General features: G+C 43.6%; 2 protein-coding genes and 3 non-coding genes across 5 annotated transcripts; 4 read left to right on the forward strand and 1 right to left on the reverse strand.

Moving 5' to 3' along the window:
- Nucleotides 1-27,810: 27,810 nt before the first annotated feature.
- On the forward strand, nt 27,811-28,644 carry LOC119340616. Its single transcript, XM_037612537.1, has one exon. It carries the CDS (start codon nt 27,870-27,872, stop codon nt 28,446-28,448), a length of 579 nt encoding a protein of 192 aa, XP_037468434.1. The 5' UTR covers nt 27,811-27,869; the 3' UTR covers nt 28,449-28,644.
- A 158-nt stretch (nt 28,645-28,802) lies between these two features.
- Nucleotides 28,803-37,182, reverse strand: LOC119341947 (endoglucanase 18-like). Its single transcript, XM_037613794.1, has 4 exons — nt 36,984-37,182; nt 36,601-36,884; nt 29,430-30,182; nt 28,803-29,343 (listed from the first exon to the last, which is right to left on the reverse strand). The coding sequence occupies exons 1-4, from the start codon at nt 37,180-37,182 to the stop codon at nt 29,011-29,013; spliced, it is 1,569 nt and encodes a 522-aa protein (XP_037469691.1). The 3' UTR covers nt 28,803-29,010.
- On the forward strand, nt 30,253-30,324 carry TRNAQ-CUG. Its single transcript has one exon. It is a non-coding gene; the product is annotated as a tRNA-Gln (tRNA).
- TRNAQ-CUG lies at nt 31,550-31,621 on the forward strand. Its single transcript has one exon. It is a non-coding gene; the product is annotated as a tRNA-Gln (tRNA).
- On the forward strand, nt 36,406-36,477 carry TRNAQ-CUG. The gene has a single exon. It is a non-coding gene; the product is annotated as a tRNA-Gln (tRNA).
- Nucleotides 37,183-71,942: the final 34,760 nt, after the last annotated feature.

Genomic DNA, 71,942 nt, shown 5'->3' on the forward strand with positions numbered 1-71,942 from the left:
TTCAGGAGGCCGTGGGCAGAAACGAGAGCTTGGGGCAGAGCCTTGCATTGAAGGAATCCGAACTCGCCCAAGCTCTCCAGGCCGCAAATGAGGCTCGGGAGGAAGCCCAGGCTGCACTGAAAGATATCCAGGAGGCGCGGAAGATTGCGGCTGGTAAGGGCCCCTGTCGGACCTTGAGAAGAGGTGTCTAGAAGGGGGGTGATTAGACACTAAGTACCAAAGTTGCAGTTTTTAGGCTTTTCTTAAATTTAAGTGGAGTTTAGGCACAAATTTAACATTCACAACATATAGCAAGCAAGCATGCAAAGAGTATATGAGCAACGGAAAATAAAGCATGCAACTTGCAAGAATGTAAAGGGAAGGGTTTTGGAGGATTCAAACGCAGTTGGAGACACGGATGTTTTTGGCGTGGTTCCGATAGGTGGTGCTATCGTACATCCACGTTGATGGAGACTTCAACCCATGAAGGGTAACGGTTGCGCGAGTCCATGGAGGGCTCCACCGAAGAAGGGTCCACGAAGAAGCAACCTTGTCTATCCCACCATGGCCATCGCCTATGAAGGACTTGCCTCACTAGCGGTAGATCTTCACGAAGTAGGCGATCTCCTTGACCTTACAAACTCCTTGGTTCAACTCCACAATCTTGTCGGAGGCTCCCAAGTGACACCTAGCCAATCTAGGAGACACCACTCTCCAAGAAGTAACAAATGGTGCGTTGATGATGAACTCCTTGCTCTTGTACTTCAAATAATAGTCTCCCCAACACTCAACTCTCTCTCATAGGATTTGGATCTGGTGGAAAGAGGATTTGAGTGGAAAGCAACTTGGGGAAGGCTAGAGATCAAGATTCATATGGTAGGAATGGAATATCTTGGCCTCAACACATGAGTAGGTAGTTCTCTCTAAGAAATAGGATGCTGGAAGTGTAGGTTCAGTCTGATGGCTCTCTCCACGAATGAAGAGGAGGTGGAGGGGTATATATAGCCTCCACACACAACTTGCCAAACTCGGTGGGACTGAATTGAGAAACTCGGTCAGACCGATTCAGCAAATCTAGTGACCGTTAGGATTTTCGGTGGGACCGAAATGCAACTCGGTAGGACCGATATGGTTAGGGTTAGGGCATAACGTAATCTTGGTGAGACCGATTACACAAACTCGGTAGGACCGATTTTGGTAATTAGCTAACCAGAGAGTTGGTCAGGCAAGCTCGGTTGGACCGATTATCAAACTCGGTGGGACCGATTTTGGTAATGAGTCAACCAGGAAGTTTGCATTGTAATCTCGGTAGTACCGATTGCTCAAACTCGGTGAGACCAATTTTGATAATGGACATACACAGAGAGATTACAATCCCATCTCGGTGAGACCGAGATCCCTATCGGTGAGACCGATTTGCCTAGGGTTTGTGGCAGTGGCTAAGACATCCAAACTCGGTGGCGCCGGATAGAAAGAATCAGTGGGGCCGAGTTTGACTTTAGGTTTAGGACATATGTGTGGAAGTGGGAAAGTAGTTGAGGGTATTTGGAGCATATCACTAAGCACTTGAAGCAAGAGGCTCATTAAGAAACACCTCATCCCTCCTTGATAGTATTGGCTTTTCCTATAGACTCAATGTGATCTTGGATCACTAAAATGTAAAATGAAGATTCTTGAGCTTGAAGCTTGAGCCAATCCTTTGTCCTTAGCATCTTGAAGGAGTTCCCACATCCTTTAGTCCATGCCACTCCTTTGTTGAACTTATCTGAAACATACTAGATAAAAGTGTTAGTCCAACAAGAGATATGTTGACATTAATTACCAAAACCACCTAAGGAGCACTTGTGCTTTCAATCTCCCCCTTTTTGGTAATTGATGACAACATACATCAAAGCTTTAGATAAAGATATAAAGAATAGCAAGTAAAGCTTTGGAAAGACATGTAACAAGCATAGGCTCCCCCTACATGTATGCAATCATGTGAATATGAAATATAGAAGCATATGAGAGCATAACCATGATAGAGCAGGCAATGTGTTGCATGTATCTTGGCCATATGCATCAGAGCAAAAATATATATTAAAGGAAATACCTTCATGCCCATGAGTCCTTCTTGCAAACAGTATGTACATCAGCAAGAATTCCGCATACACATGATTGCGATGCATATACTTACCTTGTAGTCTTGAGTTGGCTTAGGATGGAATGAACCTGTGTAAACAAGGTTAGATAACACAGATGCACCTACTAGCCAGAGCAAACAGAAGAAACCACAAGAATAACAAGACTGGGATGACATGTAGAGAGTGAGTACTAAGTACTACATTTGATCAGACATGTCCCCAAGAGTAAAGATATGCAATGAATTTGAATGATTTCTTTCCCTTAGATGTCTTGCTCCCCCTGAATCTAACATGGGATACTGGGAGAAGATAGGGAACAGAAAATCAGAGCTGAAAGATATAAATGAACAGAGCTAATGCAAACTAATGCAAGTAAGCACATATGAACATGTCTTTCCCCTCAAGAAGACATGTGGCATCTCTCCTCTTGAACACCAAGCATTTGGGATCCTTGAGAAATACGTTCTATTAGTATTCTCTCCCCCTGGAGATCTCTCTCTCTCCCTGAAGGATCTCTCTCCCCCTGAGAAGGTGATACTCTCTCTAAAATGATAAGCTTTGATGTGATCTCTCTCTCCCCCTTTGACATCAATTTCCAAGAAGGGCTTGATAAAGATGTAATCTCTTTCTCTCCCTCTGGAATTTGTCGTGAATGGGTTTGATCCTTGAGTCACAACATAAAGCAATGATAAAAATGTGATGCTTGTAGAGGACAAGATTCATTGAGTGGAGCTGGATCAGAAGAAACTCAGAATAAGTGGCAAACTATTTTTCCTGTTGTGAAATCGGTGGCACCGAGTGGTATGCTTCGGTGGTACCGAGAGTTTTTGGTTGGACCGAAAATAACAAATTGGTGTAACCGAGTTCATCACAGAGAAAACACTTGTCACCTCAGCTCACTAGACTAGAAAGATCTCACAAAGATTTGCAAGGAATTAACTAAATGATATGCAATGAATTGGATGCATAAAATGCAGAGCAAACAAAAAGAAAAGAAAGAAATCTAGATGAAGTTTTTTTTGAAGGGGAAACAAATATACATGAGACAAATGCAAAAACACAGAAGAAAACACAAGGGAACTTCATCTAGAGATGGTCGGCGATGAAGTCACCTATGTTAGAGTATATTGACTTAGGAGTCAAGTGAGATCACTTGCTCATAGGTCATACTCATCGTTTAAGCTCAAAATGGGGTTGCCATTTTTCGTTTAAGCATCTTGATGTATTCACATCTTGTCGAGTTGCTTTAGCTCATGTCTTGGAGTAAAGCTTCTCTAAGATGGAATAACATACCTTGGTTGGTGGTGTTGTCCATGTAGTTAAACTTGTGTGAGTTGCTAGAGGTTGATGTAGCTCATCAAGAATTGGGAGCACCACTTGGAATTTGAGTCCATCTACCTACATGGGTTAGTTCTTGCAGGAAGAGCACTTGTGTATCCAAAAATGACAACCATGAAGCTCAACATAGAATTTGTCAAGGGATATGTTCGAATGGTTTCGTGCTTCCTTGTCTTCAACCACCTCTGTATAGAGACTTGGTGATGTAGAGATTGCTCAAGATGTGAGTAGGTTACAATCTCATGGAATTTGATTCAATCAAGTACCTACATGGGTTAGATAACATGCAAGATACAAATATATACAAGACATAAGATTTTCATTATAAGAGAAATATCAAGGATTAGTCATAAGCTCATGTCTTGCATGTATCCAATGGAGTTTCTACTCCAAGTTTGAAGCATCAATGATGTTCAATTCTCCTCTCAACCTGCAAAATACTTTCTCATTAAGAGGTTTAGTGAATATATCCGCTAATTGCTTTTCGGTGCGAACATGCTTAAGATCAATGTCACCCTTAGCAACATGATCTCGAATGAAATGATGACGAACTTCAATATGCTTAGTTCGAGAATGTTGCACAGGATTATGACCAATTTTGATAGCACTTCCATTGTCACAAAGCAATGGAACATGTTTCACATATATCCCATAATCTTTAAGAGTTTGTGTCATCCAAAGTAATTGAGCACAACATGAACCAGCGGCAATGTATTCGGCTTCGGCGGTAGATAAGGATACCGAGTTTTGTTTCTTGGAAGACCAAGACACAAGGGATCTACCAAGAAATTGACAAGTACCCGAAGTGGACTTTCTATCAACCTTGTCTCCGGCATAGTCTGAGTCAGAGTAGCCAACAAGATTAGAAGAGGCCCTCTTAGGATACCAAATGCCAAAGTTTGGTGTATGTATTAAGTACCTCACTATCCTTTTCACAGCCTTAAGATGACATTCTTTAGGAGCAGCTTGATATCGTGCACACATGCACACACTTAGCATAATATCAGGACGTGAAGCACATAGATATAACAATGAAGCAATCATAGAGCGATAAACCTTTTGATCGACCGGTTCACCATATCTGGTCAAATCAAGATGTCTACTAGTAGGCATGGGTGTAGACATACCTTTGCATTCTTGCATATTGAACTTCTTGAATAAGTCCTTAGTGTACTTCATTTGAGAGACAAAAGTACCTTCCTTAGTTTGCTTGATTTGCAACCCAAGAAAGAATTTGAGTTCACTCATCATTGACATCTCAAACTTCTCCGACATTAGCTTCCCAAACTTTTCACTAAAATGAGGGTTAGTTGAACCAAATATAATATCATCAACATAGATTTGGCACACAAATAGTTCACCATTAACCCTTTTAGTAAAGAGTGTGGAATCAATTTTCCCAATTTCAAAGCCTTTTTCAATAAGGAACTTGGTCAAGCATTTATACCATGCTCTAGGAGCTTGTTTAAGACCATAAAGAGCTTTGTGAAGTTTGTAAACATGATTGGGTTTCTTAGGATTGACAAAGCCGGGAGGTTGTTTAACATAAACTTCCTCCTCTATTTCACCATTTAGAAAAGCACTTTTAATGTCCATTTGGTACAAGGTGATATCATGGTGATTAGCATAGGCAAGTAAGATACGAATAGACTCTAGTCTAGCAACGGGATCATAAGTCTCACCATAGTCCATACCTTCGACTTGTGTGTAGCCTTGGTCGACGAGACGTGCTTTGTTGCGAACTACTTGTCCATCTTCATCTTGCTTGTTGCGAAACACCCATTTGGTACTGATGATGTTGTGGTTGTTGTCGGGCTTCCCAACCAATGTCCAAACTTGGTTCCTCTCAAAGTTGTGTAGCTCTTCATGCATGGCATTTATCCAATCCGGATATTCCAATGCTTCTTCGACCTTCATAGGTTCAATGCTAGAGATGAAAGAATAGTTTTCACAAAAGTTAGCTAGACGAGTTTTAGAGCGAGTGAGTCTCCCGGTTTGAATATCATTGTAGATTTGCTCGACGGGATGGTCTTTAGCAATTCTTGCTCGAACTCGTGAAAGATTTTGCTTGGATCTTCGTTGAACATCTTCTTCATCTTCTTCTTCTTGGCCTTCTTCATTGTTGGTGTTGTCATTCTCTTGTCGTGGTGGAGAAGGAGGTTGTTGATGTTAATCTTGATGCACTTCCTCGTTTTCTTCATCTTGGTGTGTCCCACTTGTGGATGCTTCCGTGTCAACTCTTGGTTCACCTTGTCGTGAAGTAGAAGCTTCCACTTGGACAGACGAGGTACTCTCCTTCACCTCCATTGGACGGACCTTGCCAATAGACAAGTCTTGGATTGCTTACGAAGGATCTTTGTCTCCTACATCAATTGGCAATTGCTCTACTTGCGAGCCGTTAGATTCATCAAACTTCACATCTACCGTCTCTTCAACCTTTCGAGTGAAATTGTTGTAGACATGGTATGTGTGATAGTTTGAGCCATATAGGAAACCTTCATGAGACTTAGGAGCAAATTTAGAACGACGATGCTTATCAAGAATGTAGCACTTTGAGCCGAATACTCGAAAGTATCCAACTTGGGGTTTGTTACCGGTGAGGAGCTCGTATGCCGTCTTGCCGAGTAGCTTGTGAAGATACAAGTGATTTGTTGCATGACAAGCTGTCTCAACCCCTTCTACCCAAAAGTGCTTCGGCATTTTGTACTCATCAAGCATCGTTCTCGCCATTTTGATGAGCGTCCGATTCTTCCTCTCAACAACTCCATTTTGTTGAGGTGTGTACGTAGCCGAGAACTCGTGTGAAATCCCTTCTTCGTCAAGAAAGGTGTCCACATTTGCGTTCTTGAACTCCGTTCCGTTGTCGCTGCGAACCTTCTTGATCTTCACTTCAAATTGATTTTGGGCCTTCCTAGCGAAGTTTTTGAAGATCTTCTGAACCTGCGATTTATCATCGAGAAAGAACACCCACGTAAATCTTGAAAAATCATCAATTATAACTAGACCAAAAGAATTTCCACCGAGACTCTTGTAAGAGTTGGGACCAAAAAGATCCATGTGAAGTAGCTCAAGTGGCCTCTTTGTGGTCATGATGTTCTTCACGGGATGCCTTCCTCCAACCTGTTTACCTGCTTGACAAGCACTGCAAAGTCTATCCTTATCAAATATGACATCATTAACTCCAAGGATATGATTTCCTTTAATAAGCTTGACAAGGTTTCTCGTGCCAACGTGACCTAGTCGTCTATGCCATAACCAACCTTTTGAGGATTTAGCAATGAAGCAAGTTTTAGGTTGAGCCTTTTTAGTGAAATCAACAATGTATAGATCACCTCTACGTATGCCGGTAAAAACCATTTTATGAGTGTCTCGACGAAACACTTGACAATGAACTTCAGTAAATAAGACATTGAAACCGAAATCAGCAAGTCTAGATACTGAAAGTAAGTTGTATCCAAGAGATTCAACGAGCATGACATTTTGTATGGAGCTATCATGTGAGATGGCCACCTTACCGAGGCCAACCACCTTACCCTTTGAGTTGTCACCGAAAGTGACATACTTTCGAGGACTATCATTATCAGCAAGCTCACGAAACATGTCTTTATCTCCGGTCATGTGATCGGTACATCCACTATCAAGAACCCATTCCTTTCCTCCTGACATATATCCCCGAAGATTTGCCATAAGACCAAAGTGTCTCATTGCATCATCAAGATCGAAGTCACCATCATCATGCTCATCATAGTATCCATGTTCAACTTCGCCATGTGGTGGATCAAATCCTAGAGAGGGTGATTCGTTAGAGTGATTTTGACAATGATCTTGTCTATGAATTTTTCTAGCTTCGGAAATAATATCACTAATAATACCAACATTTCCTTTGGCACGCATAAGGTTTGTAAGCTCAAATAGACGATCACCAAACATAGGATCACTAGTATTCATTTTACTCAAGGCAATAGACTTATGGAGAATTTCATGAAGATTTTTCAAAGAATAATCAAGAAATCGTTCCTCAAGAAATTTCCATATAGTGTAGGCACACTCAAGAGTAGGCAATTTTATAATCAAGTTTCTAGGCAAGCCTCTAGTGATAAGATTAACAGTTCTAACATTCCTGATCATGTCAATAGACTCATTAAGGGTAGGATGCATAGGATCAACACAAGGTGCACAAGGACTAGCAATGTACTTGTTCAAATGATATTGATTGAAAATTACAAGCATCTCATTTTTCCACTCATGAAAATACTCTCCATCAAGAATAGGCACTCTATGTCTAAGACTCCCCAAAGTAGACTCATCCATCTTCCTCCAATGGCGATTAAACCAAAGCAATGGAGACCAATGCTCTGATACCACTTGTAGGACCTTGAGAAGAGGTGTCTAGAGGGGGGGTGATTAGACACTAAGTACCAAAGTTGCAGTTTTTAGGCTTTTCTTAAATTTAAGTGGAGTTTAGGCACAAATTTAACATTAACAACATATAGCAAGCAAGCATGCAAAGAGTATATGAGCAGCGGAAAATAAAGCATGCAACTTGCAAGAATGTAAAGGGAAGGGTTTTGGAGGATTCAAACGCAGTTGGAGACACGGATGTTTTTGGCGTGGTTCCGATAGGTGGTGCTATCATACATCCACGTTGATGGAGACTTCAACCCACGAAGGGTAACGGTTGCGCGAGTGCACGGAGGGCTCCACCCAAGAAGGGTCCACAAAGAAGCAACCTTGTCTATCCCACCATGGCCGTCGCCCACGAAGGACTTGCCTCACTAGCAGTAGATCTTCATGAAGTAGGCGATCTCCTTACCCTTACAAACTCCTTGGTTCAACTCCATAATCTTGTCGGAGGCTCCCAAGTGACACCTAGCCAATCTAGCAGACACCACTCTCCAAGAAGTAACAAATGGTGCGTTGATGATGAACTCCTTGCTCTTGTACTTCAATTGATAGTCTCCCCAACACTCAACTCTCTCTCATAGGATTTGGATCTGGTAGAAAGAGGATTTGAGTGGAAAGCAACTTGGGGAAGGCTAGAGATCAAGATTCATATGGTAGTAATGGAATATCTTGGCCTCAACACATGAGTAGGTCGTTCTCTCTCAGAAATAGGATGCTGGAAGTGTAGGTTCAGTCTGATGGCTCTCTTCACGAGTGAAGAGGAGGTGGAGGGTATATATAGCCTCCACACAAAATCTAACCATTACACACAACTTGCCAAACTCGGTGGGACCGAATTGAGAAACTCGGTCAGACCGATTCAGCAAATCTAGTGACCGTTAGGATTTTCGGTGGGACCAAAATGCAACTCGGTAGGACCGATATGGTCAGGGTTAGGGCATAACGTAATCTCGGTGAGACTGATTACACAAACTCGGTAGGACCGATTTTGGTAATTAGCTAACCAGAGAGTTGGTCAGGCAAGCTCGGTTGGACCGATTATCAAACTCGGTGGGACCGATTTTGGTAATGAGTCAACCAGGAAGTTTGCATTGTAATCTCGGTAGTACCGATTGCTCAAACTCGGTGAGACCGATTTTGATAATGGACATACACAGAGAGATTACAATCCCATCTCGGTGAGACCGAGATCCCTATCGGTGAGACCGATGTTCCTAGGGTTTGTGGCAGTGGCTAAGACATCCAAACTCGGTGGCGCCGGATAGAAAGAATCAGTGGGGCCGAGTTTGACTTTAGGTTTAGGACATATGTGTGGAAGTGGGAAAGTAGTTGAGGGTATTTGGAGCATATCACTAAGCACTTGAAGCAAGAGGCTCATTAAGAAACACCTCATCCCTCCTTGATAGTATTGGCTTTTACTATAGACTCAATGTGATCTTGGATCACTAAAATGTAAAATGAAGATTCTTGAGCTTGAAGCTTGAGCCAATCCTTTGTCCTTAGCATCTTGAAGGAGTTCCCACATCCTTTAGTCCATGCCACTCCATTGTTGAACTTATCTGAAACATACTAGATAAAAGTGTTAGTCCAACAAGAGATATGTTGACATTAATTACCAAAACAACCTAGGGAGCACTTGTGCTTTCAATCTCCCCCTTTTTGGTAATTGATGACAACATACATCAAAGCTTTAGATAAAGATATAAAGAATAGCAAGTAAAGCTTTGGAAAGACATGTAACAAGCATAGGCTCCCCCTACATGTATGCAATCATGTGAATATGAAATATAGAAGCATATGAGAGCATAACCATGATAGAGCAGGCAATGTGTTGCATGTATCTTGGCCATATGCATCAGAGCAAAAAAAATATTAAAGGAAATACCTTCATGCCCATGAGTCCTTCTTGCAAATAGTATGTACATCAGCAAGAATTCCTCATACACATGATTGTGATGCATATACTTACCTTGTAGTCTTGAGTTGGCTTAGGATGGAATGAACCTGTGTAAACAAGGTTAGATAACACAGATGCACCTACTAGCCAGAGCAAACAGAAGAAACCACAAGAATAACAAGACTGGGATGACATGTAGAGAGTGAGTACTAAGTACTACATTTGATTAGACATGTCCCCAAGAGTAAAGATATGCAATGAATTTGAATGATTTCTTTCCCTTAGATGTCTTGCTCCCCCTGAATCTAACATGGGATACTGGGAGAAGATACGGAACAGAAAATCAGAGCTGAAAGATATAAATGAACAGAGCTAATGCAAACTAATGCAAGTAAGCACATATGAACATGTCTTTCCCCTCAAGAAGACATGTGGCATCTCTCCTCTTGAACACCAAGCATCTGGGATCCTTGAGAAATACGTTCTATTAGTATTCTCTCCCCCTGGAGATCTCTCTCTCTCCCTGAAGGATCTCTCTCCCCCTGAGAAGGTAATACTCTCTCTAAAATGATAAGCTTTGATGTGATCTCTCTCTCCCCCTTTGACATCAATTTCCAAGAAGGGCTTGATAAAGATGTAATCTCTCTCTCCCTCTGGAATTTGTCATGAATGGGTTTGATCCTTAAGTCACAACATAAAGCAATGATAAAAATGTGATGCTTGTAGAGGACAAGATTCATTGAGTGGAGCTGGATCAGAAGAAACTCAAAATAAGTGGCAAACTGTTTTTCCTGTTGTGAAATTGGTGGCACCGAGTGGTATGCTTCGGTGGTACCGAGAGTTTTCGGTTGGACCTAAAATAACAAATCGGTGTAACCGAGTTCATCGCAAAGAAAACACTTGTCACCTCAGCTCACTAGACTAGAAAGACCTCACAAAGATTTGCAAGGAATTAACTAAATGATATGCAATGAATTGGATGCATAAAATGCAGAGCAAACAAAAAGAAAAGAAAAAATCTAGATGAAGTTTTTTTTGAAGGGGAAACAAATATGCATGAGACAAATGCAAAAACACAGAAGAAAACACAAGCGAAATTCATCTAGAGATGGTCGGCGATGAAGTCACCTATGTTAGAGTATATTGACTTAGGAGTCAAGTGAGATCATTTGATCATAGGTCATACTCATCGTTTAAGATCAAAATGGGGTTGCCATTTTTCGTTTAAGCATCTTGATGTATTCACATCTTGTCGAGTTGCTTTAGCTCATGTCTTGGAGTAAAGCTTCTCTAAGATGGAATAACATACCTTGGTTGGTGGTGTTGTCCATGTAGTTGAACTTGTGTGAGTTGCTCGAGGTTGATGTAGCTCATCAAGAATTGGGAGCACCACTTGGAATTTGAGTCCATCTACCTACATGGGTTAGTTCTTGCAAGGAAGAGCACTTGTGTATCCAAAAATGACAATCATGAAGCTCAACATAGAATTTGTCAAGGGATATGTTCGAATGGTTTCGTGCTTCCTTGTCTTCAACCACCTCTGTATAGAGACTTGGTGATGTAGAGATTGCTCAAGATGTGAGTAGGTTACAATCTCATGGAATTTGATTCAATCAAGTACCTACATGGGTTAGATAACATGCAAGATACAAATATATCCAAGACATAAGATTTTCATCATAAGAGAAATATCAAGGATTAGTCATAGGGTCATGTCTTGCATGTATCCAATGGAGTTTCTACTCCAAGTTTGAAGCATCAATGATGTTCAATTCTCCTCTCAACCTGCAAAATACTTTCTCATCAAGAGGTTTAGTGAATATATCCGCTAATTGCTTTTCGGTGCGAACATGCTTAAGATCAATGTCACCCTTAGCAACATGATCTCGAATGAAATGATGACGAACTTCAATATGCTTAGTTCGAGAATGTTGCACAGGATTATGACCAATTTTGATAGCACTTTCATTGTCACAAAGCAATCGAACATGTTTCACATATATCCCATAATCTTTAAGAGTTTGTGTCATCCAAAGTAATTGAGCACAACATGAACCAGCGGCAATGTATTCCGCTTCGGCGGTAGATAAGGATACCGAGTTTTGTTTCTTGGAAGACCAAGACACAAGGGATCTACCAAGAAATTGACAAGTACCCGAAGTGGACTTTCTATCAACCTTGTCTCCGGCATAGTCTGAGTCAGAGTAGCCAACAAGATCGAAAGAGGCCCTCTTAGGATACCAAATGCCAAAATTTAGTGTATGTATTAAGTATCTCACTATCCTTTTCACAGCCTTAAGATGACATTCTTTAGGAGCAGCTTGATATCGTGCACACATGCACACACTTAGCATAATATCAGGACGTGAAGCACATAGATATAGCAATGAAACAATCCTAGAGCGATAAACCTTTTGATCGACCAGTTCACCATCTTTGGTCAAATCAAGATGTCCACTAGTAGGCATGGGTGTAGACATACCTTTGCATTCTTGCATATTGAACTTCTTGAATAAGTCCTTAGTGTACTTTGTTTGAGAGACAAAAGTACCTTCCTTAGTTTGCTTGATTTGCAACCCAAGAAAGAATTTGAGTTCACTCATCATTGACATCTCAAACTTCTCCGACATTAGCTTCCCAAACTTTTCACTAAAATGAGGGTTAGTTGAACCAAATATAATATCATCAACATAGATTTGGCACACAAATAGTTCACCATTAACCCTTTTACTAAAGAGTGTGGAATCGATTTTCCCAATTTCAAAGCCTTTTTCAATAAGGAACTTGGTAAAGCATTTATACCATGCTCTAGGAGCTTGTTTAAGACCATAAAGAGCTTTGTGAAGTTTGTAAACATGATTGGGTTTCTTAGGATTGACAAAGCCGGGAGGTTGTTTAACATAAACTTCCTCCTCTATTTCCCCATTTAGAAAAGCACTTTTAATGTCCATTTGGTACAAGGTGATATCATGGTGATTAGCATAGGCAAGTAAGATGCGAATAGACTCTAGTCTAGCAAGGGGAGCATAAGTCTCACCATAGTCCATACCTTCGACTTGTGTGTAGCCTTGGGCGACGAGACGTGCTTTGTTGCGAACTACTTGTCCATCTTCATCTTGCTTGTTGCGAAACACCCATTTGGTACCGATGATGTTGTGGTTGTTGTCGGGCTTCTCAACCAATGTCCAAACTTGGTTCCTCTCAAAGTTGTGTAGCTCTTCATGCATAGCATTTATCCAATCCAGATCTTCCAATGCTTCTTCGACCTTCATAGGTTCAATGCTAGAGATGAAAGAATAGTTTTCACAAAAGTTAGCTAGACGAGTTTTACAGCGAGTGATTCTCCCGGTTTGAATATCATTGTAGATTTGCTCGACGGGATGGTCTTTAGCAATTCTTGCTCGAACTCGTGAAAGCTTTTGCTTGGATCTTCGTTGAACATCTTCTTCATCTTCTTCTTCTTGGCCTTCTTCATTGTTGGCGTTGTCATTCTCTTGTCGTGGTGGAGAAGGAGGTTGTTGACGTTCATCTTGATGCACTTCCTCGTTTTCTTCATCTTGGTGTCCCACTTGTGGATGCTTCCATGTCAACTCTTGGTTCACCTTGTCGTGAAGTAGAAGATTCCACTTGGACAGACGAGGTACTCTCCTTCACCTCCGTTGGACGGACCTTGCCAATAGACAAGTCTTGGATTGCTTCCGAAGGATCTTTGTCTCCTGCATCAATTGGCAATTGCTCTACTTGCGAGCCGTTAGATTCATCAAACTCCACATCTACCGTCTCTTCAACATTTCAGGTGAAATTGTTGTTGACACGGTATGTGTGATAGTTTGAGCCGTAACCTAGTAGGAAACCTTCATGAGACTTAGGAGCAAATTTAGAACGACGATGCTTATCAAGAATGTAGCACTTTGAGCCGAATACTCGAAAGTATCCAACTTGGGGTTTGTTACCGGTGAGGAGCTCGTATGCCGTCTTGCCGAGTAGCTTGTGAATATATAAGCGATTTGTTGCATGACAAGCTGTCTCAACCCCTTCTGCCCAAAAGTGCTTCGGCGTTTTGTACTCATCAAGCATCGTTCTCGCCATTTCAATGAGCGTCCATTTCTTCCTCTCAACAACTCCATTTTGTTGAGGTGTGTACGTAGCCGAGAACTCGTGTGAAATCCCTTCTTCGTCAAGAAATGTGTCCACATTTGCGTTCTTGAACTCCGTTCCGTTATCGCTGCGAGACTTCTTGATCTTCACTTCGAATTGATTTTGGGCCTTCCTAGCGAAGTTTTTGAAGATCTTCTGAACCTGCGATTTATCATCGAGAAAGAACACCCACGTAAATCTTGAAAAATCATCAACTATAACTAGACCAAAAGAATTTCCACCGAGACTCTTGTAAGAGTTGGGACCAAAAAGATCCATGTGAAGTAGCTCAAGTGGCCTCTTTGTGGTCATGATGTTCTTCACGGGATGCCTTCCTTCAACCTGTTTACCTGCTTGACAAGCACTGCAAAGTCTATCCTTATCAAATATGACATCATTAACTCCAAGGATATGATTTCCTTTAATAAGCTTGTCAAGGTTTCTCATGCCAACGTGACCTAGTCGTCTATGCCATAACCAACCTTTTGAGGATTTAGCAATGAAGCAAGTCTCAGGTTGAGCCTTTTTAGTGAAATCAACAATGTATAGATCACCTCTACGTATGCCGGTAAAGACCTTTTTATGATTGTCTCGACGAAACACTTGATAATCAACTTCAGTAAACAAGACATTGAAACCGAAATCAGCAAGTCTAGATACTGAAAGTAAGTTGTATCCAAGAGATTCAACGACCATGACATTTTGTATGGAGCTATCATGTGAGATGGCCACCTTACTGAGGCCAACCACCTTACCCTTTGAGTTGTCACCGAAAGTGACATACTTTCGAGGACTATCATTATCAGCAAGCTCATGAAACATGTCTTTATCTCCGGTCATGTGATCGGTACATCCACTATCAAGAACCCATTCCTTTCCTCCTGACATATATCCCCGAAGATTTGCCATAAGACCAAAGTGTCTCATTGCAACATCAAGATCGAAGTCACTATCATCATCCTCATCATAGTATCCATGTTCAACTTCGCCATGTGGTGGATCAAATACTAGAGAGGGTGATTCGTTAGAGTGATTTTGACAATGATCTTGTCTATGAATTTTTATAGCTTCGGAAATAATATCACTAATAATACCAACATTTCCTTTGGCACGCATAGGGTTTGTAAGCTCAAATAGACGATCACCAAACATAGGATCACTAGTATTCATTTTACTCAAGGCAATAGACTTATGGAGAATTTCATGAAGATTTTTCAAAGAATAATCAGGAAATCGTTCCTCAAGAAATTTCCATATAGTGTAGGCACACTCAAGAGTAGGCAGTTTTATAATCAAGTTTCTAGGCAAGCCTCTAGTGATAAGATTAACAGTTCTAACATTCCTGATCATGTCAATAGACTCATTAAGGGTAGGATGCATAGGATCAACACAAGGTGCACAAGGACTAGCAATGTACTTGTTCAAATGATATTGATTCAAAATTACAAGCATCTCATTTTGCCACTCATGAAAATACTCTCCATCAAGAATAGGCACTCTATCTCTAAGACTCCCCAAAGTAGACTCATCCATCTTCCTCCAATGGTGATTAAACCAAAGCAATGGAGACCAATGCTCTGATACCACTTGTAGGACCTTGAGAAGAGGTGTCTAGAGGGGGGGTGATTAGACACTAAGTACCAAAGTTGCAGTTTTTAGGCTTCTCTTAAATTTAAGTGGAGTTTAGGCACAAATTTAACATTCACAACATATAGCAAGCAAGCATGCAAAGAGTATATGAGCAGCGGAAAATAAAGCATGCAACTTGCAAGAATGTAAAGGGAAGGGTTTTGGAGGATTCAAACGCAGTTGGAGACACGGATGTTTTTGGCGTGGTTCCGATAGGTGGTGCTATCGTACATCCACGTTGATGGAGACTTCAACCCACGAAGGGTAACGGTTGCGCGAGTGCACGGAGGGCTCCACCCAAGAAGGGTCCACGAAGAAGCAACCTTGTCTATCCCACCATGGCCGTCGCCCATGAAGGACTTGCCTCACTAGCGGTAGATCTTCACGAAGTAGGCGATCTCCCAGCCCTTACAAACTCCTTGGTTCAACTCCACAATCTTGTCGGAGGCTCCCAAGTGACACCTAGCCAATCTAGGAGACAAATGGTGCGTTGATGATGAACTCCTTGCTCTTGTGCTTCAAATGATAGTCTCCCCAACACTCAACTCTCTCTCATAGGATTTGGATCTGGTGGAAAGAGGATTTGAGTGGAAAGAAACTTGAGGAAGGCTAGAGATCAAGATTCATATGGTAGGAATGGAGTATCTTGGCCTCAACACATGAGTAGGTAGTTCTCTCTCAGAAACAGGATGCTGGAAGTGTAGGTTCAGTCTGATGGCTCTCTCCACGAATGAAGAGGAGGTGGAGGGGTATATATAGCCTCCACACAAAATCTAACCGTTACACACAACTTGCCAAACTCGGTGGGACCGAATTGAGAAACTCGGTCAGACCGATTCAGCAAATCTAGTGACCGTTAGGATTTTTGGTGGGACCGAAATGCAACTCGGTAGGACCGATATGGTTAGGCTTAGGGCATAACGTAATCTGTGAGACCGATTACACAAACTCGGTAGGACCGATTTTGGTAATTAGCTAACCAGAGAGTTGCTCAGGCAAGTTCGGTTGGACCGATTATCAAACTCGGTGGGACCGATTTTGGTAATGAGTCAACCAGGAAGTTTGCATTGTAATCTCAGTAGTACCGATTGCTCAAACTCGGTGAGACCAATTTTGATAATGGACATACACAGAGAGATTACAATCCTATCTCGGTGAGACCGAGATCCCTATCGGTGAGACCAATTTGCCTAGGGTTTGTGGCAGTGGCTAAGACATCCAAACTCGGTGGCGCCGGATAGAAAGAATCAGTGGGGCCGAGTTTGACTTTAGGTTTAGGACATATGTGTGGAAGTGGGAAAGTAGTTGAGGGTATTTGGAGCATATCACTAAGCACTTGAAGCAAGAGACTCATTAAGCAACACCTCATCCCTCCTTGATAGTATTGGCTTTTCGTGTAGACTCAATGTGATCTTGGATCACTAAAATGTAAAATGAAGATTCTTGAGCTTGAAGCTTGAGCCAATCCTTTGCCCTTAGCATCTTGAAAGAGTTCCCACATCCTTTAGTCCATGCCACTTCATTGTTGAACTTATCTGAAACATACTAGATAAAAGTGTTAGTCCAACAAGAGATATGTTGACATTAATTACCAAAACCACCTAGGGAGCACTTGTGCTTTCAGCCCCCCTTCTCTTTTTTTATTTTTGAAGTACCTTATGCTTTTGCAGGGAAGATTCATGGTGACCCATTGAATCCGAACTTTTTCAGGGGCATTTGCGGATTTTCCATGCAGCATCTCTGATGCTGCCCAATTCTGTCGAGATGAGAAAAAGGATACTGCGGAGAAGCTCTTCTGGTTGCAGTATTTGGCGCCAAATTATCCGGTGCCATTTGTCGACCAGCTCAAACAGCTGATCGAACTACATCAGGCGGCCGAAGTAGCCATGAAGGATTTGGTTATCCGGCTATGTCCCGCAGAGCCCATACCGAGCAGTTTCTTTGGGCTCGTGAAGCAAATTGTGAAGGCTTGCCCTCGGTTGGACGTTATTAAGCGGTCAGTTTGCATAGAAGGGGCGCGAATGGCATTTGCCCATGCGAAGGTGCACTGAGGGAAGCTTGACGCTGAGAAGCTGATGACCGAGGGGCCGCCGGAGGGGAAGGAGCACCGCAAGCCCGAACTATATTATGATGGCGTCCTGAAAGGCGCCCGCCTCGTGGCCGAGGAATGTATGAAAGACATTATTTTCCCCTGAAAGCCATTTTGCTATCCTTTGTAAGGCAAGACGGAATCACTTATATGTAAGTGCCTGTTATGTGTAAAGTTTATTCCTGCACGGCCGTTTAATATGTTAGTGTTGAGAGTTGGCCAGTCGTCGGCTTCTGCCCCCACGTAGGAACTACGGGGGTGTTCGGGATAAACCTGAACACTCTTTATCCCATTCTTCGGTCCATGAAGGAGGTGTTCAGCACAGCGAACCAGGCAATCGTACTATAAGGCTTTATTACTCTCACTTAGCCATAGGATTTGGTGTTCGGAAGACCGCACGGGGGGCTCTAATAGCGCCTGATCAGTGGACTGGTCCCTCGCACGCTACATTTTATTATGGCATTATGCGGAATAAATCCTTAAAGATTTGACAACCTCTCGAACAGCTGACTAGCTCTCGCCTTATCATGACAGTCAGTTTTCGGCTTTCTCTACTGAGGTGTTCGTGCGGCAGAACCGGGACACAATCGCAGTAGTTCTCCCAGTGCTACCTTAGACGATATTGCGGAACGTAAGGTACCAAAACATGGGAGCCGGGCAAACCCAACCAATGACCCAAGACATGATTTGGAGTTGATGCATATAATGCAATAAGTTCGGGGTGCCGAACGACCGAGAAGGTGTTCGTACTTTAGACGCCGTAGTACGGGTGCGAGGAAGCCCCTGACGTCCGAAGGCATAACAAGATGTTCGGATGCCGTTATGACAAAATGTCATTGAAAAATAGCAGAGAAGCGTCAAATGACTCCACATGATGTATTTAAGTAATACGTCTATGCGTACGGGTACAGTGCATGTTGTAAAAAAGAGGCATGACGGCAGAACCTGTTGGGGCCGGGAGGTGGTTGGTTGTGCGCGGGTCTGGAGGAATACCCGGATTGTGTTCAGGTGGGGTGAACATCCCACCTGTATGTGTCCGAGCTGATTCCAAGTCGCCGGTCCGGTTGTGCGCGAGGGTGAACCTGCAAATAGTGCTTTAAGAGGCACGTGTGAGCATCGACTGAGCCATGGATGTGATCCGTCCAGCTTATGCTGGAGGGTCTGTATGAGCTATGATTAGTTTGGGGTATCCCGAAGTAGTTCGGACTCCCTTGTTGGTGTCCGGGAGTTCGGCTGTCGAATTTAGGTTCGATTGAAGAAACAGTGACTCGTTGCTTCAGTGAATAAAGTAGCCGAATATTCTTCGGCGCCGAGGCGAAGCTCGGTCCTGACCGCATTTGTGACATCATCACGTGGGTCTTGGGTGATAATGCGTTGAGTCGCAGTGTGCCCTGGCAGTGCTGAATAGCAACTGCCTGGAAGTAAAAAACCGAAAGTTGGTATGACATTGTTGTCTATCCGGATACCATCTCCGGGGAGGCGGGGCCTGGGTGGCCCTTGCGCCTATGTGTGACACTCTAAAATGAGTTGCTTGGTGGGGCCTGATCTTCGAGCGGTCGGTCCCTGGACCTGAAAATCTGGGCTGCTTGCCCTGGCACCTCTTCATGCTCCTTTTGGCGCCGGCCTGCCGATTTGTTTAAAGACCCAGCATTCTCTATTTGTATCATTGGCTGCTGCTGCTGGGGTACCATGGATTTGACATGGTCGGTCAAGTATGCGGTTCAAGCTTGAGGGGCCCGGATTAAGATGTTGAAGTCTCTTCTTCCTCTCAACAGTTTGAGGATTACAGGCTCCTGTGTTGATCGCCGTTCCCCGGGCGCCATTCTTTGTCTTGGGAAGCTTATATTTGTTGCACCGAGGTTTGTAGAATCTATTTCTGTCCGCTGATGCGTCCAGGGTACTCTCTATGTTGCTGTTTGGTATGTGACGCTGGTCTTGTGCGCAGCCCCTTGCCACAGTGTGTTGTCAGCTGGGTGTAGGCTTGCGTTTGATTTTTAATGCCGCCTCCTCGAATTGAGGTATTAACCTGCACTTTGGGTAGTATTTTGTTCAGTGCGTGAGTCCGTATTCTTCGGTTGCCCGGGCCTTAGTCCGTTTGTCTGCGAGCAGATTTTTGTCAGCTTGGAGCTACTGCTGCTTCTTCTACAGGCTTCTTGCAGTGGCTACAAGCCCGCGCTTGAAGCGCTCCTGCTCTATGGGATCCTCTGGTACGCCGAATTCGTCGTCACGGAGGCTCACCTCGTCTTCGGAGGGAGGCATGTAGTTATCGTCCTCCAAGTATCCGTCCATCGCCTGTTCGTCTGGCTAGCCAGCCCGTGTTCCTGTTCAGCTTGGTCGAAGGTGGGTTGATCAGGATCGTACTCCTCTTTGGCATCATCTGGCTTTTCTCCAGTGCTGATATTGTTGTGGCGAGGCTTGGAGCGGCACCGATGACGCCCATGTTTTCCTTTCTTCGTTTTCTTCCGTTGCCTCATCGCCATTGGTTTCTTTGGGAGTATCCACCATGCATGTGTCATATGAAGAGGTGGCAGTCCAGCGCCCTGTGGGCGGTGGTTCCTGTTCTTCTCCTGCATCGTCGTCTATGCCGTCAATGTCTTCGGAGTCGAATTTAAGCACGTCGGTCAAGTCATCGGCCGTGGCTATTAAGTGGGTGGTGGGTGGGAAACGAATTTATTCGTCGCCAGCTTCCCACTCGAGCCGGACATAGTTCGGCCAAGAGTCTCCTGACAGAGAGAGAGAGAGACCTTAAAGAATCTAGCACGTCTCCGAGGCGTGAGTGCTGAAAGATATCCGCGGCGGTGAACTCCATGACTGGAGCCCAATTAGATTCAATGGGCACGGGCGCGCACGGCCTGGAACACACGGCCGGAGGTGAGTCCGGGGGTCCAGAGACACACATCCCTTTAGGAGGGGAGTCTGTGTTTGGCTCCGATGCCGAGGAGTATGCAGCCTTCGAGGCGGGGTCCATCCACCTGCCCTTGGAAGGCGCGATCCGCTCTGGAGTGAAGTCCGGAGTGGTAGCAGGTGCGATGTTCCGAATATTGTCCGACTGCGATCTAGGTCATGCACGTCACGATTGTTCGGTGCTCCTGACACAGGCTTGAATTCGTCAAAGATCAAGTCTCCGCGGATGTCGGCGGTGTAGTTCAGGTTTCCAAACCTGACCTGACGGCCGGGGGCGTAGCTATTGATCTGCTCCAGATGGCCAAGCGAGTTGGCCCGTAGTGCGAAGCCGCCGAACACGAAGATCTGTCCGGGGAGAAAAGTCTCACCTAGGACAGCATGGTTGAAGGATGGAGGGGCCATCTAGCCTTGTAGCGACGACACAGAGGAACTCTCAATGAAAGCACCAATGTCGGTGTCAAAACCGGCGGATCTCGGGTAGGGGGTCCCGAACTGTGCATCTAAGGCTAATGGTAACAGGAGACTGGGGACACGATGTTTACCCAGGTTCGGGCCCTCTCGATGGAGGTAATACCCTACTTCCTGCTTGATTGATCTTGATGATATGGGTATTACAAGAGTTGATCTACCACGAGATCAGAAAGGCTAAACCCTAGAAGCTAGCCTATGGTATGATTGTTGATGATGATCGTCCGTCCTACGGACTAAACCCTCCGGCTTATATAGACACCGGAGGGGGCTAGGGTTACACAGAGTCGGTTTACAGAGGAGGAGATCTACATCTGAATCGCCAAGCTTGCCTTCACGCCAAGGAGAGTCCCATTCGGATACGGGACGAAGTCTTCTATCTTGTATCTTCATAGTCCAACAGTCCGGCCACAACATATAGTCCGGCTGTCCAGATACCCCCTTATCCAGGACTCCCTCACCCCCCGATGCCCATCTTTTGGTATAAGGTGTCTTTTGCCCTAGAAAAATCATAAGGGAGCTTTCAGGACGAAGCGCCGCCGTCTCGAGGCAGAACCAATCTAGGGCTCCGGTGGAGCTGTTCTGCCGGGGAAACATCCCTCCGGGAGGGGGAAATCATCACCATCGATCCTCTCATTGGGAGGGGGTCAATCTCCATCAACAACTTCACCAACACCATCTCCTCTCAAACCCTAGTTCATCTCTTGTATCCGATCTTTGTCTCAAAACCTCAGATTGGTACATATGGTTTGCTAGTAGTGTTGATTACTCATTGTAGTTGATGCTAGTTGGTTTATTCAGTGGAAGATCATATGTTCAGATCCTTTATGCACATTAATACCCCTGTGATTTTCAACATGAATATGATTTGTGAGTAGTTACGTTTGTTCCTGAGGACATGGGAGAAGTCTTGTGATAAGTAGTCATGTGAATTTGGTATTCATTCAATATTTTGATGAGATGTATGTTGTCTCTCCTCTAGTGGTGTTATGTGAACATCGACTACATGACACTTCACCATTGTTTGGGCCTAGAGGAAGGCATTGGGAAGTAATAAGTAGATGATGGGTTGCTAGAGTGACAGAAGCTTAAACCCTAGTTTATGCGTTGCTTCGTAAGGGGCTGATTTGGATCCATATGTTTCATGCTATGGTTAGCTTTACCTTAACTATTCTTTTGTAGTTGCGTATGCTTGCGAGAGGTGTTAATCATAAGTGGGATGCTTGTCCAAGGAAGGGCAATACCCAAGCACCAGTCCACCCACATATCAAATTATCAAAGTACTGAACGCGAATCATATGAGCATGATGAAAACTAGCTTGACGATAATTCCCATGTGTCATCGGGAGCGCTTTCCTTTATATAAGAGTTTGTCCAGGCTTTCCCTTTGCTATAAAAAGGATTGGGCCACCTTGCTGCACCTTGTTTACTTTTGTTGCTTGTTACCCGTTACGACTTACCTTATCACAAAACTATCTGTTATCGATAATTTCAGTGCATGCAGAGAATACCTTACTGAAAACCGCTTGTCATTTCCTTCTGCTCCTTGTTGGGTTCGACACTCTTACTTATCGAAAGGACTACGATATATCCCCTATACTTGTGGGTCATCAACCCCCAAGTTTCATTCCAGGTCTATAAACCAGAATCAGAGCTATGCTCCATGAGGAAGCCCCCAAGTATATTTCAACCATGGCATATAAGCCGGATCAAGAGGGTAATCTTTAGCTATGCTCAATGAGCAGGAAGCCCCCAAGTGATCATATGAATTGACAATAAAGACTCATATTCTTTTAGAAATGAAACGGCAGAGGCCCTGAATTATCAAGGATGTCGGCTTTATTATATTCATGATAATATATACATTGATAAAGTATGTACATCACAAGAGACGGTGGCTCAGGTGTAATAAGGTCGAAGATGAGCAATATTCCACGGCCGATGGGTCTCCTCCTCCGAAGTGCGTGGGTCCTTATGGTCTCGAACATTGATAAGGTAGTATGATCCATTGTTCAGATTCTTGCTGACCACAAAGGGTCCTTCCCAAGGTGTGGATAACTTGTGAATGTAAGTTTGATCTTGGATGAGCCGGAGCACTAAGTTGCCTTCTTGAAAGGTTCTGGTTTTAACCCGGCAGTTGTGATAACGCCGCAAATCTTGCTGGTAAATCGTCGAACGAGCCGCTGCAAGGTCACGCTCCTCATCTAACAGGTCAATAGCATCCTGACGTGCTTTCTCATTGTCAGCTTCAACCTAAGCCGCCACACGAGGCGAATCGTGACGTATGTCACTGGGGAGAACCGCCTTAGCTCCATAAACCATGAAGAAAGGCATGTATCCTATAGATCTGTTGGGGGTGGTATTGATACTCCAAAGCACGGATGGCAACTCTTCCACCCAACAACCTGGTGTTCTCTGCAAAGGAACCATAAGCCGGGGCTTGATACCTCTCAAGATTTCTTGATTTGCTCGTTTAGCTTGGCCATTAGACCGGGGGTGAGCCACTGATGATACATCAAGCCGGATATGCTCTTGTTGATAGAATCCTTTCATTGCTCCCTTAGACAGATTAGTACCATTATCAATGATGATACTATGAGGATACCCAAAATGAAAGATCACCTTTTTGATGAATTGAACCGCCGTGGCTGCATCACATTAGCTGACTGGCTCAGCCTCAACCCACTTTGTAAACTTGTCCACCGCCACCAAGAGGTGGGTCTTCTTATCTTTGGACCTTTTGAAAGGTCCAACCATATCCAGCCCCCAGACTGCAAATGGCCAAGTAACTGGAATCATCCTCAACTCTTGAGCCGACACATGAGCACGTCTTGAGAATTTCTGACAACCATCACATTTACTGACCAGATCTTTTGCATCAGCATGAGCCGTCAGCCAATAAAACCCATGACGAAAAGCTTTAGCAACGAGAGACTTAGAGCCGGCATGATGACCGCAATTTCCTTCATGAATCTCCCTTAAAATTTCATGGCCCTCCTCAGGAGAAATGCATCATTGAAACACCCCTATAACACTGCATCTGTGAAGATCACCTTTGACAATAGTCATTGACTTAGACCACCGGGTTATCTGCCTGGCCAAAGTTTCATCCTCGGGTAACTCGCCTCGGGTCATGTAAGCCAAATACGGAACAGTCCAATCTGGGATAACATGAAGAGCCGCCACCAACTGTGCCTCCGGGTCAGGTACTGCCAAGTCCTCCTCCGTAGGCAATTTCACTGATGGATTATGCAAAATATCAAGAAAAATATTAGGGGGGACCGACTTACGCTAGGACCCCAGCCAGCTTAATGCATCAACTGCTTCATTTTTCCTTCGATCAACATGCTCCACTTGATATCCTTTGAAGTGACCAGCAATAGCATCCACCTCTCGACGATAAACCGCCATGAGTGGGTCCTTTGAATCCCAGGTCCCTGATACTTGCTGAGCCACCAAATCTGAGTCGCCAAAACATCTTACCCGCTTAGAATCATCTCTTTAGCCATCCGAAGACCATGGAGTAAGGCTTCATATTCAGCTGCATTATTAGTACAAGGGAACATCAACCTTAAAACATAACAAAACTTATCACCTCGTGGGGAAGTCAATATAACTCCAGCCCCCGAGCCTTCCAAATGTCTGGATCCATCAAAGTGAATAGTCCAATATGTATGATCCGGCTTATCCTCAGGCACCTGCAACTTTGTCCATCAATTGATGAAATCCACAAGGGCTTGAGATTTTATAGCCGTCCGAGGCACGTACTTTAGACCATGGGGTCCAAGCTCAATGGCTCACTAGCTACCCGACCTGTGGCTTCTCTGTTTTGAATAATATCCCCCAAAGGGGCAGAGCTCACCATAGTGATGGGATGACCAAGGAAATATTGCTTCAATTTACGACTAGCCATGAACACACCATAAACCAACTTCTGCCAATGTGGGTATCTCTGCTTAGACTCAATGAGCACCTCACTGACATAATAAACCGGCCTTTGAACCGGATGCTCCTTGCCTGACTCCTTCCTTTCAACCACAATTGCTACAATGACAACCCGGTTGTTTGCAGCCACATATACCTAATGGTGGGTCACCCAGTTAATCCATCCATCTTGGCACCAAAAGTGAAAGTTCCGGGTAGCTCCAGCTTGCCAAATAAAAACTGAATGATTATGATTTATGCACCTAGGTGATATCCCTCTGCAGATCATGATGGTTATATTGTACCGGTTGCCAACTTTGCTAGCCACATCACAAAAATTAACACCTAAAGGGTTGAAGCACAAAATATTCAGTACTTACTACGAGTAAACGAAAATCATAAGAAATTATATCTATGGACTTGCAAAGACAATCAAGAGCAATGGCTGATGCGAAATCTTACACTGGGTGTATATACGACTCATCTTTTTCCACCAAATTGTCAGCGATAGCACAAACATTTGTAATCTGGAACTAACTGGACAGAAAAATAGGATGCAAATTTATGTCCTCTCGCATGAAACATATTGTTAAAGCTGCAAAAATCATGTCATGGAATAGAAGCTACCATTAATCATGTTAGTGCAAGAGGCCACAAACATGCTACCTAGATACACCCTTTGGATCACCCTGGTAGCAACCAAGCCCTTTGCCGTTCCGCCAGAAGGAGATGAGATTCTTCTATCTTTTCTGCTTCTGAAAAAAACATAAAAGGCCTATAGATCATACCATCATATATATGACCACTTCAGTTTAAATAATTTATTGATTCTCTTAAAATTAAATGATGTCTCGTCATCTTGTGTTTGCTTAAATATATAATTAATAGCCAGGGATTAGAGGCCGGATGTATGAAAAAAAAATAAAGCTTGGCTGCTGCACATTCATTACCAGTTGCATGGACAACAGTGGACAAAAAGCTAGATAAGCAGGATGCCGCTTTGCAAGCTTACTCGTGCATCAATGAACCGTTGAAGGAAGTGAAATCTATCCACATACCCAGGTCGCCAGCTTACTCGTGCATCAATGAACCGTTGAAGTGAAATCTATCCACATACCCAGGTCGCTTTGCAAGCTTTTACTCGTGCATCAATAAACCGTTGAAGAAATGAAATATATACACATACCCAGGTCTAAGACAGGAGCCTAGAGAGGCCATCTAGTATTGTCACCAAGGGGAGATCACTTCTTGTCGAGATCGATTGAGCCTCTTCTCGAGCTCCTGGGTCCCAATGTGTCCTGTCTTCCTCAATCTCACCGCACCATTCCTCTCCCCTTGCAGCATCATCTCTGATGCATAAATCATATATTACATTTGCAGCAATATAAATGACATTCTCAGTACTCCACAACTTACAGTAGTAAAATATCTAGCTGATTCTCTACGGTTCATTTACTTGAGAACTGCTGATAGATTTTGTTGTACATGCAAATTGAATACTGGAGAGTAGTCAGTAGCTAAAATCGAAAGAAGAGAAGGAACAAGGATGTACACGCCTGCTGGAAAGTACCTAAAACTGAAAGAAGAAAAGGAGCAAGGATGTACGCACATGTTCCCTAAGCACTTGATGTTAGGCTCCCTCTTCCCCAAGCTCGCACCTGCACCTTCTTCTCCCTACCTCCCCTCCTCCCTGAATCTTCCTCTTTCTCTCTTTTCTAACAGGGCAAACTAAAGCCTTGCCATGGCTTGGAGCTCTCCCTGCCAGCCATGGAGACCCGCCTCTACCTGCAAGGAATTCACGCCGCCGCACCAGATCCCTCCGTCTCACGCGCCCATCCGCCGCCGCTCAGGTCCGGCGAGCTCCTGCCTAGGTCAATGGATCCCTCGCTCCGGCCTTCCTCGTCGTCACCGGCGGCCCCCGCCTGGATACCTCGCTCAGCGAGCCCCGCCTCGCCACTCGCCTTCGGATCAACCAGATCCGTGGAGAAGGCCGGGGTGAGCTCCTCCATGGAACCGGCAGCGTCGGTTGTGGCCACGGCCAGATCCATGGAGAACGGCGACGGGAGGTCGGGGAGGAAGAAGAACGGCGGCGGTGGAGGTCTCCCTTTGTCGATCTAGGAGGAGATCGATGGAGGTTGAGGGTTGGCGGCAGCGATGGAGAGGAGGCCGCATCGGGTGGATCGAGAGACGGATGGTGGCGTATGTTTTTTTTGGTTTTGCACGGGGTGGTGGGAGGTGGGCGAAAAAAAACCGGACGAAAATGGTGGGACGAAAATTGACCCGCGGAGACTACCAACTGCTCCATTAGAAATAGAGATGATGTTATAGAAAAATTTAGGGACTTGACACTGGTAGAATATAATGGCAGGAGTATTCTCATTGAGCACTTGAGACGGATTAATGAGCAGCAGAGAATCTACTGGAAGCATAGGGCTACCATCAGGAACATTAAAATGGGAGAGGCTAATACTAAATATTTCTATACTAAAGCAACCATCAAGCACAAATACAATCACATTGCTATGTTAAAAGATGAGAATGATCAGGAACACTATGAGCACCAAGCCAAAGCTGCTACCTTATTCAGGGCTTTCAAAAGAAGAATGGGCACAACTACTAAATTTGAGAACCCACCGCTGTTACACACTTTGCTTTCTCAACAAGCAGATTTATCTGAATTAGAAATACCTTTCTCCAAAGAGGAAATTGAGTAATACAAGTTTTATTTCGCGTAAAAAAAGACTAGTAGAGTTAAATGGACGGTTCAGTTTTTTTAACTCCGCCGAATTTCTATTGGGTACAAAATATATAGAATTTTTCTTTTTGTTTCCAGTGGCGGTTTAATCCGGGCCATTGAACTCTCCATCGGACCGTCGACGAACGGCGCAGTTGATCAGCCCCGCCCCTACTATCCCCAGCCACCCAAACCCCATCATCAAACCGGCGCCAAGAAAACCAGACACCATCCGGCGACGCCATGAAGCACCTCCTCCTCCCCTCCCCGCTCCCTCTCCTCCTCCACGGCCCCGCCTCCAAGCCCCTCCTCCTCCACGTCCGCCAGCGCCACCGCCACGCCCTGAACGCCGCACCCGATGGCAACTCCGGCGACACCTCCACGGCCGCGTCCGAGCCACCTCCCACGAACACCCAGCCCAGCCCGCCACCCTCCGCGCCTCCGTCCACCAACTCCGGCACCACCAGCGTCAAGACCCGCCTCCGGTCCAGGAACCAGGCCCGCCGCGTCCAGGAGCCGTACCTGCCCCCGGTGGAGGTGAAGATGATGAGGGGCAAGGGCAAGGCGAATGCTTCCGCGGCGCCGAGGAGGGAGAAGGAGAAGCGGAAGAAGACGTGGGACGAGATGAGCCTCGGCGAGAAGGCCTACGAGCTGTACGTCGGGGAGAAGGGTGCCCTCTTCTGGCTCAACAAGTTCGCCTACGCCTCCATCTTCATCATGGCCGGCGCCTGGATCCTGTTCCGCTTCGTCGGGCCCGCCACCGGCCTCTACCAGCTCGACGCGCCGCCGCTGGCGCCCACGGACGTCTTGCGCGGCTCCTAGTGAGAGCGAGTGCCTAGGTTTCTTGATAGATAGCGCGGCGGGTAAGATAATAGATGGGTGGCCGGAAAAGAAGATTGATGAACAATTGTTGGTTACAATGGCTTCGATGAACTGCTCTTATGTTACTATTATTATTACGAAATTATCGTAGATGGATGCATATATTTGCCTGGGTAATTTTTTGAGCTAAAGTTTTCACCATGAATTCCTGAACAATTTCACACCATGGAACTCTGTTTCGTTAATTCGGTTTTTGTTGTCATGTAAAATTCGATGTTAATGGACTCAGATAACTGAACTGATGCAACAATTTTTAGTTCAAGACCATGATGTCAACAACAGATTAGCAAGCAAACAAAATTCCTAAGAAACTCCTCATCATAACACACATGCATGTACACATTATGAACTTCTCCATGACACAACAACACGGTGATCTCCCTACTGAGCACTGACTGATCAGTCCATCGACCAGTTCGGCAATTCAGATGGACCACGAGTTGATCTACACAAACAGTCAGCTAGCAGTTAACAGGTTAGGATTCAGCAATCGATGAACCGATCAGGACGACAAGGACTGCGCGACGGAGGAAGTGGTAAGGAGGCCGGAGAGGAGGCCGACGATGAGGGCGCTGTTGTACGTGGTGGCCTCGTTCTGCATCACATTCTGCCGCTCGTCCACGAACGAGTCGTTCTTGAAGGGCCCCCCGACGAGCGCCCCTGTGGCCACGTTCGGGTTGGGGTCCGGCGACTCGAGCCACTGCTGGCCGCCGCAGCCCGTGTTGACGTCCGCCGGGATGGACGCGCCGCGGTGGTGCACCCGCTGCGGGTAGCCGTCGCCGTACCCGACCAGGTAGCTCAGCTTCATCGGGTTGTCCCCCAGCACGTAGTCCGCCTGCCATTGCCAAACATACATTCTCAGGTTCTGACAATCTGACTAAACAAATGGAAGACAGCCATTTCTCTGAACGATTCACTGACCTGGGACTGGGCGAACTTGCGCAGGTCGGCCGGCGAGAAGCTCTGCCCGCCGCAGGTGAGCTCCGTCTTCCCCGAGGTGAGCATGTAGTCGCCGTAAACGGCGGCGAGGAAGGCGGAGGCGACGGGGTGCTGGAGCGAGTTCCACTCGGCCACATACAGCAACCCACCTTCCGTTCTGAACGCGGCGGTTTCAGAGTCCGGCAGAAGGATGCACATGACGGCGTCGGCGGTCTGCTTGTACGACTCCAGGCCGCCGTTTTCCTCGGCGACGCCGGCTCCCTGCGACGCGAAGAAACTCACCCTCGACAAGAGGACCTGGGTGCCCGGGCGCTTGTCGTCCCAGCTGAAGTACCGGGGGTTGCCGAGGTCGGCGAAGTCCTCGCCGTTCTTGCCGGTGGCGTAGGCGAGGTAGCTGCCGTTGCCGGTGGCGTGGAAGAGCCAGCCGCTCGCCCACAGGAGCTCGTCCTGGTACGTGGTGGAGTTGTAGTACTTGGCGAGCTCCGGGAAGGTACGCGTGTAGGCGGCCCTGTGCCGGTCCGCGAAGGAGAACAGCTGCTCCGCGTGGCCCAGCAGGGACGACGAGTAGGAAGCGTCGATGGGCTTGTACACCAGCGACGCCGCGGCCATCGCCGCCGCCGTCTCGGCCGCCACGTCGCTGCCGGGGGAGTTCGCGGTGATCTTGGTCAGCGGCCGCTTCTCCGACATGGTCTCCGGCCTCTCCCAGCACTTGTGGTCCACTTCAGGGTCGCCTACCTGGTCGATGATCACAACAATTGAGGAGGAACGTATTTGTAGATATTAAGCTGAACATATAGCATCAATTGGTCCTATGGTCTAGTGGTTAGGACATTGGACTCTGAATCCAGTAACCCGAGTTCAAGTCTCGGTAGGACCTTTTTTTTTGCTTGGCTTTGTATCTTACTCTTTTCCACCTTGTTTTTTTTGGCTTTTGTATCTTACTCTTTTCTGTCGAAAAATTAAGAACTTCGAAATGATATGGTTAGAGAAACAACTACTTTTTCCTGTTTAAATATCATGAACTTTAAAATCATATGGTCAGAGAAACAACAACAACAAAAAAGTTCGCTGAATCTGATTATACAAGAAGATGTGCAGTAACCTGAAATCCATCTCTTCTAAATTTTCTTTTCCATCTAAAAATTAAAAACTTCGAAATGATATGGTCAGAGAAACAACTACTTTTTTCTGTTTAAATATCAAGAACTTCAAAATCATATGGTCAGAGAAAACAACAACAAAAAAGAGTTCACTGAATTTGATTATCCAAGAAGATGTGCAGTAACCTGAAATCCATCTCTTCTAAATTTTCTTTTCCGTCTAAAAATTAAGAACTTTAAAATGATATGGTCAGAGAAACAACTAGTTTTTCTGTCTAAATATCAAGAACTTAAAATGATGTGGTCAGAGAAACAACAAAAAAAGAGTTCGATGAATTTGATTATCCAAGAATATGCGCGGTAACCTGAATTCCACCTCTTCTAATAACCAACGAATGGCAAGTGCTTTTCCTTATTTAGATCCTATTTCAATCGGAACTTTCCGCGTCAATTCTTTTTTATAACGTCTTGTTTTTACTCCTATATTGGGAGTTACTCTACGTTTTGCTTGACGTAAAACATTGGACAATTTATTTGTGAAAATGTATGTCTATTTATTTCGCACATAAAAAAATCTGGTCAAATTTTCATTGTAAATACGAATTCCTTTGTTATAAGAGCAGCTAAACCTTATTTGGCCACTATAGGAGCAACTGGCAATGGTCATTATGGAGAAATCCTTTACAAGGGAGATAGGTTAGTTTCTATAGTTGTCTCTAAGCTTTGGAGGCTGCCTCTATACATTGCGTGGAGGTGCCTCTAAGAAAAAAACCTTAGCATCGCCTCCAAGCTTTTGTTTCAACTAAAGTATTCATCTATCCCTATATGTCATCCCTGTTTTTTGTGGGACCGATGTAGAGGATGCACTAAAATGCCATACATTGCAGCGTTTTGGCTAATCTTAGAGGCAGCAATGTGACCCCAGCATTTTTGGCAGATTAATGATAAGCTTTTCAAACGAAACATATTTGTAGGCTTTAAGCTGAATATGTAGCATCAAATGGTCCTATGGTCTAGTGGTTAGGACATTGGACTCTGAATCCAGTAACCCGAGTTCAAGTCTCGGTAGGACCTTGTTTTTTTGTTTGGCTTTGTATCTTACTCTTTTCCGTCTTGTTTTTTTTGTTTGGCTTTTGTATCTTACTCTTTTCCGTCTAAGAATTAAGAACTTCAAAATGATATGGTCCAGAGAAACAACTACTTTTTTATGTTTAAATATCAAGAACTTCAAAATCATATAGTCAGAGAAACAACAAAAAAAGAGTTCACCGAATCTGATTATCCAAGAAGATGTGTGGTAACATGGAATCCATCTCTTCTAAATTTTCTTTTTGGTCTAAAAATTAAGAACTTTAAAATGATATGGTCAGATAAACAATTACTTTTTCTATCTCGAAATCAAGAACTTCAAAATGATGTTGTCAGAGAAACAACAAAAAAAGAGTTCGATGAATCTGATTATCCAAGAAGATGCGCGGTAACTTGAATTCCATCTCTTCTAAATTTTGGTGGAGGGCAGCCGATGGCGAGTAGAAAGTACAATGGATGACCTTGGATTAATTGTGTAGAAGGAAGCGCTGTGGGGAATGGGTTTAAGAGATTTAGGCCCTGTTCGGATCCTCTCCACTCCTCAACTGGAGCGGCTCGAACCCAACTCAAGAACTTTAAAATGATATGGTCAGAGAAACAATTACTTTTTCTATCTCGAAATCAAGAACTTCAAAATGATGTTGTTAGAGAAACAACAAAAAAAGAGTTCGCTGAATCTGATTATCCAAGAAGATGTGCGGTAACTTGAATTCCATCTCTTCTAAATTTTGGTGGAGGGCAGCCGATGGCGAGTAGAAAGTACAATGGATGACCTTGGATTAATTGCGTAGAAGGAAGCGCTGTGGGGAATGGGTTTAAGAGATTTAGGCCCTGTTCGGATCCTCTCCTCAACTGCAGCTCCCGGATCGGAGGGAGCGCCAACATAATTGCAGGGAGCGACTCTAACCCAGCTCCTCGCGCGGAGTGGAGTTACGAGACTGGAGAGCTTCCGAACATGCAGTTAATCCAGCCCTACACTCTAAACAAGTTTGACGTATTCTGATGGTTCCTAGTTCACTTTGTGCAAGAGTTCTTAAGGCTCACTATTCTGAGGACATGGGCACAAGGCCGACGTCCCAAACAAGATGAAGATACATGCGTGGTGAATGATTTGAAATGGTTTTAGTTGTAGGAATTGAACTACACAGGCGCATGATTAAAACGTAGATATTTTGTGTCGTGTGTGCCAGAGAAGATGCCATTATGTATCAATTCTAGCGCTGTACATATTCTGTTGATTTTTGAAAACTGCTAAATGATGAGTTTGTGGCGCCAGAGCATCCATAATGTGCAATTTTGCTGTCTCTATAATTGCCTCTAAGCCTTTGGAGGTTGCCTCCATACATTGTATGGAGGTGCCTCTAACAAAAAAAATCCTTAGCATCACCTCCAAGCTTTCGTTTCAATTAAAGTATTCATCTGTCCCTATATGTCATCCCTTTTGTTGAGCCTCCCAACTGAAAAGTGAATCACATAACAAGTTGATTATTATTTTTGTGGGACCATTGTAGAGGCTCCACTAAAATACCATACATTTCAGTGTTTTGGCTAACCTTAGAGGCAGCAAATGTCGACCCTAGCTTAGGGCCAGTTCTTTTGTAACTTCTAGCAGCTTATTGTCAAAATAAGCTAGAAGCTCAAAAGAACTCGTTTTGGAAAAGCTAGCTTAGCTTATTTCCACCTCCCCCTCCTTCACAATGGAAAAAAGCTGGGGGAGAGGGTAGCTTCCCGCAGCTTCTCACTTAAAAACAAAAGGGTATAGCTTGTTTGCCATTGTTGTTTGCACATTTTACAGGAAAAATGCCACCGCCCCGATCCCATCCTAGGAAAACGATTCGCCCGTCCTCTCGCTCGCTCGTCTCGCACAGGAGAGGCGCTCTCAGCGACAGAGAAGCTAGGGCTCCTCCCTAGGCCAGTAGCAGCCGCCGCTCGCCGTCGATCCCATTCCTCCCTCCGGCGCCGCCAAGATGGACGGCAGGTTGGCCACCCGCCGCCGTTGCACCTCCCTCTCAGGGGCGGAGCCAACGTATTGGCATTGGGTTCAGTTGAACCCAATAAAATTTGCCGGCTACGTGCATGTATGTACGACTTATTTGATATGAACCCAATAGAAAATTAAGCCTGACCCCATCAAGCTGCAAAGCCCACGTGAATGGACCAGTAAAAAGGCCTATAAGCCCCCGTACAAATTGTCTCTCGTGCCCACTAGGAGGCATGTTCGTTACTTATCAATGATTTAGTTTATTGGCGATCTATAGCCTGTACCATGACGGTAGCCGCCGGCCTCTTCGCTTCCCCCCAACTTTCCTCCCTCTGCTCGTCTCGTCCTGTCTTATGTTCGCCGCCGCTTGGTCCCCGCCTCCTCAAACGCCGGCGGCAAGCATACAATTGCAGATCGACAGCGGCAAAGCACATAACTGCAGTTCAAATTCGAGGTAGTAATCACATCGCCACATCTCACCCTTCTTGTGCATGCACCGTCTAATCTAGTATGGAATTTTTTTTGCCCTAGTTTTCTAATTTTGTTTTCTATGGACTTTGACTGATCTAGGCTATGGAACGATAATTTCACGCGGGCTCGTCGAGGTCACCCGTTAGACGCAATATGTATCAACTGTCGCTGCAAAGTAGTCTCCCAAAGTCTTCGATTCAGAGAGAAATTAATTTAGATGAATTGCCTTATGATTCAATTGGTCAAAAGAGAAATTGTGAGTCTAAAGTTTTTGGTGCAAAAAAATGAGCACGTTATTTTTTACTTTGGTGTCTATCAAATCTAAAGCTAGTGTTGATATTGCCAATTGTCACAACATCTGTGGAGAGATGCTTTTCAGCTATGAATGTTGTCAAGAAAAAGTTGGGTAATAAAATGAGTGATCAGTTCATGAGTAATTGTCTAATTTGCTATGTGGAGAAAAACTTGTCTTCTACCATTGGCAAATGATGATGTGTTTGAATAAAAGATCAAAAGGGATGCCAATGGAGTGACTTTACATGATTCTTTCGCATGATGGTACTTCTATTTTAAGCTTTTCAACCTAACTTGTTATTTGTTGCTTTATAAATAAAGCGGGCTGAAATCCTTTTTGAAGAACTAACTTGTTATTTTCTTCAATGTTTTTTAGGAAGATCAGAAGTTATACCTGAAGCTAAGAGGTTATTTTGGAATTACTCAAGTGATTTATAATTTCATCAAATCGGTATGTCTTTCATCTTTCAATTTTAGTGTAACACCTATTTGTGACAAGTAATATAGTATTCCTATTCATTATGATTTCTTTGAGTGTTATAATCTTGTTGTGATATGGCGTAAAATTGGACTTGGTTCAAACCAAATTTGCACAACTAGTCAATGAGTGAACCCAATGACTATATTTTCTGGCTCCGCCCCTGCTCCCTCTCGCACCTCACTAGGCAGCCCTTCTTCCCCATCTGCTTCCAGCCTTTCCGATTGCTCCGGTCGACGCCCCACTCCGTCAGCCTCGGCCGCCAAGACATGGATGGAGAGTAGCAGCTCCAGCGCTCTATTCTGCCACTCAATACGCAACATCCTTCATGCAGGAGCAGCAACTCGTCGGAGCAAAGGCTCCTCTGCCTTTTCTCCCCACAAATTTTTGCTTTTCCCCTTTAGATTAGATGTACTCCCGGAAGTGCTGCTGCACTGGTAGGCGAGTATTATTTGTATTTGACAGTGGGGCTGTTTCAATGAATATGAATAAATTCTCTGTTTCAAAGAATAACAATTAATCAGACAACATTACACTTCAAGGGCATTACAGACTTTTCACTCGCTATACCATAGATAAGCTGCATTGAAAAGAACTCGCTAGCTTATTATCTAGGGCTTATTTCCACATGAGCTTATTTGGGGCTTATTTTCATAGGAGCTTATTTCCACAGCATAGCTGAAAAGAACTCGCCCTTAGAGGCAATGTTGTCTCCAACAACTGTGGGAAGGACATGGAGACAATTTTTTTTGAGAGAGAGACAGGGAGACAGTTTTTTTTAGAGAGACATGGAGACAGTTGAGTGCATGGAATGGCTGGGAAGAGTGAGTGCGGAAGAGAAGAAGATGGTAATACGGGCCTGGTATGAACTCTGGCTAGCTAGGAACAATCTAATGGACAGAAACATATATTGAAGACCAGTTATGCATCAAGGACAGAGTGGTTCGGCTAGTTGGGGAGTGAAGCTCGCTCAAGGATGTGGCGGCCGTGCAGCCGCCGATGTTGTGTGAGCTGGAATGCTGGAGAAGACCAGAGGATGGGTGTCTCAAGATCAACTTCGAAGACGCCCTAGCTAAACATCAAGGTTCTAGTGGGGGAGGTGTTGTCCTTTGGGACAACCATGGCAACTTCATAGCTGGGGCTTGCCAATTTTTTCCACTCACCGCCGATTCAGAAACAATGGAGCTGCTCGCATATCGCAGGTCCATCCACTCCGTGCAAGAACTCAACATCTGAAGGTCATTCTCAAGACAGATTCACAAGAGGCGGTTCGAAAGATTAGAAGCGAGGAAAAGAATCTTTCAGCTATGGGCAACTTGTTGAAGACATCAAGGTTTTACTTACAAAGTTTCAGGGGTTTATTATTGAATGGGTGTGACGTTCGGCGAATAAAGTCACCCAGGCCCTACCTAGGGAAGGTTGCCGTAATGCGTTATGTAAAATCTGACTCCATGTGCCTCTGGAGTGTGAGACTTGAGATCGCCATTGAGTGGGCTATGAACTGTGAGTAAGTAGGTAGATTTTCCACTGGAAAGGGCATCAAATGGTCTTATGGTCTAGTGGTTAGGACATTGGACTCTGAATCCAGTAACCCGAGTAAAAGTCTCGGTAGGACCTTGTTATTTGGTGGCTTTTAATATTATTTTTCTTTCTTTCAATAAATGTGTCTTGGTTTTTTGCGTCTATAAAAATCAAGAACTTCAAAATGTTATGGTCAAAGTATTTTTTTTGCATGATCACCTGGATGTAGAGGACGTCGTCGGCGGGGTGCGCATTGACGAGGTAGTCCATGATCCAGCGCAGCGCGTCGAGGGCGGAGTCCCGCTGCTTGGCGGCCTCCATGGCGCCGCCGTACTCGAGGACGGACCACGACAGCATGGTGGCCGTGAACGCCAACGGGAAGCCGAACTTGATGTGGTCGCCGGCGTCGTACATCCCCCGGGAAAGGTCCAGCCCGGCCTCCTGCCCGTCGTCCACCGCCGAGTCCCCCCTCCACGGGATCTCGTTCTTCACCAGCTTCCCGGCTGAACCACCGATCGAACAACACAGGAACAGAAAAAAAAATAGAATTCAGATGCCACGCGGATTGCGAAGGATAATGCATGCGTGTCGTGCGTGCGTACATTTCTGGACCTGGAAGAACTGCAGCGCGACAGCGAGGGCCTCGGCGTACTTGTGGTCGACGGAGCCGGGGACAGGGTGGTCGCCGCCGCCGCCGCCGCCGCCGTTCCTGTTGCGGACAAACACGACGGCAGCCACGATGCCGAGCGCGACGAGCAGCAGCACCAGGACGCAGCAGCAGCACCGCACGCAGCGCGCCATTGCTGAATGGCCGCGCGGTGGCTCCTAGTTCCTGATCAGCAGCCCGATCGACCCCGCGAAATTGTCGATCGATCTCCCGGCCGGCCGATCGGTTGCATCGACGAAGCAGAAGGGATTAAGACCACACGAGGAACTGCACGCGTCGCCAACTGATTAGGCGCGACGTCGGTCGAGGTAACCGACCGACAGCGCGCGCGGGCGGGCGGGCAGACGTGCCGGCGGCGACGGGAAGAAGGAGAGGCGCGTGGGCGCGTGGGTGGGGAGTTAGAGGTTGGCCATTACCGTCTCCCCATGATCGGTTGCTGACAAGTGACACGTATGATCGATCCCTTCTTGTGGTTGCAGTTAGATGCTGGCAGGGTTCAAAATTTCAACCAAGTTTGACTGCTCTAAACAAGACAAGTTTCTGCTGGGTACTGAAATATCTGTTACCCCTAGGTTTGGTTAAAATCCAGTGAATTTCGATACATCGAGACACGCTTCAAAAAAAAAATCGAGCTTAAACGAATTTCTAAACTATCAAAAATTTGGATATTTTGGTGAGGCCTAGAATTTCCGCGATACCGAAATTTAAAACCAAGAATTGGTCTAAGAAATTGAATGATGCACTTTGGGCCTATAGAACAGCTTATAAAATTCCTATGGATATGTCTCCGTATAAGATGGTTTATGGAAAAGCTTGTCATTTACCTCTTCAGTTAGAACATAAAATATATTGGGCGATGAAGGAACTCAACTATGACTTTAAACTTGCCGTAGAAAAGAGGTCATTTTATATTAGCTCACTAGATAAATGAAGAACCCAAGCTTATGAAAATGTTAAATTATTTAAAAAAAGTTAAAAGATGACATGATAAAAGAATCCTAAAACGGGAATTCAAAGTCGGAGAATATGTTTTTTTGTACAACTCTCGTTTCAGATTCTTTGCAGGAAAATTTCTCTCTAAGTGGGAAGGACCGTATGTTATTGAAGAGGTTTATCGCTCTGGAGCTGTCAAAATAAATAATGCCGAAGGTACTGATACGTCTCCAACGTATCTACAATTTTTCATTGTTCCATGCTGTTATATTATTATTCTTGGATGTTTTACAATTATTTTATATCATTTTTTGGTACTAACCTATTGACATAGTGCCCAATGCTAGTTGTTGTTTTCTTCTTGTTTTTTACATCAGGAAATCAATACCAAACGGAGTCCAAATGCAACGAATTTTTTTTATTTTTTTTGGACCAGAAGACATCCAGTGGACCAAAGAAGTACCAGAGGGCCGTCCCGTGGTGAGCACAAGACACACCATGGCGCGCCTGTAGGCCCAGGGGCTCCCTGGTGTGTTGTGCCCTCCACGGTGGCCTCCTGCACCGCCTCTTTGCTCTCTAAATACCACAATATTTCAGAAACCCTAGGGGAGTCGACAAAAATCAATTCCAGCCGCCGCAAGTTCCAGAAACACCAGATCCAATCTAGACACCATCACAAAGGGGTTCATCATGTCCATTGGTGCCTCTCTGATGATGCGTGAGTAGTTCTTTATAGACCTACGGGTCCATAGTTAGTAGTTAGATGGCTTCCTCTCTCTCTCTCTCTCTCTCTCTCTCTCTCTCTTTCTCTCTCTCTCTCTCTCTCTCTCTCTCTTGATTATCAATACAATGCTCTCTTGGAGATCCATATGATGTAAGTCTTTTTGCGATTTGCTTGTTGGGATCCGATGAACTTTGAGTTTATGATCAGATCTAGGTTTTTATCCATGAAAGTTATTTGAGTCTTCTTTGATCTCTGATATGCATGATTGATTATAACCTCGTATTTATTCTCCGATATTTGGATTTCTTTGGCCAACTTAATCTATTTATCTTGCAATGGGAAGATGTGCTTGTTGGGGAACGTAGCAGAAATTCAAAATTTTCTACGCATCACCAAGATCAATCTATGGAGTAATCTAGCAACGAGGGGAAGGAGAGTGCATCTACATACCCTTGTAGATCGCTAAGCGGAAGCGTTCAAGTGAACGGGGTTGAAGGAGTCGTACTCATCGTGATCCAAATCACCGGAGATCCTAGTGCCGAACGGACGGCACCTCCGCGTTCAACACACGTGCAACCCGGTGACGTCTCCCATGCCTTGATCCAGCAAGGAGAGAGGGAGAGGTTGGGGAAGACTCCGTCCAGCAGCAGCACAACGGCGTGGTGGTGATGGAGGAGCGTGGTATTCTAGCAGGGCTTCGCCAAGCACCGCGAGAGATGAGGAGAAAGAGAGGTAGGGCTGCGCCAGGGAAAGGTGGAAACTCTTTTGTTTGCAGCCCCAAAGACCTCAACTATATATAGGGGAGAGGGCCCCCTCTAGGGTTCCCACCCCAAGGGGTGCGGCAGCCCCAAAACCCATCTAGGGTGGTGGCCAAGGGGGGAGAGGGGGAAACATGCCCCCCAAGTAAGGTGGAGGCGCCCCCTCCCCAAACCCTAGGCGCCTTGGGCCCTGGTGGGAGGCGCACCAGCCCACCTAGGGCTGGTCCCCTCCCACACTTGGCCCATGCTGCCCTCTGGGGCCGGTGGCCCCACTTGGTGGACCCCGGGGACCCTCCCGGTGGTCCCGGTACGTTACCAATAGCACCCGAAACTTTTCCGGTGACCAAAACAGGACTTCCCATATATAAATCTTTACCTCCGGACCATTTCGGAACTCCTCGTGACGTCCGGGATCTCATCCGAGACTCCGAACAACATTTGGTAACCACGTATATCTATTCCCTATAACCCTAGTGTCATCAAACCTTAAGTGTGTAGACCCTACGGGTTTGGGAACCATGCAGACATGACCGAGACAACTCTCCGACCAATAACCAACAGAGGGATCTGGATACCCATGTTGGCTCCCACATGTTCCACGATGATCTCATCGGATGCACCCCGATGTCGAGGATTCAATCAATCCCGTATACAATTCCCTTTGTCTAGCGGTATAGTACTTGCCCGAGATTCGATCGTCGGTATCCCGATACCTTGTTCAATCTCGTTACCGGCAAGTCTCTTTACTCGTTCTGTAACACATCATACCGTGATCAACCCCTTGCTCACATTGTGCACATTATGATGATGTCCTACCGAGTGGGCCCGGAGATACCTCTCCGTCACACGGAGTGACAAATCCCAGTCTCGATTCGTGCCAACCCAACAGACACTTTCGGAGATACCCGTAGTGCACCTTTATAGCCACCCAGTTACATTGTGACATTTGGTACACCAAAAGCATTCCTACGGTATCCGGGAGTTGCACAATCTCATGGTCTAAGGAAATGATACTTGACATTAGAAAAGCTTTAGCATACGAACTACATGATCTTTGTGCTAGGCTTAGGATTGGGTCTTGTCCATCACATCATTCTCCTAATGATGTGATCCCGTTATCAATGACATCCAATGTCCATGGTCAGGAAACCGTAACTATCTATTGATCAACGAGCTAGTCAACTAGAGGCTTACTAGGGACATGGTGTTGTCTATGTACCCACACATGTATCTGAGTTTCCTATCAATACAATTATAGCATGGATAATAAACGATTGTCATGAACAAGGAAATATAATAATAATAACTAATTTATTATTGCCTCTAGGGCATATTTCCAACAGTCTCCCACTTGCACTAGAGTCAATAATCTAGTTCACATCGCCATGTGATTAACACTCACAGGTCACATCGCCATGTGACCAACATCCAAAGAGTTTACTAGTGTCACTAAACTAGTTCACATCATCATGTGATTAAGACTCAATGAGTTCTAGGGTTTGATCATGTTTTGCTTGTGAGAGAGGTTTTAGTCAACGGGTCTGCAACATTCAGATCCGTATGTACTTCGCAAATCTCTAGGTCATATTTTAAATGCTGCTTCCACGCTCCACTTGGGGCTATTCCAAATGGTTGCTCCACTATACGTATCCGGTTTGCTACTCGGAGTCATTCGGATAGGTGTTAAAGCTTGCATCAACGTAACCCTTTTCGCCGAACTCTTTATCACCTCCATAATCGAGAAACATGTCCTTATTTACTCCAAGGACAATTTTGACCGCTGTCCAATGATCCATTCCTCGATCATTCTTGTACCCCCTTGCTAGACACGTGGCAAGGCACATATCAGGTGCGGTACAAAGCATGACATACTGTATAGAGCCTATGGCTAAGGCATAGGGGCGACATTCGTCCTTTCTCTTTCTTCTGCCGTGGTCGAGCTTTAAGTCTTAACTTCATACCTTACAACTCAGGCAAGAACTCCTTCTTTGACTGATCCATCTTGAACACCTTCAGATCATGTCAAGGTATGTGCTCATTTGAAAGTGCCATTTAGCGTTTTTGATCTATCCTCATAGATCTTGATGCTCAATGTTCAAGCAGCTTAATCCAGGTTTTCTATTGAAAAACACTTTTCAAATAACCCTATATGCTTTCCAGAAATTCTACATCATTTCTGATCAACAATATGTCAACAACATATTCTCATCAGAAATTATGTAGTGCTCCCACTCACTTCTTTGGAAATACAAGTTTCTCATAAACTTTGTATAAACCCAAAATCTTTGATCATCTCATCAAAGCGTACATTCCAACTCCGAGATGCTTACTCCAGTCCTTAGAAGGATTGCTGGAGCTATGCATACTTGTTAGCGTCTTTCAGGATTGTCAAAACCTTCTGGTTGTATCACATACAACCTTTCCTCAAGAAAATTGTCGAGGAAACAATGTTTTGACATCCTATCTGCAAGATTTCATAAATAATGCAGTAACTGCTAATCCAATTCCAACAGACTCTTAATGGTGATACTTATCATCATTGTTCGTCTTCCTTTTAAAATCCATCTGTACCCAATAGCCTTACGACCATCAAGTAGTTCTGCCAAAGTCTACACTTTGTTTTCATACATGGATCCTCTCTCGGATTTTATGGCCTCAAGCCATTTGTCAGAATCCGGGCCCACCATCGCTTCTCCATAGCTTGTAGGTTCATTGTTGTCTAGCAACATGACCTTCAAGACATGATTACTGTACCACTCTGAAGTAGTACACATCCTTGTCACCCTACGAGGTTTGGTAGTGACTTGATCCGAAGCTTCATGATCACTATCATAAGCTTCTACTTCAATTGGTGTAGGTGCCACAGAAACAACTTCCTGTGCCCTGCTACACACTAGTTGATGTGATGGTTCAACAACCTCATCAAATCTCCACCATCCTCCCATTCAATTCTAAGAGAAACTTTTCCTTGAGAAAGGACCCGATTCAAGAAACAATCACTTTTGCTTACGGGTCTGAATTAGGAGGTATACCCAACTATTTTGGGTGTCCTATGAAGATGCATTTTATCCGCTTTGGGTTCGAGCTTATCAACCTAAAACTTTTTCACATAAGCGTCGCAGCCCCAAACTTTTAAGAAACGACAACTTAGGTTTCTCCAAACCATAGTTCAAACGGTGTCGTCTCAATGGAATTACGTGGTGCCCTATTAAAGTGAGTGCGGTTGCCTCTAATGCCTAACCCATGAACGATAGTGGTAATTCGATAAGAGACATCATGGTACGCACCATATCCAATAGGGTGCAACTATGATGTTCGGACACACCATCACACTATGGTGTTCCAGGCGGTATTAATTGTGAAACAATTTCCACAATGTCTTAATTGTGTGCCAAAGCTCGTAACTCAGATACTCATCTCTATGATCATATCATAGACATTTTATCCTCTTGTCACGATGATCTTCAACTTCACTCTGGAATTACTTGAACCATTCAATAATTCAGACTTGTGTTTCATCAAGTAAATATACTCGGTATCTACTCAAATCATCCGTGAAGTAAGAACATAACAATATCCACTGCATGCCTCAGCACTCATTGGACTACACACATCAAAATGTGTTACTTCCAACAAGTTGCTATGTTGTTCCATCTTATTGAAAATGAGTCTTTTCAGTCATCTTGCCCATGTGGTATGATTTGCATATCTCAAGTGATTCAAAATCAAGTGAGTCCAAACGATCCATCTGCATGGAGTTTCTTCATGCGTATACACCAATAGACATGGTTCGCATGTCTCAAACCTTTCAAAAACAAGTGAGTCCAAAGATCCATCAACATGGAGCTTCTTCATGCGTTTTACACCAATATGACTTATATGGCAGTGCCACAAGTAAGTGGTACTATCATTACTATATTATATCTTTTGGCATGAAAATGTGTACCACTATGATCGAGATTCAATAAACCATTCATTTTAGGTGCAAGACCATTGAAGGTATTATTCAAATAAACAGAGTAATCATTATTCTCCTTAAATGAATAATCTTATTGCGATAGACATAATCCAATCATGTCTATGCTCAACGCAAACACCAAATAACAATTATTTAGGTTTAACAACAATCTCGATGGTAGAGGGAGCGTGCGATGCTTGATCACATCAACCTTGGAAACACTTCCAACACATATCGTCAGCTCACCTTTAGCTAGTCTCCGTTTATTCCGTAGCTTTTATTTCGAGTTACTAACACTTAGCAACTGAACCGGTATCTAATACCCTGGTGCTACTAGGAGTACTAGTAAAGTACACATTAACATAATGTATATTCAATATACTTCTATCGACCTTGCCAGCCTTCTCATCTACCAAGTATCTAGGGTAATTCTGCTCCAGTGGCTGTTCCCTTTATTACAGAAGCACTGAGTCTCGGGTTTGGGTTCAACCTTGGGTTTCTTCACTAGAGCAGCAGCTGATTTGCCGTTTCATGAAGTATCCCTTCTTGCCCTTGCCCTTCTTGAAACTAGTGGTTTCACTAACCATCGACAATTGATGCTCCTTCTTGATTTCTACTTTCGCGGTGTCAAACATCGCGAATATCTCAAGGATCATCTATCCCTGATATGTTATAGTTCATCACGAAGCTCTAGCAGCTTGGTGTCAATGACTTTAGAGAAACATCACTATCTCATCTGGAAGATCAACTCCCACTCGATTCAAGTGATTGTTGTACTCAGACAATCTGAGCACAAGCTCAATGATTGAGCTTTTTTCCCTTAGTTTGCAGGCTAAGAAAATCGTTGGAGGTCTTATACCTCTTGACGTGGGCACGAGCCTGAAATCCCAATTTCATCCCTCGAAACATCTCATATGTTCCGCGATGTTTCGAAATCGTCTTTGGTGCCTCAACTCTAAACCATTTAACTGAACTATCACGTAGTTATCAAAACATGTATGTCAGATGTTCGCAACATCCACAGACGACGGTCAGGGTTCAGCACACTGAGCAGTGCATTAAGGACATAATCTTTCTACGCAGCAATGAGGACAATCCTCAGTTCACGGACCCAGTCCGCATAATTGCTACTATCAACTTTCAACTAAATTTTCTCTAGGAACATATCTAAAACAGTGGAACTTAAGCGCGAGCTACGACATAATTTGCAAAGACCTTTTGACTATGTTCAGGATAATTAAGCTCATCTTATGAACTCCCACTCAGATAGACATCCCTCTGGTCATCTAAGTGACTACATGATCCGAGTCAACTAGGCCGTGTCCGATCATCACGTGAGACAGACTAGTCATCATCGGTGAACATCTTCATGTTGATCGTATCTACCATATGACTCATGCTCGACCTTTCGGTCTCTTGTGTTCCGAGGCCATGTCTGTACATGCTAGGCTCGTCAAGTCAACCTAAGTGTTTCGCGTGTGTAAATCTGGCTTACACCCGTTGTATGTGAACGTTAGAATCTATCACACCCGATCATCACGTGGTGCTTCGAAACAACGAACTTTCGCAACGGTGCACAGTTAGGGGGGACACTTTCTTGAAATTTTAATGAGGGATCATCTTATTTACTACCATCGTTCTAAGAAAATAAGATGCATAAACATGATAAACATCACATGCAATCAAAAGTGACATGATATGGCCAATATCATTTTGCTCCTTTTGATCTCCATCTTCGGGGCTCCAAGATCATCATCGTCACAGGCATGACACCATGATCTCCATCATCGTGTCTCCATGAAGTTGTCTCGCCAACTATTACTTCTACTACTATGGCTAACGGTTTAGCAATAAAGTAAAGTAATTACATGGCGTTGTTCAATGACACGCAGGTCATACAATAAATTAAGACAACTCCTATGGCTCCTGCCAGTTGTCATACTCATCGACATGCAAGTCGTGATTCCTATTACAAGAACATGATCAATCTCATACATCACATATCATTCATCACATTCTTTTGGCCATATCACATCACATAGCATACCCTGCAAAAACAAGTTAGACGTCCTCTAATTGTTGTTTGCCTGTTTTACGTGGCTGCTATGGGTTTCTAGCAAGAACGTTTCTTACCTACGCAAAACCACAATGTGATATGCCAATTGCTATTTACCCTTCATAAGGACCCTTTTCATCGAATCCGTTCCGACTAAAGTGGGAGAGACTGGCACCCGCTAGCCACCTTATGCAACAAGTGCATGTCAGTCGGTGGAACCTGTCTCACGTAAGTGTACGTGTAAGGTCGGTCTGGGCCGCTTCATCCCACAATACCGTCGAAACAAGATTGGACTAGTAACGATAAGCATATTGAACAAAATCAACGCCCACAACAACTTGTGTTCTACTCGTGCATAGAAACTACGCAATAGACCTAGCTCATGATGCCACTGTTAGGGAACGTAGCAGAAATTCAAAATTTTCTACGCATCACCAAGATCAATCTATGGAGTAATCTAGCAACAAGCGGAAGGAGAGTGCATCTACATACCCTTGTAGATTGCTAAGCAGAAGCGTTCAAGTGAACGGGGTTGAAGGAGTCGTACTCATCGTGATCCAAATCACCGGAGGTCCTAGTGCCGAACGGACAGCAGCTCCGCGTTCAACACACGTGCAGCCCGGTGACGTCTCCCATGCCTTGATCCAGCAAGGAGAGAGGGAGAGGTTGGGGAAGACTCCGTCCAGCAGCAGCACAACGGCGTGGTGGTGATGGAGGAGCGTGGTATTCCAGCAGGGCTTCACCAAGCACCGGGAGAGATGAGGAGAAAGAGAGGTAGGGCTGCGCCAGGGAGAGGTGGAAACTCTTTCGTTTGCAGCCCCAAAGACCTCAACTATATATAGGGGAGAGGGAGGGGGCTGCACCCCCTCTAGGGTTCCCACCCCAAGGGGTGCGGCAGCCCCAAAACCCATCTAGGGTGGCGGCCAAGGGGGGGAGAGGGGGAAACTTGCCCCCCAAGTAAGGTGGAGGCGCCCCCTCCCCAAACCCTAGGCGCCTTGGGCCCTGGTGGGGGGGGGCACAAGCCCACTTGGGGCTAGTCCCCTCCCACACTTGGCCCATGCTGCCCTCTGGGGCCGGTGGCCCCACTTGGTGGACCCCCGGGACCCTCCCGGTGGTCTCGGTACGTTACCGATAGCACCCGAAACTTTTCCGGTGACCAAAACAGGACTTCCCATATATAAATCTTTACCTCCGGACCATTCCGGAACTCCTCGTGACATCCGGGATCTCATCCGGGACTCCGAACAACATTCGGTAACCACGTATATCTATTCCCTATAACCCTAGCGTCATCGAACCTTAAGTGTGTAGACCCTATGGGTTCGGGAACCATGCAGACATGACCGAGACAACTCTCCGGCCAATAACCAACAGCGGGATCTGGATACCCATGTTGGCTCCCACATGTTCCACAATGATCTCATCGTATGAACCACGATGTCGAGGATTCAATCAATCCCGTATACAATTCCCTTTGTCTAGCGGTATAGTACTTGCCCGAGATTCGATCATCGGTATCCTGATACCTTGTTCAATCTCGTTACCGACAAGTCTCTTTAATCATTCCGTAACACATCATCCCGTGATCAACCCCTTGGTCACATTGTGCACATTATGATGATGTCCTACCGAGTGGGCCCAGAGATACCTCTCCGTTACACGGAGTGACAAATCCCAGTCTTGATTCGTGCCAACCCAACAGACACTTTTGGAGATACCCGTAGTGCACCTTTATAGCCACCCCAGTCACGTTGTGACGTGTGGTACACCCAAAGCATTCCTACGTCATCCGGGAGTTGCACAATCTCATGGTCTAAGGAAATGATACTTGACATTAGAAAAGCTTTAGCATACGAACTACACAATCTTTGTGCTAGGCTTAGGATTGGGTCTTGTCCATCACATCATTCTCCTAATGATGTGATCCCGTTATCAACGACATCCAATGTCCATGGTCAGGAAACCGTAACCATCTATTGATCAATGAGCTAGTCAACTAGAGGCTTACTAGGGACATGGTGTTATCTATGTACCCACACATGTATCTGAGTTCCTATCAATACAATTATAGCATGGATAATAAATGATTATCATGAACAAGGAAATATAATAATAATAACTAATTTATTATTGCCTCTAGGGCATATTTCCAACAGTGCTTTGTGTTGGGTTCGATCTTCTGGTGTCTGATCCCAGTGACAGAAGGGGAAACGACACGTATGTATCGTTGCTACTAAGGATAACAAGATGGGGTATATTTCTACATAAATAGATATTTTCTATATCATGCCATCGTTCTTATTGCAACTCCGTTTTTCCATGAACTTAATACACTAGATGCATGCTGGATAACAGTCGATGTGTGGAGTAATAGTAGTAGATGCAGGCAGGAGTCGGTCTACTAATCTTGGACGTGATGCCTATATAATGATTATTGCCCGGATATCATCATGATTATTTGAAGTTCTATCAATTGCCCAACAGTAATTGTTTTCCCACGGTTTGTTATTTTTCTCGAGAGAAGCCACTAGTGAAACCTACTGCCCCCGGGTCTCTTTTCATCATATCTTTCTTTGCGATCTATTTTTCTTTTATTTTCAGATCTATTAAACCAAAAACACAAAAATACCTTGTTGTACTTTATTTATTTTGCAATCTATTTATCCTATCTATCACAACTTTATCGCGTCTTCTCGCCAATTTGAGGCACCGTTACCCGAAAGGGATTGACAACCCCTTTAACACGTCAGGTTGCGAGTATTTGTTATTTGTGTGCAGGGGATATTTACATTGTGTTGCTTGGTTCTCCTACTGGTTCGATAACCTTGGTCTCATCACTGACGAAAATACCTACCGTCTCTGTGCTGCATCATCCCTTCCTCTTTGGGGAAATACCGACGTAGTTCAAGCAAGCATCAAAAGGAATTTCTAGCGCCGTTGCCTGGGAGGATCATCAACATCAACTAGGTTCCTAATCACAAATCTCATCTCCTTGCAATTTACATTATTTGCCATTTCCCTCTCGTTTTCCTCTCTGCCACTTCACAGAAATTTGGCATTTTATTCGCTTTCTTTTTCGTTTGCCTTTTTTTCATCAGATTTCATGTTTGCTTATGTTGCCATGTGCCTTCTATTTGTTTGCATCTTCACTTGCTAAGAATATATTGATATGGATCCTCATCCACTTGCTAATCTTTTCAAGAGATCCAATTATGATGAACCAATTGCTAGTGAATTGAGTTCACTAGATTATCTTTATGAAGTTTTGCTTGAGATTTATGAATCTGAAAATTGTGATGAAGTGTTGAAAGAAGAAATTGATAAATTTATTCATGATAGCTCCTTGAATGAAAAGAATGATTGCAATGATGTTATTATAAATTCTATTAATGTGAATTGTGCTAATAATATGCAAAACCCCAAGCTTGGGGATGCAAATATTGCTAGGTCCACTACTTATTGCATTGATCATGATTGGGGTGATTATGATTCTTATGATCTTGAAAATTTATTTAAACCTCATGATGAATATGTGTGTGATAATATTAAAAGTGAGTTTGGAAGAATGTCAATGTTAGCTAAAGATAATCCCACTATTTTGGAAGAGTGACAACTTTGCATGCATGTGGATCATGAAGAAAATATTTTATGTGATAGTTATATTGTAGAATTTGATTATCATCCTACATGTAATTATTACGAGAGAGGAAAATATGGTTGTAGAAATTTTCATGTTACTAAATTACCTCTCATTATGTTGAGATCATCAACGTTTTATTCTTCTACCTTGCATATGCTAGAAATTTCTTGTCTTGATAATTTGTTTGCTTATAAAATGCCTATGTATAGCAAGTATGTTAGAATTAAATGTGTTTTCACCTGTTACATGATTCTCTCTTTGTGTTTTAACTACTATCTTTCATTTGAGCATCATTCAAATCTTATGCCTAGCTAGGGGCATAAAACGATAACGCTCGTTGGGAGGCAACCCAACTTGTATCTTTTTGCTTTTTGGTTTTCTTGTTATTTTCAATAAAATACACAATTATGCCTCTGATTTGATGTGTTTTTGTGGTTTAAATTAGTGTTTGTGCCAAGCAAGGCCTTTGGGATGATTTGGGTGAGAGTTGATTTGATCTTGCTGAAAAACAGAAACTTTTGCGCTCACAAATTATTTTTTATTTTTATCAAAAGAGTGCTTTTGAGTTATATACTTTTGCATAAGATTAAGAAACAAATTATTCATGTCGTCCTAACTTTTCAGAATTTTTGGAGTTACAGAAGTATTTGAAGTAGTCAGATTGCTACAGACCGTTCTGTTTTTGACAAATTCTGTTTTCTTTGCATTGTGTGCTTGTTTTGATGATTCTATGGTTTTCTTTGAAGAGTTTTTTCCATAGAGAAGTTGAATACAATATATATAATGCAAAAATAAAATATGAATGGGTTTGCAACAGTACTTATAGTAGTGGTTTGCTTTCTTATACTAACGAATCTCACGAAGGTTTTGTTGAGTTTTGTGTGATTGAAGTTTTCAAGTTTTGGGTGATCTTACGATTGATGAAGGAATAAGGATTAGCAAAAGGCTAAGCTTGGGGATGCCCGAGGCACCCCAAGATAATATTCAATAAGTAGCAAGCAACTAAGCTTGGGGATGCCCCCGAGTGGCATCCCCTCTTTCTTCTAACAACCATCGGTATTTTACTTGGAACTATATTTTTATTCGTCACATATTATGAGTTTTGCTTGGAGCGTCTTATATGATATGAGTCTTCGCTTGTTTTGCTTTGTGTTTTAAGTCTCGAATCCTTGCTGAACACACCTTTTTGAGAGAGCCAAAAATTATGCTATGATTGCTCCTATGCTTCACTTAAATTTTTAGAGCCATGGAATTGCTCGAGTGCTTCACTTATATCTTTTTTAGCACGGTGTGCTTTGTTATTTTTGAAGAAATGCTCTGATGCTTCACTTAGATTTATTTGAGAGTTAGTGATTTTTTAAGAAATTCTCTCATGCTTCACTTAGATTATTTTGAGAGAAAGAAATATTATGCTCATGTTCTTCACTTAAATTTGTTTGATCTTATCAAAAGCAACACGTGAAAATAGTCCCAAAGTGATATATATCCAAGGAGGATATAATAAAAAAAATCATGAAGATCATTGGACAAAATAAACTAGGTTCTTAGTAATGGTTTTGAGGTATGGCGGTATGATATGTGAGTCATGTTGATGAGTAATTATGCTTTAGTAAGAATATTGATGTTAAGGTTTGTGATTCCCTATGCAAGCACGAAAGTCAATAGTTATGCAATGAAATTTATATCCTACTTGTGGTGCATTATTCGGTGTTACTTATGCTTAATGCTTGGGTACAAGATTTTTCGTTTCTTGGTTGGTCGCTTCTCAATCTTTTTGCTAGCCTTTGTTTTGCATTAAGTATGATCACTACATGTGCATCCAAAACCCTTTAAACCAGTTTTTCCATATGAGTCCACTATACCTACCTATATGCGGTATTTTTGTGCCGTTCTAAGCAAATTTGCATGTGCCATCTCTAATTTTAAAAAAATTATCTTTTGTGTGCTTGTACCACTCGCGAGGCGGTGAGGGGTGGCCAATATTTTCCATGCTAGATGTGTTATTCTCACGATGAGTGTTTATTCACTTGTCATTGCACGAGAGTACGACAAAGGTATTAGGGATGCCCAGTCCTGAAATGAAAAAATGAATTTAGTTTATGTTATCAAATAATAAATTCCTTGGAAAGTGTTGGTATGGAGGGCACCCGTGGATACAGTTAACCATGGAAAGTGAAAGTAATGGTGGAAAAAGGAATAAACTTTATTTTCTGTTTGGGAACCGCCTATGATGTATCTAGCATGGAAAGTGTTGGGAGCTCTAAGTCGTTTTCATTGGTGGGAAAAGTATGCCTCCCAAAATGTTTTTATCTCTCAATTTTTGCTTTGAGCTCTGGCACCTCTACAAATCCCTACGTCCCTATGTGAAGGGCCTTTATTTTACCTTGGGCAATTTTTATTTTGAATTTGAGTCTTCATCTTCTCTCATAAAACACCAACTAAGGGGCACTATGGTCGTATTTGAGCATTGGGTGTAGCTAATATTCGAGTGTGTTTCATGAATGGATCAATGGTTGAGCATAATGGGATAGGGATAACTTTATTTAGTGTTGATATTTTGAAAGACATGGTTGCTTGTTGGTATGCTTGAGTATTTAAGTCTTCATGTCAAAACTAGACTATTGCTTTGAACCATATAAAAGTCCAAATGTCCATGCTACAAAGAAAAGAAAATGTGATGAACATGTTAGGTAGCATTCCACATTAAAAATTCTTTTTTTATCATTTACCTACTCAAGGACGAGCAGAAATTAAGCTTGGGGATGCTGATATGTCTCCAAGGTATCTATAATTTTTGATTATCCCATGTCACTGGTACGCGTTGGTGCTATACAAACGATTTTTAACCCCTTTTCGCGACGGTGCTCGGAACCGTAACCTAGTGAGTGTGGGCGATAGGGGGGTCCTTCCCACACAACCCAGAAACCATCGGGGATAGGGATCCTCGATGCATACAGTTGCCCCTCTATAACCGTTTCCGATGTCTCGCATATCTAAAATGATTCATCCTTGCTACTCATTTGTGCTAGCATTGCCATCGCAGTCGGAGTTTTATGGTTTTTACCTAAACCCAGACAGATTCCAGGCCCAGACAAATTCCAGGCACGGGAGTTTTCTAGGCACGGCTCTATGTTTACGATGCCTGGCACATCACAAACAGTTCATGATTATAAATCGTGTACGATAGGTAGACATTCGCACACATTTAGTTTTCCCACACCGTATGTAATAGTGTCTGACATCACACATGCTTTGCAAACAGCAATTGTGTGCATTGTTACACACATTTCCACTCCGTGAACCGTGTAGGATTATGATGTATATCGCACATGCTTTGCTTTATTAATCATGTGTGCCGTAATGACCCGCACACCATAATTTTGCCCTAATTTAATTACTGCTATTTAAAATTGTACCTAATTTAAACTTGAAAGTAGGCTATAGCTTTATTCATATCCATCAGGTTCAAACAACCAATGCATTATTCAATTCATAGGTACATATGTTTAAGAATTACATAACCAGCAAATAAAGAATGATGAACCAGGGTTCTATACTTGTACTATTACAGATGGTAAAGAAAGAGGCGACAGACATTCTGGTTGCTGAACAAGGTGAAGCGGAATGGCCTTATTGTGCTCTCCTGGATGCAGAAGGCACGCACGACTCTAGTCCAACCCCTTGTGATGGCCGGCCGCCAATCATGTAGTTTGAGAGGTAATCTTGAGTAAACTGCTTTAGGATCCACTACAAAGGAAAAAAGATTCAGACATTGTCATCTAACACAACTCATTATGGGCAGTAAAAAGAAGGCTACAGGGTTCTTACTTACCATCATGTAGTTCACTGTTGTCTTGCAAAAAGTGTAAACATATAGTTCGATTGACATATTTTGACCCATTTTAATAACAATCTTTATCAGTTTCCTCACTTGATGTCGGTTCATGAATATCTCATTGCCACATACGCAGAAAGGGTCGAAGTGTGGATCTTTGGCAATGACATGTGTACCTAAATCACCAAGTTAATATTATAAGCTAAACAACAATTGCAAAATGATGTAGTGTAACACTCCCTCCATCCCATTATATAAGATTTTATACACGTGTATCTAGACATCATCAGAACATTAAGGTAACACGAACATTAAGGTAACACTCTTCCTTGTTGCTATGTAGCCTGGGATTGCATATTTAGTCATTCATTACAATCCATGTTGCTATGTAGCCTTAGATATATTAAATATGGCTTAGTTAATCTACTGATAAATGGGTTGCAGATATATTCAGTGAAATATCCGATTTGATAATTAATCCCTTATCAGCCCCCAGGCTATACGGTACCAGCTACCGAGATCCTGAATAGTGAGTACATATAAGCAATGCGATGAAACTAACCTCGATGGAAAAAACAACACTGTTCTCAATATTGTCCTGTATGAGTACATATAAAGGCATGTTAAGCACAACAGGCTAAACATCAACCAAATATATCCATAGTAGACAACATAATCTACAAATGATAGCTTCAGTGTGCAGGCTTAAGCATGCTAGTTAAGCAAAACAAGAAGTGGAAAGGTGTGTTAGCATCAGGCATAACATTTATAAACAAGCAAATAGTCATTCAAACTGGTATTGTGCAGGTCTAAAGTTAACTAGTTATTGTAAAAAAACGAAAAGGCATGTTAACTACAATATCGTTAACAACAACCAAATATCGTAATTCATAGTGGTATTGTTGAAACTATTATTGATGAAATTGAATTGCACGGCAAATAGTTGCACATATAGAGCATCACATTGTGAAGAACTGAAATAAACAAGGCATAAGGCCATCTCTAGCCAATCCTTTAAAAGTTAAAGGACTAAAACAATTAGTGGATATATAAATAGGACAACACTATTCTAATCCCAGGATTAGAATAGTTATTTGGATCACACCAGCCCCTATATAGGGCCCGACAGGCCCTCCCGAACTTCCCTGAACTTCCCGGCCCGACCCGAGTCGCCCCGACAGGATCCCACCAGATCCGAGACGCCTCGACAGGATCCACCTGATCCCCTCGATCGCGAGCCGCCCCAGCCCCCCTCCTCGCCGCTCCTCCCCTCCTGGCCACCGATCTTGGCCGGATCCGCCGCCTCCCCTCCTTCCCCAGCTCCTGGCCGGCCGGATCCGCCGCCTCCCCTCCTTCCCCAGCTCCTGGCCGGCCGGGTCCGCCGCCTCCCCTCCATCTCCAGCTCCTGGCCGGCCACATGCGCTGGCGAGCGAGCGACGACGGACGCCGGCGCGAAGGAGCCCGCGTCGCCTGGACGCGACGAAGCCGCCATGGAATTCAGGAAGCCGCATCGTCGTCCCATCGCCACAGTCCGACGCCTTGGCAGACCAGATGACGGGCCCGACACAAGCTACGGCGAGCGGCGCGACTAACGGAGCAACTCCTCCGCGGAGGCGGCATCTGCTGCGCCTTCAAATTCAATCTTGCCTTCTCTGACCTTCTCTGACCCTCAAATTCAGCTGCAACAGTACATGAACTTCCTCCCAATTTTGCCTTCTTCTTCAATCTTGCCTTCTCTGACCTTCTTGCTTCATGCAGATGAACTTCGCGCCCTCTGCAAGACATGGATTGCCATGGAATTCTTCTCATACCTCCGCGAAGAATTTTTCTCAAGGTGGCCTATCAGCTGCTGGAAAAAGGTTGGCCGAACTTATAGCCAGGGTATGGTTGAACTTCTTCCTTCCTTAGTTCTGTTATTTGCTTACAACTATGTGAAGTTCAGGTGGTGTGTGAGCATCAGTCCAGGCTACAAAAGCTTTTTTAAAATCTGCCTGCTTACAACCATGTGAAGTTCTGGTAGTGTATGAGCCTCAGTCCAGGCTACAAAACAGCATTGTAAAATCTGCCTGCCTGCTTACACACATGTGAAGTTAAGGTAGTATGTGAGCCTCAGTCCAGGCCACAAAAATTTGCCTGCATTCACATACACATTCACATTAAAAAAAATAAAAGGAAAAATAGAACATGCATGTGATATGTCATGAAGGTCAGGTTGGTATGCACTAGCAGTCCAACCATTCAAAAACTCATGAAGGTTCAGGTTTTTTAACTGTAGACAGTATTTCCCCTTTGCAAAACAAGAAGTTCAGGTACAAAGGCATCGGCAGATGCTCAGCTCAGTGCATAGTGTGATGGCTCTCACCACTTTTATATGAGAAGTTCAGGCTGTGAATAATGCTAAGTTCAGTTACAAAGGTATATGCAGATATAACTTGTGTGCTAATAGACATTTTTTTCTTTTATGTCAGCAAGACGAGAGACGCATGAAGAAGCTTAGAAGTTCCCAGCAGCAAGTACACAATCCAAAGCCTGTACGCGTTGCACCACCCCCTCAATGGGCCACACCTCAAACACACCAACATCATTACCAACCTGCTCCAGACCAAAAATGGATGACACCCGAAACACACGGATACTCCCAAGAAGCTGGGTCACAGCCCTATCCACACAAGTTTGCGCCTCCACCTAATTGGGTGATGCCGGAAATCCCCCGCGGATTTTTTGTATCCACCAGCAGACTCCCAAGCACGCCAATGGAGGAGGGGGTTAGCTCAAGTCCTGTGTGTAACTCTGGAGGTTATCCTGGTGTGCCTCATCAATGCCAAAGCGAAGCAACTAAACCGGATCCCAGGACAAATCCAACAGCAACACACACACGGAGGAGTGTGATCTGCACACTACCATCGTTTGATCCTGCTGCTGCTGCTATAAGTCAGAATTGTACGGGGCATAAGGTAGATGGATTGCTTGACAAAACAAAAGAGCAAACCAAGAGCAGGATCGCAATACCTCCACACCCACCTCAAGCAAAAAGGACGCAAACAAGAGAGAGGCCATCTTCAGCCCTCCTTCCTCCTCGTGATCCACTGCTGCATCCTTCTATGATTACTCCGCCATGCCCCATCCCAGAGGGACATCAGCCGACACCGGCGGAGTTGCGATCATACACGCACGTAAGTGAGGCAAAAAATATTTATATCCGCATCTTGTATTATCTGCAAATTTTCTGCTCCCTCCAGGATAACAAGTTCATAAACTCCATTTTAAGGTGTTGTTTGGATTATTATTTTTTCTTTTTCTGCAGACGCCAGATCTACCGGATTATCTAATACCAAGACTAAAGATGCGATTCAAAGATGTAGAGAAAGCGAGGGAATTTTATAAAAGATACGCCAGACATGCTGGTTTTGGAATCAGGAAGACGGGTGGAAATGACAACCACAAGTATTTTGTTTGTGCCTTCCAAGGGATACACACATCTTCTATTTCAGAGGCCAGCAGAAAGCGAAACAAAACATCACAGAGGACAGGCTGCAATGCAAGAATGAGCGTGAAGGTGCAGGAGGATGGCACATGCGTTGCAGTGGACATTGAGTACAATCATAATCACCAGCTCATGCAAACTGATGATATGCTGGTATTTTTGCACTCACACAAGAATTATGACCCCACTATTTTGGAGTATGTAAAGCTCCTGCCGTACCATGATGTCAAGCACACAACAATCATGTCCATGCTATCTGAAAATGAAGATGGAAGCTACTTCCTAAGCATGACCGGACGAGACCTGTTAAACCAGTAAGTATTCAAACACCCACATACTGCAATGTAAAATAGCATCCTAGCTCACAACCCTTTGCTAGAAAAAAAATAAACAAATGCATGTTTGCATGTGATTTGTAGGAAAGCCATGAATGCAAGGAAAGATGATTTGGATGATGTATTGAAACTTGTTTCATTCTTCAAAGACATGAAGGCAATAAATGATGAGTTTTTCTATGACATCCAAGTGGACAAGGACAAGTCAATTAAAAACATTTTCTGGTCCAATGCAAGCTACCGAGGAGCCTATCAAGACTTCGGCGATTGCGTAACATTTGACACGACTTACAAGACCAACAGATTTCATATGCCCCCAGGAGTGTTTGTTGGAACAAACCATCACTTGCAGTCAAAGATATTTGTTGTTGCCCTGATAAGAGATGAAGATGCAAAGTCATTCAAGTGGCTGTTCGATACATTTCTACGGTGCATGAACAACAAGCACCCAACTTGCATTCTAACAGGTGAGTTCAAAAAAAAAACTCCTCAAGTTTCATCATCTTTTCAGTCTATGGGTCTGTGTTGGATGGTTGGGTACATTGGTTTTGTCTGAAAATAATGTAAAGAAGGCAGTTCAACCATTGTTAGCACAGAATTCCAACTAGCAGTACAAGAAAGCAAAATTATCTGTCACATGTTTAGAAAAAAATTAGGTATGAATGTGAAGTTCGAATACATGAATCATAGAAGTTCAAGGCCAAATATGCAAGATAAATATATGTAGCATGTTCAAAAAAATACAGTTATTTACGTGAAGTTCAAGCACTGCCATCACAAAAGTTCAACAACAATGCTTTAAGAAATTTTTTTATTGCGACACTACTAGTTTGTCCTACTACTAACTATGAAGTTCAAGCACTGGTACCAAAGAAGTTCAGCAACACTGCTGTAAAGAAAAAATACATGTGACATTCTTAGATACCATACTGCCAAGACGTGTAGTTCAAGTACTTGTGCAACATAAGTTCACCATCAGTACAAAAAAAGAATCAAGTTTCATTTTTTAATTCATGCAGACCAATGCCCATCGATGGCGAAAGCTATACCACAATCATTTCACAACACCGTCCACAAGCTATGCCGTTGGCACATCATGAAGAAGTATAGGGAATACCTCGCGTTGTTGTACAAAAAGTATAAAACATTCAAAGAGGAGTTCACAGCTATATTAAACTGGTCGCTGATGCCAACGGAGTTTGAAGATGCCGGGGGCTAAACTCGTGCACAAGTACAACCTGGAGAACGACCAGATGATGATGCAGCTCTGGAGTGATAGGAAGATGTGGATTTCAGCATATTACAAGAATAATTTCTGTGCTAGAATGACTTCCACACAACAAATCGAGAGCATGAACCATGTGCTAAAGAAAGGGTTTGTCAAGGGCACCCAGAACCTAAACAAGTTTGCTAGGCGGGTCAATGCTTGCATACAAACTCGGATGTAGAAGGAGAACGAGCAAACAATGACCAACATGCTATGATGACAAGTACAAAACACCCCCATCAAGTTCTATTTTACCTTCAACATGTGCACTTTGAATTTTAAAAAATGAAACCCATGACTCTGCTTTGACTAATATCTCACTTTTTGACATGTGCAGACCAATCCTGTGACAAAAACAACTTACGACTACGAGAAAGACATGTCTATCAAGTACATGAAAGCCGTGTACACCGAGATGAGGAATAGGATGAGAAAGGCCACGCTATTTCGCGCAAAGCGTATAGTAGAGCCCACTAAGTACCTTGTGTACTACCACAACAAGCCTGGCCATGATGATGAAGAAAGATTTTCCTGGTCAAAGCATGAATTCCAGGTTGTAGCTGACCCAGAGAATGAAATATACGAGTGTGGATGCAAGCTTTGGACACACACAGGTGAGCAAAAAAACAAGCTCATTAAATAGCTAGACTAGTAGTATATTATCAAAATTTATGAAACTCATTGCTGGCTCACAAACTATGTATTCTGCATTCATCACAGAAATGCAGGCATGTTCTGCCTTCACATCATGAACATACTGGACTACCTCAAGCCTGACAAATTTCCAAACAAGTATATCCTCAAACGGTACACAAAGACTGCAAGATCACAACCAACCTTTGATAAAAGGGACTACAACACAACCGCATCGGATGGCAGCTCAAGGCTATCGAAGCAAGACATCTTGCTGCAGCTGAATTTGATGGTTAACAAGAAAGCAATGAGATGTGACCAGCAATATGACAGAGCCTACTATGTTCTCAAGAGGCTTGTGGAAGAGCTTGATGCAATACATTCAGCAAATCAAGCAGATGCTGACGAAAGGATGGCTGAAGAGGACACTGAAATTGAAGATGACCTTCATTATTATGCAGCTGAAATGCTCAACGCCGCCGCTGAAGCCAACCAATGCAAGCAGGGTGGTGGCCAATCAATGGAGCAGTGACAGCAAGAGACGATGAAATTGCCGTTGTATTCTGAAACAAAGGGTAGGAAGAAAATTACTGCAGCAAAGAAAAGTGACAAGAGAGCTCAAATAAAGGCACCACCTGCAGGAAGAGTCATCGTGCACGATGAGAACAGAGTACCACTTGGACACAGGAAATGCAGTGTGTGCAACCAGGCTGCGGGACACAACAAGCTGACCTGTCCAACACTCTTGGAAAGAAACAATGCTGAGGAGGTCAAGCAACCCAAAGTTCAGAAACAACAGCCCAAAGTTGTAGAACAAAAGAAGGGACCACACCCACAGAAAGCAAGCAGCAGGCTTTGTAGCATATGCAAGCAGTATGAACCACATAATGCAAGAACATGCCCGCAGCATGCAGATGCTGCAAAGACAAGCAAAAAGCCAAAGAAGAAACAGAAAGCAAAAGTGGTGGAAGATGAAGAGGAAGAAGAAGATGAAGACGCAATTGAAGAAGAGGAAGACGAAGAGGAAGAGGAAGAGGACGATGAATAGGAAGAGGAAGAGGATGATGAAGAGGAAGAGGTACATGTCAAGCAAAAACCTCTACCACCAAAGCCTAGGAGGAGCTCAAGGCTCATGAACAGTTAGAATAGGTCAATTAACACAATGCAAACTTATGTCATGTCAATGTGCAGAACATTATGTCAGCCCCTGGTAACATACACTGTGAAGTTCAAGTAATATTACTGCAGAAGTCCTGGTACGTTATGGCAGGAAGTGATGTGCTGGTGTTGTATTGCATGGAAGTGCAAGCAGTAATAAATTGAAAAACATACACTATGAAGTTCAAGTAATATTACTGCAGAAGTCCTGGTATGTTATGGCAGGAAGTGATGTGCTGGTGTTGTATTGCATGGAAGTGCAAGCAGTAATAAATTGAAAAACATACACTGCGAAGTTCAAGTAATATTACTGCAGAAGTCCTGGTATGTTATGGCAAGAGGTGCTCGTGTTGTATTCCATAAAAGAGCAACCAACAAATAATCATACAAATTTGAGGTTAATGTCATCTTACAGAAGAAGTTCTGGTATGTAAAATCTATGTAGGAAAAGAATATGCTTAAAAATTAAAGTTTCGCCGCATAAACTAAGAATAGCAAGCCTAAGACAACGCGTTCAAATGTGAAGTTCTCCTTGGATACGTGCAGAAGTTCATGTACAATGCCGACAAAGATAAAGAAACGTCAACAATATTTATGCACAAATTTACATATGAAATACATTCGCACTTGAAAAAACACAAAAAACAAATATAGATTCTACGCAAAAGCATACATATTGGTTGGATTGAAAATTACCAATACATTACACAACACAGAATATCCTCTCCATCTGAAACCAGCAGCCCAGCCACATCTCAAAGCAGAAGTTCAAGTCTACGATCATATGTTGGGGTCCCAAAAATAAACAACACAAAAAAAATCAAGCAGTTCAACCAAAACCGAGGCAGAAGTTCAGGTACATCTGTTGGGGCAAAAACATTCAACACATGGATACTGAAAAACGACGCAGTACATTGAAATTCACAAAGCCAAATCATTCCTCACACCAAATGCATTTGTCCACAATATCATTAGTGCTGCACCTATAGATACACAAATCACTAAAAACATTCTTACAACCAAATCTTTACGGAATTGTTCCAATCATTATCAAACCTAAAAATCTGTACGAAATCAAATCTACAATGAAACTAATGCTTTGAATTCACGGGCCAAAGGACTGGATCTCTTTAGGGAGCTCTAAAACCATGACTTCATTCTTCTCACTAAAAATCAGAGTGTGCATGAACTCAGCCTTCCAGTCATCTACAGCAGCCTGCAAACAAAAGAAAGGTGAAAACGATGGTTTAGTAACGGATATCTAAAACCACAGCAGGAGCGTCTCACCAAAAACACACAAGAAAAATCAAAGGATGATGAGACAAGAACAAAGACAGAACATACTTCCACATCACCAAAATCTTCAACAATCTCATCGCTGTAATACGAAGTGCTGAACTTCACGGCAAAGAAACCACAATCATTACTCTTCTGCTTCGGAACATCGATGAAAGTGGGCCTCTTTGCAATAGTCACCCAGTTAGGCTGCTTGCTCGCCTTGTATGGAGCCTTGCCGTACACCTCCTCGAGCAACCCAACAAATCTCTTCATCTGCCAGAAATAACAAAATTAGATGAAGTCAAAAACATGTTAACCAAAATAGTTAAGTTCAGGTACATAAAAAAGCAATACTTGCATAAGATCCACCTAAACAAAAAATAGCAGAAGTTCAACTTCTAAATAATAGTCAGTTCAAGCAGTATTACCAAAATAGAGACAGCAACATATTTTGTCAACACAAGGCATAATAAACTTCATGTCAAACAAGAGAATGTGAAAGGAGGTTCAAGCTAAGAAACACTCACGATATTTTGGTAGTCCCCATGGAAACTCGATCGCGACGTTTGCATATTATCGTAAGAAAGTGAATGAAGGATGTAATGCTCCCACAATATCTATTCACCACGTACATAGTGTAGTGCGCCATTGTGCCAATTGGCTTGAATAGAATCAAGAAAACCTGCCAAGAATGAAAGAAACAGTGTACACAAACTATAAAACATAGGTATTGAACAACCGAGATGAACAAAAACTTCTAGATAAACTCAGCAAAAGGATGCACATGAAATTAAAAAAAGCAAGAGTTATGAAAAACTAACCAGCTTTGCGTTAAGAAGGTCATCTTCCTTGCGAACAAACATTGGGAGGAGACCAGCAGATTTTTTTGCATCAAACTTTGGAACTCTTGCGGAGAAGAAATCATACTCCAGGTAGTACTGTGCATTCACCAAAACACAATTAAAACACCTCCCAGATGCCACTACAACAAAACTAAGGCAAAAAAAGAGACAGGGGTGCAAAGAACTAAAACCTGTATGAAGTAGGGACTAAGTACAACCCTATCAGGATTAGTGAATATCTCGGAGGTCTCCGGCTTATCCTTCCACAAATTTATGAGATAATCCATTATGTCTTCTTCCATCTGCTGCCCTTCACCGAAAAGCCTATAAAGGACATGTCCTATGAGGTCAATCACATTCCCAGGGATGGTAAACATGCAGTAGCTTGTCCTGCAGAATACAAAAGGATGGTAAAAAAATATTAGAAGTTCAGATACAACAACAAACAGAAGTCCAGACACTATAACTCAAAAGGCAAGAGGAGACATAAAACAGAAGTTCAGATACTACAACAACGGCAGTTCAGACAATACAACAACAAAAGTTCAAACACTACAACTCCAATGCATGGGAGCGACATATGAGGGTAACTCACTCAGAATACTTCTCCAGACCGTCTTTACTCAGCACATACTGTTTCAACTTCCAGGCCTCGGATAGATGAGGGTAACTGTATTTTTTCAGGGGAGCGACAGGAGAACGCCACTTCAAAGGCAATCTTGATGCTCTCTTGGAGGAAGTTATGTTCCCAGACTCAACTGTCGGTTTCCTCCTGGTCATCACAGCATTCTTCCCACCTCTACCAGCAACAGTTCCAGCAGCACATTTAACATTCTTCGGGTAAGCAATCTTCTCAAAATCATCATTGGACGAAATCAGTTCTGCTTCGGCTGCTTCGACTGCATCAGCCTTACTGTAGCAAGGGGGTTTTTGGAGTACCACGAATACCACCAGCCCGCTTCCCCAACTTGGAAGGAATGAGGGTCCGAGGTCTATCATCTTCTATCGGAGCTGTACTCATCGGTTCCTCCCTAGGCTGGTATTCCTGTGACCCGAGGAATGAGTAGTGGTAATCGGTCAACTCCAACGGATTCACTGTCAAAGAAAAAAGAAGAGAAAGCCTCACCATTAAAATACAACTGAAGTTCAGGAACATCACAATGTGCAGTCCAACTAATAAAGATGACATGGTTACTACTCAAGCTGACCTAAAAAAATTAGTTGCAGTAAAAAACTAAATGAAGCTCAAGCACAACCAGAGGCACAGTTCAAGATAAACTGATGAACTAGAAATCATTCAACTACAGCTAACAAAAACCATAGAAAGGCATCATCTCTGAAGTTCAATTAGAAAATAAAATGCTCATGTCCATTTAAGCAATGGAAGGACAGAAATTACTAAAACAAAACACACAAGCAAAATTAAAAAAGATAGAAATGAAGTTCATGTACAAAGAAAATGCTCCTCTCCTTCCAAAACCAGCAGCCCAGCCAGATCTCAAGCAGAAGTCCAAGTTTCAGAGAAAAATATGAAGTTCAGGTAGAATAAAAGAGACAGTGCAGGTAAGCAGTCCAAGTTCCAAATACTTACATGTGTAGTAGCCAAACAGAGATTGGAAGTCTGACTCAAACAGGTTAGAAGAAGCGATTGAGTACAGCCACGTCTTCTTGATATCCCCGATATTCTTATGGGAATAATTTGCAAGAACCCCGTCATGATATGAATTAACCTTCGTAAGCATGAAGAATCCACAGTCGATACTGCCATCAAACGAAGTAAAAGAATAGTGTTAGAACAGAAAAAGAAAGCCAATGAATTAAACACGTCGCAGCTTAAGTACAACTATAGTTAAATAGATGTGATAAAGATAAAAAGTGAAACTCATACTTGTTTTGCTGCCGGGGGACATCAATCCAATCTAGAGGGAAATTGTCGATGGTAAGAGGACTGAAGGGTGTCTCCCTGTCGTTGCTGGCATCCTTCCAAAGCCTCTTGATGTTGTCGGTCATCCGCCAGAATAGGCGTACCGCACATTCATCTTTTGGTCCATAGTAGGAATCGAGAAGCTGGAACCTTGAATTCTTCAGGTCAAGGAATATCGACACCCAATGACCGACACCACCCATGGAAGCAGGAACCTCAGGCGGGTCAAAAGTAGGGAAAACAACCTGAAGCATCATAAACACATGAATCATTAAAAATGAGAATTAATATCAGAATGGTACAAAAGAAAAATAAAACAAATATTAACATAGTGGATCGCACTACAAAACTAATACAGAGGCAAAGAAGAAGATATTGCATACTGCATCATGTGCATCCATGCTATCTGGACCACTCGCCATGAAGTACTTCCTCACACGGGAATCAAATTGACCTCTGAAAATCTTGTCCTAAAATAATGCAGACAACACCAACATATGAAAAAAATACAAAAATGAGACAAACAACTTTTAACTAAAAAATGGTAAGGAAAAAACAGAAAAGATATCACTGTATGGTTGACTTACACAAACCCAATACTGCAGGATGAGTTTGTCTGATCCCTGGTACTTAGCACATAGACAGTAGAGTGCAACCTCAGCCACATTAGACCGAAGCATTCCGCGAGGAGCAAAAGATATTGCGACATCTTCAACAGAAGCTTCACACTCCTTGGTTTGGAACATAATCATTGATCTAAAACAAGCAAATAGAAAGTAAAAGAAGTTCAGCATCAGGAAACTCAGGAAGTTCATAACACATGTTAGAACAGAAGTTCAGCTATGTCACAATAGGCAGTACAGTACAGAAGAGGCCAGAAGTTCAGCACCAGAGAAGTAAAAAAACAAGATGTTCAGGTACATAGAGCTGGGAAGTTCAAGTAAGAAACCACAGGCAGATTACAGGGGGTGCATGGATCATGTAAATATTGAGCAGCTACACTCACCTCTTGGAACGATCATTCTTAAGCCTAGTTACACTATAATAAAAGTCATCAACCTTATTTCGGACGACAGCAAGGTCGCTATCTGCTAACCAAAAAGAAAATAGCAATTAACAGCAACACTCAAAGCACATAGATTCACGACAGTTTCAATTAAGACCAACATTCAAGCACAAACATTCAAAACATAAGCACATCTCAGCTACTACATCAGAAAGGATAAAACCACAGCATCATAGACATCACAACCCATGCATTACAAACCTCCACCTACATAGAAAACATGTTCACTTCACATTCTTTACAACCCACACGACAAACAACAAAACCAGAAGTTCAACTTAGACCACACAGGCAGTTCACAGGGGATATCATGGACTAAACCAAACAACAAAGAGGGAAGGGGATGGGGAAAGAAGAGAGAAGCATGCTCCTCTCTTCATGGATCCTTGCCTAGACCAGCGGTAGCACTGGAATGATCAACCTCCTCTCCATAGCTATCGCTTTTGGTATCTTCATCGTCGTCTCCAGTAGACGTTGCAGCGTCGTCGGGAAGGACACCAGCAGCAGCCGGAGCAACTGGAGAATCTGAAACAAGAATAACATTTGGTTGTGCCTATACAACATCAACATCAACTGATGGCTCTGCTGCAGGAGACTTCTCCAGGCATGCAGCAGCACTACCACCAGTTTGTACAGCAGACTCAACATGATATTTCTCCAAAATGATGTGTCCAGTTGTCTTGGCCTGCTCAGCATCAGAAACCTCAGCGCCAATGGACGACTGAGGTTCAGTCAGGACCACCCCGTCGGAGCAGCCGGTGCCTGAGACGGACATGTCTGCAACCTTCTCTAGAGCAACACTAACATCATCATTTTGCTGCTACAAAAAGAAACAAAAAGTCATAACAAAGGGCTGACTGAACCTCATGCACAGGGGCAACCAGTCCGTCTCAGGGACAACAAGACAAATGGACAAGAAAAAATGGTACCTTTTTTTCACTACCATGAACCTCATGAACTAACACATCACTAGAGGGGCAAGGATCATGCACAGGGGCAGCTTCATGCACAGGATCATCTTCATGCACAGGTAAAACATCCTCCCTAACCCCAGCACCATCATCAACAGCCTAGAAAATAATCATGTAGAAAACAAATACCTAATCAGCAAAAGTTCATGTTACATAATCAGAGAAAGGCCAGGTATCACAACTGGCACATCATGGAAGTCCAAATACAGTAAACATAGCAGACCAGATATCAAACTACCATTAAGATACAAAAGAAGACAAAAAGGGACAGTCATCAAAGTCATAGAAGTTTAGGTGCTGAAGCACTTGAAGTTCAGGTCCTATAAACAGAGAAGGTCACCCTATAACTGCATAACAGTAATAAATGAAAGCGAACAATGAACACTAGTGTAAAAGAAATATCAAAAGCCAACATAAACAAACCTCTTCGGTACGCTCCACATGGCCTCCTTCACGACCCAAATGAACGGGATCCTGCCTCTGAATATCTCTCATAACAACACTCGCCTCATCTTCAAAAGGCTTGCAACGGGCGTCCTGCATTTCCTTGAACAGTACAAAGCTAGCCCGGAGGTGGGAAGTGCTCTCACGAAGCTCAGCAAGATATTTAGCTTCAATCGACAAAAGCTTCTTCAAAGACTCAACATCAAAACCATGGCTAGGAGGAAGAATCCCATCCACGTGACTAAGACGCTCAACCGTTGTCGGAACAAGAGCCATCTCTCCACAAACAGTTTCCAGAAGTCCATCAATCCTAGAAATTGAAATATTCGCATCATCGAACAAACTCTCGGAAGAAACGCCACCTGTAGCACTTACACGGGCAGAAGAACCTCCTGGATCTACAGGGGGGCACCAGTGTTAACATCCCACGAAAATTCAAATCTCGGAGAACTTCCACTTAGGCCGACGGCACGAGGCATAGTAAGAACAGGACGTTCGATACGCATAAAGAACACAACCTCAGCATGTGTCTTCCACTACATATACAAAAACAAAAGTCAACATGTCGCAAAACAAATGAAAGAACATGGAAGCAGAAATACAGAAGACAGTAGCAGAAGTTCAAGTTAGTACCGCAAGTTGGTACTGAAAAAATAGACAATGACAGGGAAAAAAGGCAGAACAATCAGATACACAAACTACACCAAAAATTCCACTAATGCCTACACACGCAGTACATTTCAGAAGTCCAACTATGCCTACATAGGCAGTACAACCATGTATGACCAGAAGTTAAACATGCTTTCAAAAATGTTGGAAATTTACATAGCAGAAGTTCAACCATGCATGTGCAACAACAAAGTTTAGCTTATTTCATATGAATATATCCAGAAGTTCACCTATGTACACAAAGGCAGTAATACCATATAAGCCAAGCAGTTCAGCTAATTTACTCGTCTATATGAACCAGAAGGTCATCTATGTACATAGCAGAAGTTCAACCATGCACACAAAGGCAGTACTAACTACACAGAAAAGAAGAAACACTCACAGGTAGTCTCCCAAACACCCAGTTGGGTGGGTCGTCATCACCTTTACTGACCAAGTCAGCCGCAGCGAGCTCAAGAAGCTTGGCCTGATCCATGTAATCGATGTGAGGCGTCCTCAAGTCAACATTAGGCGTCTTGCCAATGATAAGGCAGTCCAGGTACATAGGAAGCGGCGCGATGGCACAGCCTGTGACAGCTTTTCCTCTGCTAGTACCTTGCTGATACCTAACAACAGTGCTTCGAAGGTCATCAACAACCAACTGGCAGTAGTCCATATCTGCCATATCCTCAAACACAAGATTCTCAGCCATTGCTGCCTCCCTGGACACTCGTGTAGACATTCCAGGGATAACCACCTTCATGAAAACAATCAGGTAAAACACCTGCAGAGCAAGATCATCCTTCGTCTCATCCTTCACAAGTTCCGCGAGGATATTCCGCAGATCCTTTGTCTTGATGTCGTCGCTCCTAGCGTACCCAAGCTTGCCCTTCAACCTCATAACAGCATCATCAAACCCATCATTCGAGGGCCTAGGAGGGGTACGATTACCTTGAGGGAAACCAAACAGATGGTGAATAGCATCACTTGTAATACGCAGAACCTTGTTCGCCTCACCCATGTCCAGAATCATGGTTGCAGGGTTAATCCTCGTGTAGATGTTGCCCATCAAAGGACGAGAAATGTTGGAATCAATTTCAAGTCAAACACACAACCAAAACCAGCATTGATAACCCTCGTCTTATGCCTAAGCTGTAGCATTTTTGCACACTTCTTGACCTCTTTCAGTGAGCAGCGAACCGTCTTGTTAAAACGTTTCGCCGCATCTCCTCCTTCGTCACCTTCTTCGGGCGCTTTGCCTGCTCTCTTGCTCCCCTCAGGCCGCTTCACAAGCTGATACTAAAAAAATGAGATACACAATGAGATAAACAAAGCTACACCAAAATTCCACTAATGCCTACAAAATTACACACTCAGTACATTTCAGAAGTCCAACTATGTCTACATGGGCAGTACAACCATGTATGACCAGAAGTTAACATGCTTTCAAAAATGTTGGAAATTTACAAAGCAGAAGTTCAACCATGTATAACAAGGCAGTAATCAAACATGTATCACAGAAGTACAACTATGTCTACCAAGGCAGTACAACCATGTATGAACACTAGTTAACATGCTTTCAGAAACGTTCGAAATTTAAAAAGCAGAAGTTCAACCATATACACTAAGGCAGTAATCAAACATTTATACCAACAAGTTAAGCTAAATTCTTCATGTATATACCCAGAAGTCCAACTATGTACACAAAGGCAGTAATACCATAAAAGCAAAGCACGTCGGCTAATTTATTCGTCTATATGGAGATGGAGCAGAAGGTCAGCTATGTACGCCAAGGCAGTGCTAAAAACAATAAAACTACAACAATAGCGACAAATTCTCTAAAAAATAGTAAACATGAGACATTCATACCTGATTAGCGGCAGCATCATCATCGACGTCGTCCTCATCATCAGCATTGAAATCAGCATCACCCTTGTCCTCTGGATTAACACGAGAACGCTTCTTCACACCCTTGTTGACCTTTGCAGGTGGAACCTTGCGCTTCACATCATATTTCTTCCCCTTACCAGATGCACCAGCACCAAGCGGAGAAGGTGTAGGCGCGGCAGTGGCAAGCACATGAGGACTATGGCATGGCATACCACCAAGGCCTAACCCTTCATCTTCAACAACTTCTGCAGGCCTTGAAACATGTGGGCTCCTCCGAGGAGTAACTTCACCAACTACTAGCTTCCTCGCAGCAGTCTTCTTGAATTTCTTCTTAACAGGGACAACCGTGCCATCACTACCACACGACACGTCTTCCTCAACAGTGAGCTCATCCGCATGAACAGATCTAGGAACATCAGAACCTTTCTCAAGGCGGGCCGCCCTCTTCTTGCCAAAATCTTCTTGCTTCTTCCTCTTATGTTGGTCCTCCAGGAGAAGCTAAAGAGGCACATCCGTGGGTTGCGTGACAGGTTCAGTGCCATCAACAGACTGCGACTGCGTCTCTGACATCTGAAGAGAGCACAAAGGATCCAGAACGACTGACGGAGCCCCCTCCTCAGCAGCAGCAGGGGTTTATGATAAACCCAACTCAGATAAAACATCGTTGATGGTGTTCACAGCTTCCTCCTCTGTGGACACGTCAAGAAAGAACACAAAAAATCGGAGCAAAAAAAAAGTCAGTAACAAAAACAAAAACAAACGACATGAACAAGCTAAAAAAACATGGCTCAAAACTTTAAAATGAAAAGAAAAGGGGTTTCACATACTAGGTGAAGCAAGAGCTGCAGAAGCAAGATCCTCAAGGCTTGAAAAATTCTCAAGGCTCGAAGCAACCTCGGCAATCACAATCAAAGGGGTAATGGGTGATTTAGCCGCATCAGATATTGGAGCATCAGTATTAACCTCTGAAGCTCCATCTTGATCGCAGACATTTTTTTCAGAACTATTCAACTCATCACCAACTACAAAAAATGCAAGTAAAAAGGCAGTTGAGTTCTAATCTGAAATCCTACACCAAAGGGACTTATACTTTTACAACAATGTCCAGTACCCAGAAGTTCAACAATACCTAACAAAGCAGTAAACACAAAAAACAAACTAAAAATCTACAAACTAAATATAAAAACAATCTACACCAGAGGGGCTACTACATATATCATGAATGTCCAGAAGTTCAACAATACATAACAAAGCAGTAAAACAAAATGTGCATAACAGAAGTTCAACCAAATTTCATTACAATCAAACAAATAATTAAAACCAGAAGTTCAACTATGTGACCCAAGCAAGTAGCACATAAAAAATATGAAAAAGCATACACATAACCATTACTAGAAGTTCACAAATATTAAGAATGCCAGTCCAACATGAATACTAAGTGAAGATATGGGCAGACATATATGAGAATAATGCTATTTAAAATACAAGATACAACTACATTAAGATACCTGTAGAAGGTTTTGAAGCCATGACAACACAACATCCTTGAATGCAACTCCAAACACTAGAACAACCTGCTAAAATCTGCACATCAGAAAGATACCAAACATCTCATAGACAAATCGCCAGAGGGGAAATGAAATCCACTAATCTCTGAACGGATAAAATAGCACACACAAGCATCTCATAGACAAATCTAACCATGGGGGAATGGAGTCCACTCATCTCTGAACGGATAAAATAGCACACACAAGCATCTCATAGACAAAATCTGACCACGGGGGAATGGAATCCACCCACCACATGCACAAGAACCCTACCTAATCTGCCACCAAACCATCAGAAAGAAAGGGCGTAGGACGCGGACGCGACAGCACACAGGAGGCGGACTCGATAGATCTGGCAAAACTAGAAGCAAGCATTGGGAGGGGGGAGGGGGCAGCACTTGTACCTCTCCAGACGACCCCCGCATGCACGAATCCGCGCCGGTTCTTCCACTCCCCACGACGCCACGCGCACCTTGCAACCACGCAGGCAGTTGCCGCCCTCGCTTCAGAGCAGAAGAGAGCGGGTTGGGCGAGAGAGAGCGGGGCGTGGGGGAGAAATACGAGCGGGGTCGTGCACCGGTTACTCCAGCACGAGGGCAGGGGACAGGGGCGGAGAAATCGGGGGGAGTTGGAGGCGAGAAAGGCAGCGGAGCGACGAAGAGGGGGAAGAGAGCGAGCAACAAGGGGAGAGGAATTTTCTGACAGGGGGTGGCGAGGGAGATGGTCACTTAATGCCTCCCTGTCGTTGGACTTGCAGCGCCACTGAATTTATAGTTTTACCCCCCAATAGCTAAAATAGTAAATACATGTGTAGATAAATAAATGCATCTATTATAATTAGATAAGATCACAAAACAGCACATACACTACTAAAAAAAGAAGAAGTTCATATACACTACTAAAGGAAGAAACATACATACATAAATATGCCCCTAAAAAACAAGAGAAAAGAAGTTCAAAAAATAAAGAACAGAAGTTCAAGTATTGTAAAAAAAGAAGTAAAGGAATAAGAATAAATAAACCATAAAGAAACAAAAGAAGAAGTTCAAGTACAGAAATAGATGAAGTTCATATCTAACCCTAAAAACCCTAAGATAGATAGTGGGGTCACGGATGTGATGGACTCGCCTCCGCAGGCGACGACGCAGCAAGCCGCGTCATCGCCTGCTCCGGCTCATTCCTGTCTTCGCCTCGCAGGGGGAGGGGAAGGGGGTCCCTCCCTCCCTCCCCCCTGCTCGGCCTCGCGCTACCACATTGTTGCGCGCTAGGATTTGATAGGACGCAATGCGGTTATTCTGTTTCCACCCCACCGCACGCACCCTAAACCCTAAAAACCCTAAGATAGATAGTGGGGTCACAGATGTGACGGACTCGCCTCCGCATGCGACGATGCGGCAAGCCGCGTCGTCGCCTGCTCCGGCTCGTTCCTGTCTCAGCCTCGCAGGGGGAGGGTAGGGGGGTCCGTCCCTCCTCCCCCCTACTCAGCCTCGCGCTACCACATTG

This window comes from Triticum dicoccoides, chromosome 7B (genome assembly GCF_002162155.2).
Source record: "Triticum dicoccoides isolate Atlit2015 ecotype Zavitan chromosome 7B, WEW_v2.0, whole genome shotgun sequence".
Taxonomy (NCBI): Eukaryota; Viridiplantae; Streptophyta; class Magnoliopsida; order Poales; family Poaceae; genus Triticum; species Triticum dicoccoides.

What these genes read in the sequence shown, in the direction of transcription:
- LOC119341947 (XM_037613794.1), bottom strand. Translation starts at nt 37,182, where the DNA reads ATGGCGCGCTGCGTGCGGTGCTGCTGCTGCGTCCTGGTGCTGCTGCTC. An exon ending in ACGACGTCCTCTACATCCAG is followed by an intron (nt 30,183 to 36,600) that starts GTGATCATGCAA and finishes ATCATCGACCAG; the next exon opens with GTAGGCGACCCTGAAGTGGA. An exon ending in GCAAGTTCGCCCAGTCCCAG is followed by an intron (nt 29,344 to 29,429) that starts GTCAGTGAATCG and finishes TGGCAATGGCAG; the next exon opens with GCGGACTACGTGCTGGGGGA.
- LOC119340616 (XM_037612537.1), top strand. Translation starts at nt 27,870, where the DNA reads ATGAAGCACCTCCTCCTCCCCTCCCCGCTCCCTCTCCTCCTCCACGGC.